The sequence below is a fragment of the Bufo gargarizans genome, chromosome 1 (genome assembly GCF_014858855.1).
Source record: "Bufo gargarizans isolate SCDJY-AF-19 chromosome 1, ASM1485885v1, whole genome shotgun sequence".
Taxonomy (NCBI): Eukaryota; Metazoa; Chordata; class Amphibia; order Anura; family Bufonidae; genus Bufo; species Bufo gargarizans.
In genome coordinates, this window is record NC_058080.1 from 750,235,865 (window position 1) to 750,296,812 (window position 60,948).

A 60,948-nucleotide genomic window follows, 5' to 3' on the forward strand; every position below is an offset into this window, starting at 1 on the left:
CGCATGTTTAAGACTCCGCCCACAGCCATCCGACGAGACCAGTTCTGCATGTGGTGTTAGGAGGTTGTCTGGAAAGAGACTTTTATCGCTGCTGCTCTGATTCACACTTTCCGCAGCGGACGCCACCGTCCCCGGCTCCTCCCCCCATGTTCCCGATGACTCCACCCACAGACATCTGATCTCCGAATCGGAGCACAGGAGCAAGCCAGCCGCGGGAAAAGCCTCTCCAGAGTCCAGACACCCTCCGGCCTCCTCAAACAGAGTTCGCCTGCCAGTAGTTTTAAAAGTTCTAGAAACCGACCCTAGTAAGTGTATAAAGCTTAGTTAGAAGATTATAACCAGCCCAAGTGGTCACAGACAGAAATAAATAAAGGTGTTGTGTCTGTCTTCTATGGCCCTGGTCCTTCCCTTCCTGCCTGCAAGCTGTACATTGATCTCTTAAAGCATACATTAGGGCAAGAAGAAATATACATTACTGTATGATGGCCACAAGACTATTATACTGAGGAGGAAGGGGCTTTGAAAATTGTTGTCCTGACTCCTTACAGTATGTCTCCTTGTGGCCCCCCATACAGTCTCCTTGTGGCTGCCCCCATACAGTATAACGTCTCCTTGTGGCTGCCCCCATACAGTATAACGTCTCCTTGTGGCTGCCCCCATACAGTATAACGTCTCCTTGTGGCTGCCCCCATACAGTATAACGTCTCCTTGTGGCTGCCCCCATACAGTGTAACGTCTCCTTGTGGCTGCCCCCATACAGTATAACGTCTCCTTGTGGCTGCCCCCATACAGTATAACGTCTCCTTGTGGCTGCCCCATACAGTATAACCTCTCCTTGTGTCCTCTGCCCCCATACAGTATAACGTCTCCTTGTGGCTGCCCCCATACAGTATAAAGTCTCCTTGTGGCTGCCCCCATACAGTATAACGTCTCCTTGTGGCTGCCCCCATACAGTATAAAGTCTCCTTGTGGCTGCCCCCATACAGTATAAAGTCTCCTTGTGGCTGCCCCCATACAGTATAACGTCTCCTTGTGGCTGCCCCAATACAGTATAACGTCTCCTTGTGGCTGCCCCCATACAGTATAACGTCTCCTTGTGGCTGCCCCCATACAGTATAATGTCTCCTTGTGGCTGCCCCAATACAGTATAACGTCTCCTTGTGGCTGCCCCCATACAGTATAACGTCTCCTTGTGGCTGCCCCCATACAGTATAACGTCTCCTTGTGGCTGCCCCATACAGTATAATATCTCCTTGTGGCCCCCATACAGTATAACGTCTCCTTGTGGCTGTCCCCATACAGTATAATATCTCCTTGTGGCCCCCATACAGTATAACGTCTCCTTGTGGCTGCCCCCCATACAGTATAATATCTCCTTGTGGCCCCCATACAGTATAACGTCTCCTTGTGGCTGTCCCCATACAGTATAATATCTCCTTGTGGCCCCCATACAGTATAACGTCTCCTTGTGGCTGTCCCCATACAGTGTAACATCACATTGGGCCTTTTGGTTGGTCAGTGGTCACAAAATACATGTGTGTGTATTTTATTGTTAAAATTGGTATTGGTAATTGGTATTGGTGAGTACTTAAATAAAAGTATCGGTACTCGTACTCAGTCTTTAAAAAATGGTATCGGGACATCCCTACTTATCTCTAATTCACATCTTTTCAATATTTCTTTTAAACAAAATATTTTTTCTGTTGTAATAATCTGGATTATGTTGTCAGGTTCATTACAGAAAATCTAAATTAAAATCCCTTTTAATTCCAGGCTGTAAAACAGGAAAACACCTGGATCTGGGGGGAGGGGTCATTAGGCACTGTATTTGCAGATTCCTGTTGTATTAACTATGGCCACAATGAAATACTGATGAACCGCATTACAGGGACCGACACTCTCCTCTAAAATGCAGTGTTTCAGAGACCACATATGTCACGGACGTTCCGGTGACGGGTAATAAGAGATCGGAGAGACTGGCAACTCGTGGGTTAAATTGACAAGATCACTGGATCTTATTGTGTCTGTGTTTTGGTAAATGCCACACCCCTGCTTCAGGTGTTGCTTGTTGGTAAACTACCTTTCCCATAAGTAGCCGCTTCTCACTCTTGGAGATGCGGTTTATAGATTTTCTTCCTGCCTTCTAACTAGCTGGTCGGTTGTACTTCTGGTGCTTCTGGAGTTGCCAGTTTTCTACCTTCAGATAAGTCTTGTCTGTTCTTATTGTTTTGTGTTTGTTATATTCCCTGTTGTTTGTATCTGGGCCTGAGACAGAGACTTCCATTCGCCCATCTGGGGAGGAATGGGTTGTCTCTGGTCCTAACCTTATTCCAGGGCCTTATAGGGATATAAGGGCCTCGGTATACAGCATATGAATATTCCTACCTTCAAGGTCTATTCATATTGATAGGTAGTTAGGGCCCGAATTAGGGTTATTTAGGAGGTGACCTGTTTGTTCCCTAGTTTCCAGGCCCAGTTACTGTTCCCCTTTCCTCATGTGTTTAGTGTGGAGTTTTTCCCCTACACTGATCGGGACATTATAAACCGCCAAATAACCGTAATGTTGTTGTCTATATCAGTTCAGCTATAGATGTTATCTCTGCACTGAACGGACAGCTACAGGGAATGTCTCTGGAGGTGGATGACCTCCACGCGACCGTCTCACAGATGCAGAGACGCCTGTTGGCTAATCCTAGTAGTGGTTATCTGACCTGTCCTGAACCTAAAGTTGCTCTCCCGGATAGATTCTCGGGGGGGGCGGTTCAGGGAAGCGTGTAAATGGTACTTTAAGTTGCGTCCACACTCATCTGGGACGAGAGCCAGAGAGTGGGTGTGATTATTTCGTTGCTCAAAGGAGACACTAAGTCTTGGATCACAGTCTCTCCGATCAGTAGATGCATTTTTCGGAGCTTTAGGTCTCATCTATGATGACCCGGACCGAACCTCTCTGGCCGAGACTAAATTATGCGGCCTGTGTCAGGGAGAGCGTTCAGCGGAGAGCTATTGTTCCGAATTTAGGAGGTGGGCTATGGATAGTGAGTGGAACGATACAGCTCTCTTTAGCCAGTTTTGTCAGGGATTATCTGAGAGGCTGAAGGACGCTTTGGCCTTTCATGAGAATCCTGAGTCTTTGGAAGCCGCTATGTCTTTGGCTGTATGTATTGATAGATGCCTGAGAGAGAAATCTAAGGGCCCACGCTCTCAGGACGTTCTATTACATAATATATCGTATTCCTTTGACTCTTTGGGTGAAGAGACTCCTGAGCTTATACCTGAAGATGAACCCATGCAATTAGGGGGAGCGACTCTTGGATCTGCTTGCAGAAGTAGGAGTTGCAAGCAGGGAGTATGTTTTTTCTGCGGTCAAAAAGAGAAACAAAAAGGGGCGTCTAAATCTCATCTGACTATCTGAGGTGTGAGAGGGGAGTCAGAGAATGTGCATTTGTCCTTTGCTGGTAGTACCCGATTTCTCCTCACAGCCGATGTGGCTCTAGAGTCAAAAACTGTGGAAATTGAAGTATTTATCGACAGCGGGGCTGGGGTGAACCTGATTGATGCTCAGTTTGTCCGCATGCAGGGGTTATCACCAAGTACCTAAAAAAAAGACATTTCTGTATTTACTCAGAGGTGCTTGTCGCTAGTTTTGCATGATAAGTGCGTGTGACTTTCATCAAGAAGTTACCTCGTGTTTTGTCTTGGAAGGTCTCCATGCACCTATGGTTCTGGGTTTACCGTGGCTTGCCAAGCATAATCCTACTATCGATTGGCAAGCTAGGCAGATTCTGGATTGGGGGACTATTGCATTGATAATTGTCTTAAAGGGGTATTCCCATCTTAATGATCACTGTTAAATCTGTTAATGATCATTTTTCTAAATATATTTAGTTAACTAATTTCCACCCATTAGAAGAAAATGAACATATACTTACCTGACTGTTGTCTTCCGTCTCCCCTGGTTATGGCCACCGCTCTTCTCTGAAATCGTGATGGCCACGCTTGCGCAAACGACTTCTTCTTTTCTCCCGGCCTGCCGAGCGCAGTCCTGAAAGCGCACGCCGACGCTGCGCATGCACTATAGTGATTTCTTCCTGGCCAGTATAGTATACTTGCCAGGAAGAAGTCACCAGGGCACATGCGCGAGTTCAGTCCAGCGTGCGGCCCGGCCGGGAGAAGACTTCAATCGAGATGGAGCCCGCCCCCTGCCGAAACCAGGAAGTGGACAGTGCGCCGGGAGAAGGTAAGTATAAAACAGCGTTATGGGAATAACCCTTTAATACATCCTTTTCTGTGGTTACTACTAAGGCTATACCCTCTTTTATATCCGAGTTTGCCAATGTGTTTTCTGAGAGTGGATGTCAGGATTTAACTTCTGTGGGGATTTACTCTGGTAGGCAGGAGTGCAGGTGCAATATAGAGGCAAATGGAGTCCAGGTAACAAAGCAAAAAAGAGCATTTATTTTACACTTGCTCAAACAGAAAAGCAAAACAGTCACTTGGTGTTAGTTCACACACAAAATAACACAGAGCTCCACCTGGCTCCTTTACTTGAATGAGTCCTGTCCTGGCCGATCGCACAGCCACATAAAGTATTCCCACAAGATGACGGGTGCTCTGTACACCTGTGTCGGGGTCCAGGCCTCAGATCCACACACTTCAAAAACCACACAGACTCACTGTGATTTCCCTTCCTTCTTCTCCCAGCTGAGGTTGCTGCCTGGGAATTTAAATCCTAGCTCCAAAACCTGGTTCTGGAACGTGGGGAGTAGGCACCCGCCCAACTCTTTACCTACTCCCAATAAAAGCCGTCCCGGATTGGCTTTGCAGCCATACTAAGTATTAAAGGTGTCAACAGCCTCTGCTGTTAACACACAAAACCCGGCTCTTATTTTACCGAGGCCAGAAACCTCGGTGACACGTATCTGCCATCCAATACGGTACCCTGCACCTTACCACACTTCCCATCGGGAATATGATTGCCCTGTCAATCTTATTCCCGGGGCTAAATTGCCTAAATCTTGGTTGTATAATCTTTCTGAACCTGATAGGCAGGCCATGAGAGAATATATTGCCGAGAGTTTGAAGAAAGGGCACATAAGACCTTCCAAGTCTCCAGTGGCTGCAAAAAAAAAAAGATGGAGGTCTTTGGCCAGGTCTGGATTTTCGTGAATGCAATCAGATTACAATCAGTGATCCTTAACCTCTTCCTTTGATTCCCGATTTGTTTAACCAGATTATTAGTGCCTAGGTGTTCTCCAAGTTGGACTAAAGGGGGGCATATAATCTGGTTAGGATCAAGGAAGGTGATGAATGGAAGACGGCTTTTAATACTCCTGAGGGGCACTTTGAGAACCTGGTCATGCCTTTGTCCAATGCCCCGGCGGTCTTCTAACATTTTGTAAATTACATCTTTCATCACCTGGTGGGGAAGTTTGTGATTGTGTATTTAGATGACATTCTTATTTATTTGCCTGACATGGAAACACATCAGAATCATGTGAGACAGGTGTTACAGATTCTAAGGGATAATAAATTGTTCGCAAAATTAGAGAAATGTGTTTTTGCGGTACACGAGGTGCAGTTCTTGGGCTACCTGCTGTCATCTTCGGGTTTTCGAATGGATCCTGAGAAAGTCCGTGCTGTATTGGACTGGGATCGACTCGAAAATCTGAAGGCTTTTATGCGTTTTTTAGGATTCACTATTACCGAAAATGTATTAAGAATTATTAGACAATAGTAAAATCCTTAACGGACATGACTAAGAAAGGGCCAGATGCCTCTGTATGGTCTGATTCGGCATTGCAAGCCTTTTCTGCAATTAAGGAATGCTTCTCTTCTGCTCCCATATTGGTGCAGCCAGATGTGTCACAACCGTTTATTGTGGAAGTGGAAGCATCCGAGGTGGGAGTAGGAGCAGTTTTGTCACAGGGCCCATCACCTGGTAAATGGCGACCATGTGCATTTTTCTCGAAAAAACTATGCCCCACTGAGAGAAATTATGATGTGGGTAACAGAGAGTTGCTGGCCATTAAATTGGCTTTTGAGGAATGGCGTCATTGGTTGGAAGGGGCGATTCATCTGATCACGGTATTCACTGATTACAAAGATCGGGCTTATCTGGAGTCGGTGAAACTACTGAACCCAAGACAAGCCAGATGGGACTTGTTTTTCACCAGATTCAATTTCACTGTCACCTATCGTCCTGGGATTAAGAATGTTAAGGCGGACGCCATGTCACGTAGTTTCCCTGGAGGTAGTGATTTTGAAAACCTAAGTCCCATACTGTCTAAAGGGGTGGTGATATCTTCCCTCTACCCTGACCTTGAGGTGAAGGTGTTAGAGGCTCAGGGAGACGTACCGGACTTGTGTCCCTCTGGGAAACTATTTGTGCCACCGGAATTGCTTCACAGGGTGTTGGAGGATCATCATTGTACGGTTCTTACAGGACATCCTGGGAGTAGGTCCACTGCCAACCTCATATCTCGTAGATTCTGGTGACCAGGGTGGCGTAAGTGTGTGAAGGTCTATGTGTCAGCCTGTACTACCTGCGCACAGGCCAAGGTGACACATACTCCACCTTCTGGATCTTTACTTCCATTATCCATTCTGTCCAGATCATGGACTCATGTGTCCATGGACTTTATCACTGATCTACTTTATTCTTCAGTGTGATTCTGTGTGGCTGTCCACAAGAAACATTAGGTTTAAGGTACCTTCCTGGAAGTTGGGTCCAAGGTTTATCGGCCCATATAAGATCACAGCCATTATTAATGCTGTAGCTTTTCGTCTTGAGCTTCCTCAGGCCCTGAAAATTCATAATGTGTTCCATAGGTCTTTGTTGAAAAAAATATGTGGAACCTTTACAGCCATCTTCCTTGCCACCCGCTCCGGTCATGGTGGACAGTAATTTCGAATTCGAGATCACGAAAATAGTTGACTCTCGAGTTCTCCGTTGATCCCTTCAATATCTTGTCCATTGGAGAGTTTATGGACTGGAGGAGAGGATGTGGGGGCCGGCATCCGACGTTAATGCCAATCGTTTAGTGAATGCCTTTCATAGATCTCACCCAGATAAGGTCAGTCCTGGGTGCCTGGCGATCACCCGCAAAAGGGGGGGTACTGTCACGGACGTTCCTGAGGTAGGTACCAGGAGATCGGAGAGACTGGCAACTCATGGGTTAAATTGACAAGTTCACTGGATCTTATTGTGTCTGTGTTTTGGCAAATGCCACACCCCTGCTTCAGGTATTGCTTGTTGCTAAACTACCTTTCCCATAAGTAGCAGCTTCTCACTCTTGGAGATGCGGTTTATAGATTTTCTTCCTGCCTTCTAACTAGCTGGTCGGTTGTACTTCTGGTGCTTCTGGAGTTGCCAGTTTTCTATTTTCAGATGTCTTGTCTGTTCTTATTGTTTTGTGTTTGTTATATTCCCTGTTGTTTGTATCTGGGCCTGAGACAGAGACTTCCATTCGTCCATCTGGTGAGGAATGGGTTGTCTCTGGTCCTAACCTCATTCCAGGGCCTTATTGGGATATAAGGGCCTAGGTATCCAGCATATGAATATTCCTACCTTCAAGGTCTATTCATATTGATTAGTGGTTAGTGCCCGAATTAGGGTTGTTTAGGAGGTGACCTGTTTCTTCCCTAGTTTCCAGGCCCAGTTACTGTTCCCCTTCCCTCCTGTGTTTAGTGTTTTTCTCCCACACTGGTTGTCACAACATAGCAGCAAGATTTCCTGATCCCGTCTGAAATGTAGAACTGGTAACTTTGCCCCAGACTTACCACAGTGGCTCGTACTGGGAGCTCTGGTGAGAAGATCCTCCTGAAGTAATGGAAATAGTCACTAGAGATCCGTCCTTCACTGCTCCACACAGAGCACAAAAGCTACGCCCCTCATGTCACATGATCATTATACCACGCCCCTGCACTGATCACATGATGGTTACATCACCCCAGGTCCTTCACCACCTCTTCTCCTCTCCACTGCTAAGCCCGCCCCCTGCACTGATCACATGACGGTGACATCACCGCAGGTCCTTCAGCTCTGGCAGTGCAGCAGATTCTGGGAAGGTCCTGGTCGGTAGTCAGGGCCTTTGTTCTCTCTGGTATCAGCCATTCCTCCAGCCTCCAGGTAAGATGAGCTGTGAGGAGACAGTGTGGTGGAGAGCTCAGACATGTCACCTCTGGAGATTCTCCTCCATTACACACAAGGAATCCTCCGCCCCTCAGCTTAGTATGATGGGGGGAGTAGTAGTAGGGATAGTGGGGGTTGTCACCATTTGGTGCTGGATGAGAGAATCTGCTCCGTATGAATGAGGGAAACACTGCCAGGAGCTTAGATACACACTGCACTGCCAGGAGCTTAGATACACACAGAGCTCAGGGTTTTCCCGTCAGTGCAGCTTTATGAAGGTCTGAGATTTGCGGGATGAGTTGTACTTTTTCTCAGCCTCATTATCGGGGACATGGGACTCACTGATTAACCGTTATTCCTTTTTTTGGAGGGGGTGAAGAAAACCAGCAATACGACCCTTCTCCTGAATGAGCCACCAAGGATGGACAGGAAGGAGATCAGCAGAAGACTATTAGACCTCACCTTGGAGATCATCTCCCTGCTGAGCGGAGAGGTAAACTTTTCTAGATTTCTCTCCTCTTTATTGTATTCTGTAACAAGTCAGACATCGGGAAGGAGAATCCATCATAGGAAGTGATAGGAAGAGTCCAGGGTCCTGGAGAATGGCCTCCAGACCTTCCAAGTGATGGAGAACCTGAAGATCAGCCCCCAGTATGGTGAGTGATGTATCATGTGACCAGTGACCAATAGTCATGTTGTAGGAGCCATGAGAAGGTAAGTAGGCATGTAGTACCCAGGAGGAGAGGGCCGGGAACAAGATGATGAGATGGCGGAGTGCGGCCTGGAGGGAGGATTTCTACCTCTAATCTGAGATCTATATAGACACATAGAAGATGACAGTAGTAGGAGAGACCATGGCCCACTGAAAAGGATCTGTCCGCAGGATCAACCTTAATAAACCAGACTTACTGGCTGGTAAGGTTTATCCTGCTGATTAAAACTTTTCTTCTTTTGAAAATCAGTTACAACATTCCTGAGGATAAAAGATGTTTATTTGTGAGGACTTCAGTGTACAGAGGTTCAGGCCTAGTCTTTCTGTGCACCTCCTCTTTCTAGTGCTGGCCATGCCCATATCTAGGGTTGATCCTGCTAAATAAACTGATGTTTGTCTTGTGAAAACTGATTGTGGCATTCCTGAGAAATAAGATGTGAATGGTGGCCATCACTGTAAAGAGGAGGTTCGTAGAAAGGCTAGGCCCAGCCCTCAGTGCACTGAAGCCCTCACTTATAACGAATAAACATATTTTTTCTCAGGGACATCACAACCAATTTTCCCAAAACAAACATCATTTGATTCAGCAAGATCAACCCTATCTGGCAGTGTAGGTGGATGGAAAGAGTTGATCCTGCTGACAGATTACTCTTTAAGGATTTTGTTTGCCTCTCTCCATCCACAGGAGTACACAATAGTGAAGAAGACATCGGGGGACTGTGCGACTCCCATCATCCATCTCCAGGAGTCAGGAGGGCGGAGAAGGACCCCTCACCCCATCACAGAGCCTCCCCCTCACCCCCTGATACATGAGCAGAAGATCCTAGAACTCACCCACAAGATGATGGAGCTGCTGACTGGAGAGGTGACACTGCTGGAAATGCTGGGAAATTCTCCAGTAACAGTACTGGCGGGGTCTGGGTGATGACGGTGTCATTGTGTTGTCAGGTTCCTATAAGGTGTCAGGATGTCACTGTCTATTTCTCCATGGAGGAGTGGGAGTATATAGAAGGACACAAGGATCTGTACAAGGAGGCCATGATGGAGGAGCACCAGCCTCTTATATCACAAGGTAAGACCCGTCATGTGCAGTGTATACACGTGTGTACAGTGACATGTAATGGAGGAGCACCAGCCTCTTATATCACAAGGTAAGAGCCGTCATGTGCAGTGTATACACGTGTGTGCAGTGACATGTAATGGAGGAGCACCAGCCTCTTATATCACAAGGTAAGAGCCGTCATGTGCAGTGTATACACGTGTGTACAGTGACATGTAATGGAGGAGCACCAGCCTCTTATATCACAAGGTAAGAGCCGTCATGTGCAGTGTATACACGTGTGTGCAGTGACATGTAATGGAGGAGCACCAGCCTCTTATATCACAAGGTAGGAGCCGTCATGTGCAGTGTATACACGTGTGTGCAGTGACATGTAATGGAGGAGCACCAGCCTCTTATATCACAAGGTAAGAGCCGTCATGTGCAGTGTATACACGTGTGTGCAGTGACATGTAATGGAGGAGCACCAGCCTCTTATATCACAAGGTAAGACCCGTCATGTGCAGTGTATACATGTGTGTGCAGTGACATGTAATGGAGGAGCACCAGCCTCCTATATCACAAGGTAAGAGCCGTCATGTGCAGTGTATACACGTGTGTGCAGTGACATGTAATGGAGGAGCACCAGCCTCTTATATCACAAGGTAAGAGCCGTCATGTGCAGTGTATACACGTGTGTGCAGTGACATGTAATGGAGGAGCACCAGCCTCCTATATCACAAGGTAAGAGCCGTCATGTGCAGTGTATACACGTGTGTGCAGTGACATGTAATGGAGGAGCACCAGCCTCTTATATCACAAGGTAAAACCCGTCATGTGCAGTGTATACACGTGTGTGCAGTGACATGTAATGGAGGTGGAGTGCTGTCCGCATGTTTTGGGGCCCCCTAGAAGTGAATGGGTCCAGATCTAAGACGCAGAATTGTAGATCAGATGCGGAAAGCAATATACGGCCATCTGAATGAGCCTTAATGGAGAGGAGACTGGGAGTCGTTGGTTTATCCGATCTATAGATAGATCTACAGGAGGCCATGTATTCAGTCACTGTGTGCTTGTGTCTCCACAGATGGATCCAGGAGGAGAAATCCACCAGACAGATGTCCCCGTCCTCTGTATTCCCAGGACTGTCCAGAGGAGAAGGTCCCAGAGAATCCTCAGGTAGATGGAGCTGAGTCCTATACACATCTACAGTACAGACCAAAAGTTTGGACACACCTTCTCATTCAAAGAGTTTTCTTTATTTTCATGACTATGAAAATTGTAGATTCACACTGAAGGCATCAAAACTGTGAATTAACACATTAACACAAAAAAGTGTGAAACAACTGAAAATATGTCATATTCTAGGTTCTTCAAAGTAGCCACCTTTTGCTTTGATTACTGCTTTGCACACTCTTGGCATTCTCTTGATGAGCTTCAAGAGGTAGTCTCCTGAAATGGTTTTCCAACAGTCTTGAAGGAGTTCCCAGAGATGCTTAGCACTTGTTGGCCTTGTTTTGCCTTCACTCTGCGGTCCAGCTCACCCCGAACCATCTCGATTGGGTTCAGGTCCGGTGACTGTGGAGGCCAGGTCATCTGGCGCAGCACCCCATCACTCTCTTTCATGGTCAAATAGCCCTTACACAGCCTGGAGGTGTGTTTGGGGTCATTGTCCTGTTGAAAAATAAATGATGGTCCAACTAAACGCAAACCGGATGGAATAGCATGCCGCTGCAAGATGCTGTGGTAGCCATGCTGGTTCAGTATGCCTTCAATTTTGAATAAATCCCCAACAGTGTCACCAGCAAAGCACCCCCACACCATCACACCTCCTCCTCCATGCTTCACGGTGGGAACCAGGCATGTAGAGTCCATCCGTTCACCTTTTCTGCGTCGCACAAAGACACAGTGGTTGGAACCAAAGATCTCATATTTGGACTCATCAGACCAAAGCACAGATTTCCACTGGTCTAATGTCCATTCCTTGTGTTCTTTAGCCCAAACAAGTCTCTTCTGCTTGTTGCCTGTCCTTAGCAGTGGTTTCCTAGCAGATATTCTACCATGAAGGCCTGATTCACACAGTCTCCTCTTAACAGTTGTTCTAGAGATGTGTCTGCTGCTAGAACTCTGTGTGGCATTGACCTGGTCTCTAATCTGAGCTGCTGTTAACCTGCGATTTCTGAGGCTGGTGACTCGGATGAACTTATCCTCCGCAGCAGAGGTGACTCTTGGTCTTCCTTTCCTGGGGCGGTCCGCATGTGAGACAGTTTCTTTGTAGCGCTTGATGGTTTTTGTGACTGCACTTGGGGACACTTTTAAAGTTTTCCCAATTTTTCGGACTGACTGACCTTCATTTCTTAAAGTAATGATGGCCACTCGTTTTTCTTTACTTAGCTGCTTTTTTCTTGCCATAATACAAATTCTAACAGTCTATTCAGTAGGACTATCAGCTGTGTATCCACCTGACTTCTCCACAACGCAACTGATGGTCCCAACCCCATTTATAAGGCAAGAAATCCCACTTATTAAACATGACAAGGCACACCTGTGAAGTGAAAACCATTTCAGGTGACTGCCTCTTGAAGCTCATCAAGAGAATGCCAAGAGTGTGCAAAGCAGTAATCAAAGCAAAAGGTGGCTACTTTTCACACTTTTTTGTTATGTATATAATTCCACATGTGTTAATTCATAGTTTTGATGCCTTCAGTGTGAATCTACAATTTTCATAGTCATGAAAATAAAGAAAACTCTTTGAATGAGAAGGTGTGTCCAAACTGTTGTTCTGTACTGTATATAGGGGGTCCTGCAGTCCTAGAGGGTTAATAGATTGTGGGGGTCTCTTATGTGGATCTGTTAGATTTCCCACCTGTCTGCTGTATTGTACTGAATTGTTACAGATGACAAATCAGACTGATATTAAAGTGGAGGATGAAGAAGAGAGGATGATGGGCGATCTCCCTTGTAAGAGTGAGATGGAGGAGGACATTCCAGGAGATGTCACCACAGGTATGGAATCGTGAAATGGAGAAAGTGACGTCAGATTATGTCCTTGGTGCCTTCAGGGCAGGAGGAGAATCTGATCATCGGCTGCTGTTCTTTGATTGGCGATGTCCCCATCACATCATGAAGTGTTCTCCTTATCCAGATGATATCTGCCGACCATATGACTTCCCCTCTTTGTTGCCCCATCCCTTAGACAGAATGTCACACTTATTTCTTTAAACTCCCTTTATGACAGAACGCCAAAGAGAACAGCAAAAAACAAAACAAAATGAGACGATATCTGGGCTTTTTATGTTATAAAAAAAATAATAAAAGCTAAACAATAAATTATATGTAAATGGTTCCAGTGAAATAAAAAAAATGGTCATTAAATGACAACCAGCCTAGTAATTTAGTGGTTAAAGCTGTTTGGTTGTTGTGTTTTTTCCTTCCTTTCGGTGCACTCCTGTCCTTAGCTCCGTGATTATCAGGAAGCTCCGATGTCACATGTGATTATTGTTAACATTGTTATTTCCCCCGATAACTAAACCTAGAAGTGAAGGAGCTGAGAGAAGAGTCCGATCTATAGATAGATCTACAGGAGGCCATGTATTCAGTCACTGTGTGCTTGTGTCTCCACAGATGGATCCAGGAGGAGAAATCCACCAGAGAGATGTCCCCGTCCTCTGTATTCCCAGGACTGTCCAGAGGAGAAGGTCCCAGAGAATCCTCAGGTAGATGGAGCTGAGCCCTATACACATCTATATAGGGGGGTCCTGCGGTCATAGAGGGGTCATAGATTGTGGGGGTCTCTTCTGTGGATCTGTTAGATTTCCCACCTGTCCGCTGTATTGTACTGAATTGTTACAGATGAGAAATCAGGGAGAAGATCTGACTGATATTAAAGTGGAGGATGAAGAAGAGAGGATGTTGGGCGATCCCCCGTGTAGGAGTGAGGTGGAGGAGGACATTCCAGGAGATGTCACCACAGGTATGGAATCATGAATGGAGAAAGTGACCTCAAATTCTGTCCTTGGTGCCTTCAGGGCAGGAGGAGAATCTGATCACCGGCTGCTGCGCTGCTCTTTGATTGGAGATGTCCTCATCACATCATGAAGGGTTCTCCTTATCCAGCTGACGGCGATCTCTGATCAGATTTTTCTTTGAACCCGGCTGTTACTGTAGGACATGGCGGTCAGTCACATCCACACACCCACTGGGGATAATGCAGATGCAGCTTTTATGTCTGTGCTGTCATGATGGACTACATGTACACTCAGGGCCGGTTTTAGACAAAATCAAAAGTGGGGCTCCAAATCTTGTAATAATGTACTAATAACACAGTTACATTCTGTCGATTCCAGCCCTCCCTCACAGATTTACACCCCATAAAGCTCCTGTCACGCACGTGTGTGGGAGGAACATGCCACACCGAGCATAGGAGGGAAGGGGGATACAGGAATAAGGCCTGGAAACTAGGGAGGGAACATGGACACCTCCTAGAGAAAACCCTGACTGACTACCAGTATGAACAGGCCCCGATGGTAGGCAAGTTCATACACCGGATACCTAGAGTCCTATCTCACCCTATAGGACCCTGAAGCTAGTGTCAGGAATGAGTCTTCCTGTTCCTCCAAAGGGTAGGACGGACAGGAGTCTCCCTCAGGCCTAATAACAAACAACAGGGAATAGCAACACACAGAACCAAACAAAATACAAAAGGAGAAAGGGAAGACTTAACTTCAAAGGAGCAATGGAAGCACCAGGAGCTCAACCGAAATCCAACTACCAGCTTGCCAAAAGTCCAGGAACTGAAGCTATAAAGCGCACAGCATGGTGGGAGAGGCAGCAATAAATAGGGAAGGTATAATGACCAGATAAGCAACACCTGAGGCAAGGGGAGTGGCCATTACCAGCAACAACACAAACACCTACTGATCCACAAGGAAAACCTGTCAGATCAAACCACGTGTTGCCAGTAGTGTTGGGCGCGAATATTCGAATAGCGAATATTAATCGCGAATATCGGCACTTTGAGAATTCGTGATATATATTCGTAATTTTGAATATTCTAGATTTTGTTGTCATCAGTAACCTCCCTTCTTGTTTGTGGGCCAATGAGAAGGCTGCAATGTCTTTGTCTGAGCTTAGCAACCAATAGGAACGTTGCCTACCCCTTACTATATAAGAACCTCCCCAGCAGCCCTTATCTGCAGTATTTTGAAGATCTGAGAGAGAGAGAGCAGTGTTATTGCTGTGCTCTGTGCATACCTGTGTCATTACATTAGATAGTTAGTTAGCTTTTATATATAATACAGATAGTTAGTGGGAGATAGTCGGTGTAGGTTATATCCTGATATAGTGTAGCTGTTAGGTTCTGCTGTCCATACATACATGCTACAGACATAGTGCTGTGATGTCACAAGTTCACAACAATACTTAGTGCACCAATCACTAATAAGTAGTCAGACCTGTTAAAATGTGAAGTTGCACGTATTGCGCCAAATATTTGCATCATTAGTGCCGATTTTGCACTCGCGAATATATTGGAGCACTCTATCTGCATGTAAACCTATTGTAATGTTCTGCCATGCCAACCATCTTCTCCAGTCTCAGGAAACTTCTAGCAGCTTGAAAAATTTAGCTATAGTGACCCATGCCTGTATTTCGCGTGCATCACGCAAATATTGCATTGCCAATTTTTCGCAATCAAGAAAATAATCTCGAATTCGCGAATATATGACGAATATTCTACCAAATATTTGAAAAATATTGCGAATCCGGATATTGCCCCTGCCGCTCATCACTAGTTGCCAGTCCCCCCCGATCTCCTGGCACCTGTCACGTGAACGTCCGTGACGGCTCCTCACACAGATCTGCACCCTCATGGCATCAGAATACGCCACATGCCACCTCCCCTCACAGCAATGAGTTCCCCTCACTCACGGCATCTGAGAGTGTTAAACCGGAAGAGCAGGCTTCCTCCTCAGGCGCACTTTCCCCCAGCGGAGATCGGGGAAAGCACCCTGTTCTCAAAATGAGCCGCAGCCTGTACTAGGCTTCCAGGCTCATTGTTATTATATATAAGTTCAGGCCACTAGGTGGCAGCACTGAACTCTGATATAGTGATTTTTATACGGAATAATGTAGCAATTTCCATTATTCTGTATAAATTGCAATCTGATGATTACAAGTTGTGGTCCACTTGGGGACCTAACAAAAAGTAATAAAAAAAAAAAAAAATTCTGAAATTATAAAAATTAAAAAGTAAAAATCACCCCACTTTCCCCAAAATAAAAATGAACAAAAAAAGAAAATAACATTATGGCATCGCCACATGCAAAACGCCTGTACTATTAAAATATAAAAAAAAGTTAGCCCATATGGTGAATTGCGTGACTAGGGTTACTCGGCTTAGTTGCCCGTGTAACTACCGCAGGATTTTAGCATTTTTACCAAAAATATAGATATTGACATGGAAAATTAAAAATGTAAAAAAAAAAAAGACATTTAACATTAAGACATGATTTGAGCAATAGTTCATTTTCTGATGACACATTCCCTTGATTGGTGGGGGTCCCAGCTCTGAGACCCGCACCGATTGCTAGCTGTGTGGTCACAAGCGCTCACAGAAAACTGTAGACGATCTCCGCTTTTCTATTGATGCCGTCTACAGTCTTGCGCTCTGCAGCAAAGGGGGAGGCAGCGCTCAGCTAAGTGCTTCTGACCACTCGTTATAGCAATCGGTTCCTGGTCTCAAAGTTGGGACCCCCACCGATGAACACTTTTGATATGTCCCTATGTGAACATTTTGAAGCCCGCTTGGCATTAAAGGGCCAAATGTATTGGTAGAAGGCAGGCTTGTTTGGCAGAGGTTTTTCTACATTTTCTGGGTGTACAGCAGAATTCTGAACTTTATCAGAGAATTATACAAAGCCTTCTAAGGCCGGAATCGCACGTTTCGTTTTTGGTGCAGTTTATTGAACTAAGGCCAGTAGTGAATTCAATGTGAATGGCTTTTACTTCCCATTCCAGCCTAAGGCCTCATGAACACAACTGTGTCCTTTTTGCGGCTCACAATTTTTGGATCCGCATTTTGCGGAACAGAATGTTCTGCCCTCAATAGAGAAGTCCTACCCTTATCCGTGATACGGACAAGAACAGGCCATTTTTTATTTTGTTTTTTTTGTGGAGCTGCGGAGTAGATGTTGCAGAGTACTGACCGCATCTTTTGTGGACCCATTGAAGTGAATGGGTCTGCATCGGACCCACAAAAAATGCGGCTCAGATGCGGACCCAAACCATGGTTGTGTGCATGAGGCCTAATAGGAATGTTAGAAGTTTGTCTACTCTGTAGATTAAAATAAATACAAATTTCTATTTTAACAGAAAATCCCAGTAAGAGTTCTGACGGAAACCTCATGTTATCACTAAATTATAAAGCAGAAGATGAAGATATCATGCAGTGCTCTTCAGGAGAAAATGTACATCCAGGACTTCACAGTACAGATCTATCAAGTAATCTCCCTAATCATGAGGGACTGTCTCTTGACCAATCACGGACTGTTACAAGTACAGGTCAGAAAGGGGGTAAAAGGTTTCACTGTGATAAATCGTTCACAAAGAGATCAAGACTTTCTACACACAGAATATGTCTCACAGGGAAGAAACCGCACTCCTGTTCAGAATGTGGGAAGTGCTTTACAAATAAACAATATTTTGTTAAACATAAGAAACTTCACACAGGAGAGAAACCTCATACATGTTCAGAATGTGGGAAATATTTTATAGAAAAACAAGGTCTTGTTAGACATGTGAGAATTCACACAGGAGAGAAACCATATTCATGTACAGAATGTGGGAAATCTTTTACAGAAAAACAAGGACTTGTTAGACATGTGAGAACTCACACAGGAGAGAAGCCGTATTCATGTTCAGCATGTGGGAAATGTTGTACAGATAAATCAAATCTTGTTTTACATGAGAGAATTCACACAGGAGAGAAACCATATTCATGTACAGAATGTGGGAAATGTTTTACACGGAAATCAACCCTTGTTAAACATGAGAAACGTCACACAGGAGAAAAACTAAATTAACATAGTAACATAGTATATAAGGCCGAAAAAAGACATATGTCCACCCAGTTCGGCCTGTTATCCTGCAAGTTGATCCAGAGGAAGGCAAAAAAAAGAACTCTGAGGTAGATGCCAATTTTCCCCACTTAAGGGTAAAAAAATTGCTTCCCGACTCCAATCAGGCAATCAGAATAACTCCCTGGATCAACGACCCCTCTCTAGTAGCTATATCCTGTAATATTATTACTCTCCAGAAATACATCCAGGCCCCTTTTGAACTCTTTTAGCAAACTCGCCATCACCACCTCCTCAGGCATTGAGTTCCATAGTCTCACTGCTCTTACCGTAAAGAATCCTCTTCTATGTTTGTGTACAAACCTTCTTTCCTCCAGACGCAGAGGATGTCCCCTGGTCATAGTCCTGGGGATAAATAGATGATGGGAGAGATCTCTGTACTGACCCCTGATATATTTATACATAGTTATTAGTTTCTAAAGTGAATAACCCTCATTTTGATAATCTTTCAGGGTACTGTAGTCCACCCATTCCAGTTATTACTTTTGTTGCCCTCCTCTGAACCCTCTCCAACTCTTCTATGTCTGCCTTGTTCACAGGAGCCCAGAACTGTACACAGTACTCCATGTGTGGTCTGACTAGTGATTTGTAAAGTGGTAGGACTATGTTCTCATCACGAGCATCTATGCCCCTTTTGATGCAACCTATTAACTTATTGGCCTTGGCAGCAGCTGCCTGACACTGGTTTCTACAGCTTAGTTTGCTGTTCACAAAAATTCCTAGGTCCTTTTCTATGTCAGTGTTACCCAGTGTTTTACCATTTAGTATGTACGTGTGACTTGCATTATTCCTTCCCATGTGCATAACCTTACATTTGTCAGTGTTAAACCTTATCTGCCACTTCTCTGCCCAAGCCTCCAATCTATCCAGATCGCTCTGTAGTAGTATACTGTCCTCTTCAGTGTTAATTACTTTACACAGTTTAGTGTCATCTGCAAAAATTTATATTTTACTATGTAAGCCTTCTACAAGATCATTAATAAATATATTGAAGAGAATAGTGCCCAATACTGACCCCTGAGGTACCCCACTAGTGACAGTGACCCAATCTGAGTGTGTACCATTAAAAACAACCCTCTGTTTTCTATCACTCAGCCAGTTACTTACCCACATACAGACCTTTTCTCCCAGTCCGAGCATTCTCATTTCCTATACTAACCTTTTATGTGGTATAGTGTCAAATTCTTTGGAGAAGTCTAGATATACGACATCCATAGATTCACCGCTGTCAAGTCTAGACGTTACCTCCTCATAGAAAATGATTAAATTCGTTTGACATGACCGATCCCTCAAGCTTATTTTCATTGAGGTACTCCAAGATAGCATCTCTTAGAAAACTTTCAAACAGTTTACCCACAACAGATGTTACACCTACCGGCCTATAGTTTCCGGGCTCTGTTTTTGGATCCTTTTTGAATATTGGCACCACTTTTGCTATGCACCAATCCTGTGGAACACTCCCTCTCAGTAGAGAGTCCTTAAATATCAGAAATAAGGGTCTGGCTATGACATTACTTAATTCTCTTAGGATACGGTGGTGTATGCCATCTGGTCCTGGTGATTTGTCTATTTTAATCTGTTTAAGATGCCACTGTACATCTTCCAGGGTCAGACAGGGCACATTTGATGGGGAATTAACTTTTACATTCTGCATTTCATCTGACAATTTATTTTCCTTAGTAAATACAGTGGAGAAAAAAATATTTAATAGCTTTGCTTTCTCCTCGTCGCTCTCTGCAACTCCCCCTCATTACTCTGTAAAGGGCCGACACCTTCAGATTTATACTTTTTACCCTTTATATAATTCAAAAACATTTTGGGGTTGGTTTTGCTCTCTTTGGCAATTAAACTCTCGGTCTCTAGTTTAGCGGCTTTTATTAGTTTTTTACATATTCTATAGTTTTTCAATGTTTCCTCGCCACCCTCCTGTTTTAGTGATTTTAAATGCTTTTTTATTTGTCATTTTTGTCATTTATTACTATCTATTTGTCCACATTGGTTTTTTCTTGTTCCTTAACCTTTTATTACCATAAGGTATGTACCGCTCACAATTAGATTTTAGGATGATTTAAAAAATATCCCATTTTGTGGCTGTATTATTATTTTTGAGGACTTTGTCCCAGTTTTTTTTTTTAATCTTTTTTTTATTATTTTAAGGCATACAACATATATCAAAGATCATATACATATAACATATATGTCTCTTCTTGTATCTTAAAAATCATCAATACATTTTCATTCGATATATAATGCCTTAATTTCCTAATCCAGGTATAAACCAGATTTAGACCCACTAGCCCTATCCCTTCCCCGTTCCACTGATGTCCCGAACTCAGAACACTCTAATTCCAGTTTCGCCAGGTTTTGATCCAATTCCTCGATCTATAAAAAAAAATACCCTCATATAATTTTATTTTGTCCATATATTCTTTCCATTCTACAAATTATTTATTTATTTATTTAGATCCCCAATATTTTGTTATGACAAAAAGCCATACCTTTTAAGCCACAATGATTGTTCATCTTTATATCTCGTGGTTTCCGGAAAAATGCTTAACACAGCACATTCAATTCTGAGGGGGTAATCAAGGGATGTGCTGCTCCGAATCCCCTTAAATATCTTAAACCAATACTCCTGGATACCTGGACATTCCCATAATAAGTGCATATAATCTGCCCTGTCTGCTTGACATTTATAGCATTTATCTTCCCTATCTTTGTAAATCTTAGACAGAAATAATGGAGTGTAATATAAACGATGTATAATTTTCGTTAAAATCAATCTATGTGATTGCGAAACAGAGGATTTTTTAATGTTTCCATATATAATGTCCCAAGGTAAATTGGTGCAACTGTGTAATTCCCTTTCCCATTTAATTTCACTCCCAAATGTATTACTTCTCGTGAGTTCTTTTTTTTCAATTTCTGGTATATCATAGAAATAGAATAATTTCTTTGTGAAGGATAGTATAAAAAAATCAAGAAAAAGGATTTTAGTGACTTTTAAATATTTCTTATTCTCCGTACATTTCATAGCGTGACTCAGTTGTCCATATCGAAACCTATTGCTAAAACAAAGTGTCGTGTCTGGCAATATTTCTTCCAATGGTTTTAAAAACCCATGTGAAACAACTTGTGATATATATGAAATTCCCCTAGATTCCCAATATTTAGTGTCAGGGATTTTAATAAGTTGTGGTAAAGTTATATTTCTCCATATAGGAGTAAAGGTAACAGCATGCAACACCCCTGCAATATGCCTGGTATGTTTCCAGGTTTATTTTAACATCTTACTGAATATACATCCATCTGTTTCTTCCTGCTTAGTGTCTCGTTCTAAAATATGAAAGGATATCTTCACGTGGGCCATCGTAGCTCTTGAATAGGTACTTAATATAACAGCTATTCCTGTTCTTTATACACCACCTTAATCGTGCTGCAATGTAGTAACCTTTAAAATATGATTCTCCTCAGCTAGAACCAAAGACCTTAGATTAATTCTGACCCGTTTCCGACCCCATATTAATTCATTAAGTAAAGAGTCCAGTAGATTGAAGAAAGAATCCTCAATCCATATGGGGCATGAAACCAAAACATACAAAATTATTAGCAATAGTGTCATTTTGATCAAGGCAATACAATTAACTTGGGATATCTGGAGTTTTTGCCATGTTCTTATTTTATTCCTAACTTTTTCTATCATTGGGAGGATGTTTAACTTTATATAACTCTCTATCCGATTTGAATACCAAGATAAGTTAACGATTCTATGGGTGATAAAGTGCATACTCTATTGCTAAGGTTGGGAGGAGCCGAACGATTTAAAGGTAACCGTTTAGATTTTTCCCAATTCATTTCATATCCAGATATTAAACCAAAGTCATCGATGATTTTCATGAGTTTTGGAAGCCCAATATATCCATTTTTTAGAAATAATATGTCGGCTGCATATAAGCTGACTTTGTCTATATCCCCCTCTCCACCAAACCCAACAATTTCTTCATCACTTCTGATCTTACAAGCCAATGGCTCCATAAAGATTGTGAAAAGTAATGGGGAAAGGGGGCAACCCTGATGAGTCCCCTGCGTCAGCTGGAATAGTGGGGAATATTCCCCATTAATGCGAATTTTCGATATTGGATTCTGATACATAATCTGAACCATTTAATGAAACAAGTAAACAGTTTCATTCTTTCCATTACTGCCCAGAGGAATGACCACTCCACCCTGTCAAACGCCTTTGCAGCGTCCAGCGACAGGATGGAGCGGTCCCCCCCCCTTCCAACCTGTATGTTTAGGAACATTCTACGTATATTATCTTGGATATTTCTTTTGGGTATAAATCCTGTTAGATGATGATGGATAAGCTTATAAATCAATGTTTTAAATCTATTAGAGAATAATTTAGCAATGATTTTATATTGTTGTTTAGCAACTAAATGGGCCTATATGATATTATAAGATTGGGATTTTTATATTTTTTCGGTATTAGAGTTAACTATAGCTTCAATAAAGCAGGGAGGGAGGGATCCAGACCTATAAGATAGATTTATTACTTCTAATAAACAAGGGAGTAACACATCCCTGTGTTTCCTATATATTTCAAAAGGGAAGCCATGAGCTCCTGGAGTTAACTCAAATCGTTCCCAATGTAAGTTTCATCTCGTTTAAGTCAATAGGTCTATTCAACCACTCAATGTCTTGTCCATCGAGTTCAGGATTTTAAATATTATTTAAATAGTGTACTACTGTATCACCCTGCTTCTCAATTTCAGACCTATATAGAGTGGAAAAATGGCAAAAGAATTCCTGCAAAATAGTTTTGGGATCATGGGATACAACCGCTTTACTGGTTTGAATTTTATCAATTTTATTGACCTCTTTCTGATTTTGAATCAACATTGCGAGCAATCTTCCTGACTTCCTGGATTCACTGAAGATTTTATGTTGTACTTTGTTATAGAGATACTTTTTGTATTCCTCCCTTGCGTTTTCCAATGATGCTTTGGTATCGGTATTATTTATTAGGGCAATTTCAATTTCCTTTTGTCTAACACTGTCTTCCAGCTGTTTCTGTGTATCAATAAAACCTTTCTTTTTCTGCCTGATTTTACTACTATAAATTCCACATAAAAAGGCCTTTAGTGAGTCCCATACCATATGGATATGAGCTGAATTGACATTATTAGCCCAAAAGTATTGAACTTCGGCAATGCTACTTTTTCTACTACAGATAACCAATGAGAGTTTCATTTAAATTGTCTGTATCCCCCTACCTTAGTCAGCATTCTGATCACAACCAAAACAGGAGAGTGATCAGAAATACTGTGCACCTCGTAGCTCATTTTCTTAATTACAACAATAAGCTCGGTATTGGCAAGTGCGAGATCAATTCTAGACATGGATCTGTAAGTTTTACTGAAACATGAAAACATTTTCTTATTGCCATACAGATAACGCCAAATATCTGTAAGGGATTTCTTGGCATATTCTAGATAACAAAGTATTGATCTTTGTACTTTGTTTATAATCTACATAGATGGATTTCCTGTCTTTCTCCATATCCATGACTGAATTGAAATCGGGCAATCACATCTAATCGAGATAAATTCCATTAATTTACCCATTACATAAGCGGGGTAGGGGGATATAAACAAAGGCCAGGATAGTTCTCTGACCATTAAATCTACCCTGCAGAAATATATATTGCCCTTCCCTATCAATCAATTCATCAATGGGATCATAATCAATTTGATTATGAATATAAACACTTATTCCACGGGAATTGGTGGTAAAGCAGGAGTGGTATTCATAGGATGCCCATCTTTTTTTTACCCATTGTATTGACTCTCTCAATGGAGTTATGGGTTTCAAGTAATGCCTCTATTGCAGGGAGGTGTCTATGCACATCTCTCAACTTCCTCCGATAAACCACGTATATTCCAACTTAAGATCTTTTGTGTCATAACAAATAGTATTTAATAATACACAGCCCTGACGAAAAGTGCATCTTAAAACTATCCATATCTTCGGGATCATCAGTGGAAACACCCCCCACTCCCCTCCTCCCCCACTTGGCTCCTGAGCATAAATAGCAACAGGAGTCTCTACCAAAACGCCTCCCCAGCCCTGCCTTCACCCATCCACACACCCTCTTAATTAATCCTTAATGTGCCCTTAGATTCCGCAGCTGGGCACCCCTATTTATTTCCTGTGTATGACTCAAAAGCTTCTAAGTCAGTCCTCTAGCACCAAACACAACGGACTTATATCAAGAATACACATATAAGCAACTTCTTAACCCGATAGCACCCTATGCCATGGATAATGGATATAACAAATTAATTCTTGATAAAACCCGTTCCTGCGCCTGAAATAAGGCCGACGGGGATGGGTCCACCCACCACCAGTCCCGTGCTAAGTAGGTGGGTGGGCCCGCCCCCGTCAGCCCACCAGACGACCAACAGAGAAGAGCCACAATATTCAAATCATGGTATCTCTACACTTGGGACTACATGCCATCAAGTTGCTTCCAGTTACAGTCCGTGTTGATCTAACCATTCAGAGGCCCTGACTGGATTCATGAAGAAATGTACTGCGTCCTTGTGGACAATACGCAGTTTTGCCGGATATATCATAGAGTACTTTATATTTGCCTGTATGAGTCTTGTTTTAACGTCTTTATATTCTCTTCTTTTATCCTGAGTGGTTTTAGAGAAATCCGGGGGAATAGCAATATTACATCCATTATAGTCCACGTCTTGTATTTCCCTTTTCCTTCTTAAGATAAAATCTCGAACTTTTGAGCTTAGCATCTTAACTAAGAGCGGTCTAGGGGTAGCCCCTGGCGATGGTTTCCTAGCCGGAATTCGGTGAGCCCGTTCTACTATAAAAGTTGATGTTACATTTTCAGGACCTACCATGTCCATTAACCATTTTTGCATAAGCGAGGTAGGATTAGCACCCTCAGTTCCTTCTGGGAACCCAATTATTTTGAGATTTTTCCGCCAGTATCTATCTTCCATATCTGTCATTTTATCTTTCAACATTTTGTGATCTATCTCAATTTCTTCCATATTTTTCTTCGCTTGATTTAATTCTTTCTTTAAATCAGTCGTTAATGTTTCAGTGGTTTTTATGCGTTGACCCATTTTATTAAGATCATCCCGTATCAAAGAAATATCAGTCTGCAGTGCTGCGACTGTAGTAGATAAGGTACCCAAAGACTTGTTTGTGGTTTTAACTGCCTCTAAAAATATCGGCTAGTTTTGTATCAATGTTAGTCATTTGACAGTCCGGATCTAATATGTTCCCGGCGTATTTAATACAGGCTCATTATCCTCTTCTCCTTCTGTACGCGCAGATTGTTCCTGATTACCTCTCGTTTTACTGAGTGGGGGTGGTGATTTAAGGAACTTGTCCATTTTCATTGTTGGACTTCGGGAAACCCCTCTTTTAGGAGATATCGTACCAAACGATTTCCTATTCTGGGTTTTAGGAGGCATTTTTCTCTTCTCTCTCTCCCCTTCTTTGGTAGGGGGCTCCCTTTCTTGGTTATTTTTTTCAATGCTTTTTTTTTTCTTCCCTAGTCCATCCCCTTTTTGCCTGGATCGTATATTATAATTATTGTCTATATGTCTGCATTTGTGTAATAAAACGTTATATTCTGACACGGATCACAATCTTTCAGGGGTTTGAATATGTAGAGGAGGGAGAGGCTTACGTAACAAAAATCTATAGTTGATTTATTTGTTCACACCATCGCTCCAAAACAGTATTTAGTACAGACAACCACCGTAAAGATATATAAGGCAATATATTTTCTCACGTGTCACAAGATGGAGGGAGATCTGTGATTTCTTTAGTAACCGTCCACAGCTTTCAGAAGAAAGAGGGGAAAACTCAGCAGGCTGGTGCCACCGGTATGTATACTGCAGGCGTTGTCCAACTCCGAATCCGCCAGAGGAAAGGGGGAAAAGGACAACGAAGCGGCCCACCTGGCCGAAGGCTCCCCCACTAAACCACAGGCAGACAACTAGAGAGCTGCATCCACAGTGTGCACTGCCGAACTTTTCTCTTCCTCCCACAGAACAAGGATGTCGCCAGCCCAGGGCCACAAAGTGCCAGGCAGGAGCAGCAAGTCGAAAGGGAGAGCACGGACCGCACCGTTCAAAGCGTCCCGGGGCCCCCGAACATCCCGGCTAGAAGAGGTACAGCATAGCGCTCACAGGCGTCCTGAGGCACGCAGAAGGGCAGGCAGGGTCGGGGCCGTGGCATGTCACGTCGTCTACGTCATGCTGCTACGCCACTTTGAAACATTTAAGGGTTAGTTTTGCTCTCTTTGGCAATTAATCTCTTGGTCTCTAGTTTGGCAGCTTTTATTTGTTTTTTACATATTCTATTTTTTCCTTATAGTTTTTCAGTGTTTCCTCGCCACCCTCCTGTTTTAGTGATTTTAAATGCTTTCTTTTTGTCATTTTTGTCATTTATTGCTTTCTTTACAGTTCTGTTTGTCCACATTGTTTTTTTCTTGTTCCTTAACCTTTTATTCCCATACGGTATGTACCTCTCACAACTAGATTTTAGGATGATTTAAAAAATATCCCATTTTGTGGCTGTATTTTTATTTTTGAGGACTTTGTCCCAGTTAATTAGGCCTATGGCCTCTCTTGGCTAAATTTAGCTTTTTTGAAGTTTGGTATTTTTTATTCCTCCCTCAAGAAACACTGTTTTGAATAACAATTGGAAGGTTATTACTTTAAGGTGACTATTTTCCAGGTTTCCCCCAACCTGCACATCTGTTATTCTGTCAGGCCTATCGGTTAATACTAAGTCCAGTATGTCCGTCCCTCTAGTCGGGTCCTGAACCAGTTGGGAAGGGTAATTGTCTTTGGTTATTTCCAAGAACCTGTTACCTTTTATGAGATATACAGGTTTCAGTTTGCCAGTCTATATCTGGGTAGTTGAAGTCCCCCATAATAACGACCTCATTATGATTTGCCGCCTCCTCTATCTCGTTTAGTTGTGATTTTCTGTGGACTCTGGTATATTAGGTGGTTTATAATAAACTCCTATTAGTAATTTTATTATTGTTTTTGCCTCCATGTATTTCTACCCACAGTGACTTCACATGTTCATGTCCCTGACTTATATGTTCTTGGACTGTGGGCTCTAGACAGGACTTTACATAAAGGCAGACCCCTTCCCCTCTCCGGTTTTGGTGATCCTTTCTAAATAGACTGTAACCCTGTACATTAAGTTCCCAGTCATAGCTATCATCCAGCCATTTATCAGTTATTTCCACTGTCATAGCTATCATCCAGCCATGTCTCAGTTATTCCCACTATGTCATAGTCCTCCTCACACATCACTAATTCTTGTTCCCCAGTTTTATTAGTCAGGCTTCTGACATTAGTATACGTACATTTAAGAGGTTTATCTATATTTTTTACCCTACACTTTTCCTTCTGAACTGTTCTAGTCCCTCCTTTCATTCCTCCCCAGTCCCATTACCTTACCCCCGGTCTCTATCTGCGCTATCTTCCCATCCTATAACGTGATTACCCCCAGTCCCTAGTTTAAACACTCCTCCAACCTTCTAGCCATCTTCTCCCCCCAAAACAGCTGCCCCTTTTTCCCATTGAGGTGCAGCCCATCCCTACGATGGACCCTGTAGCCGACAGAAGTTGGCCCAGTTCTCCAGGATCCCAAACCCCTCCTTCCTACACCAGTTCTTAAGCCACTTGTTAACCTCCCTAATCTCCCACTGCCTTTCTCTTGTGGCTCGTGGTGCAGGTAGGATTTTGGAGAACACTAAGCTTTTGACCTAAATCCCTAAAATCATTTTTAAGGATGCTCCACCTACCTCTAACTTTTTAATTGGTTCCGATATGGACCATGACTGCTGGATTTTCTCCAGCCCCTCCCAGTAATCTATCAACCCGATCCTCGATGTGTCGAACTCGAGTGCCAGCAAGACAACACACCATTCGACCATCTCGATCTTTGTAAAATATCGCCCTATCTGTACAACTAAATGTTTACAGATAAATCAAATCTTGTTTTCAATGAGAGAATTCACAGTGGCAAGAAGCCATATTCATGTTCAGAATTTGGGAATAGCTTTACAGATATATCAAGTCTTGTTAGACATGAGCGAATTCACATAGGAGAGAAGCCATGTTCATGTTCCAAATTTGGGTAATGTTTTACATATAAATCAAGTCTTGTTTCTCATGAGAGAAGTCACACAGGAAAGATGGCATTTTCATGTTCAGAATGTGGGAAATGTTTTAAAACTAAATCAAATCTTGTTGCACATAAGCGAGTTCACATGGGAAACAAATCACATTTACGTTCAGAATGTGGAAAATTCTTTACAGATAAATCAAGTCTTGTTATTCATGAAAATAATTCATAGAGGAGAAAAGCCGTTTTTATGTTTAGAATGTGCGAAACATTTATACAAAAGCCAATACTTGTAGCACATCAGAGAAGTCACACACAAAAGAAGAGCAAATTACTTGAAATATATTTTAATTAGGGTACAAATAAATTCAACCTAAATGGAAAGTGCTAAGATTGCGTGTTCACAAAGACATGATTAAACGTTTGACGCACACGTCATGTAAATACTTTTTAGGAAACCTTGAACTCTCTTATATATAGCCACAAACTGACACTTCTAGTGTGTTTTAGTAAATATAGCCAAGGTTGACATAGCACATGACCTCCTTTCCACTGGAAAAGCCTGAGCTGAATTCAATATGATAAATTTCAAAATAGTGGTCGAACACCAAATAACGCAACCTCTCTACCAATAATATTTTCATAGATTGGAAGTCAATTTTCTATAAATGCACCAGTGAAAAGTTTGTGTCCAGACTTTTGCCTCACCCTGTACTTTTTAAAATTAAAAATGGTCCAAAAATAATCCCTTTTAGGGGGAAAGTGTTTGGCGGTGTTTATACACGCATGGTGGTGTCAGAAGAAGCAATGACTTTTGAACAAACATTCCCCAAATTCTCCCTTTTTTGGGAGCAAAAGCAGTATAGTATTGACCCTGATAGACAAGGTAGGAGATGTGCGTGTAGAGGTAGTACTAAAGGCAGCAGTACAGTATGAAACCTGATGAACAAGGCAGGACATGTGTGGATATATAGGGGTAGTAATAAAGGCAGCAGGGGCAGCAGTACAGTATGAAACCTGATAAACAAGGCAGGAGATCTGAGGCTGTGTAAGGGTAGTAGTAGCCACTAGTGATAGACGCACATCGGCTGGGACGTTACGCGAATGCGCATTCACGATCAAATGTTCGCGGCGGGCCCCATTTACTTTAATGGCAGGCGAACCTGAAAAACCTTCAGGTAGTATTTGCAGCCACCAAATACTTACTAGAAGTGCACAAATAGTCCCACAACCCTCTTAAAGGGAAACTCTCAAAAATGTGCCCTGCTTGAGCCTAGAAACATTTTATTTTGGGCCACGGGAGTACGGGCCTCAAAAATTAGGCATTCACCTGACAGAAAAGAACTTGTGATTATGGTGGTCACTGGAAATCGCCAGGATTGGGCTTTTTCCTTGCCAGCTGACACTGGTTGTCTCAGCTTTGTCGAGGGGTTCTTCCAGGCCCTAGGTAACTTGTATTATGAATCTGACAGGGCCATGGTAGCTGAGACCGCTCTTAAGGCTTTGGTACAGGGAGACCAACCTGAGTATTGTACCCAGTTCAGGAGATGGTGTGTTTCTTCTGGCTGGAATGAACCAGCCCTAAAAAGCCAGTTCAGGTCAGAGTTGTCTGAAAATCTCAAAGACCTGTTAGTGAACTACCAGCTTCCTGAGACATTAGAGGAGACCTTGACACTCGCTGTTCGACTTGACATACGTGTTAGGGAGAAACGTCAGGAACGTTTGCTTTTTTCCCAGGAGGTGCTCCAGTCAGAGGTCTGTCCTGTGAGCAGAGACGATTTCTCTTCTGAGGAACCCATGCAGGTCGGGATGACTCATAGAAATCAGCGTCGACGACAAGGGGCTTGTTTCTATTGTGGCGAGTCAGACCATTGGATAAACCAATGCTACAAGAAACCTTCTTCCGGTAAATTTACCAAGACGGGGAGCTTAAGAACCAGGTATTTCCTAATGCGGTCAAGAACAAGTTATTAGTACCCATTACTGTCTACTTGGGTATTAACAAATGTTCTGGTAATGCGTTCATTGGCTCAGGTTCTGCTGCCAACTTTATTGATATAAGATTTGCATTAAAGTTGGGTATTTCGATTTTGACACTACCCACTCCCATCCACATCATGGCTATCGATTCCACTTCCCTGGTGGGTGGTACTGTGAAGTATTCTACCCCGGAGATATCCTTGACTATGGGGGGGTGTCACTCTGAAATGTGTCCTCTGTTGGCTCTAGAAAACTTTCCAGTAGAGGTAGTACTGGGAATACCTTGGATCCAGTTACATAACCCCATTATTGACTGGACCAAGGGGGAATTGGTGAAATAGGGGGGTTGAATGCGACTCGTGCTTGTCTGTAGTGCAAGCAGGGGTCTCAGCAGATTCCAGTACATTGTCTTTACTCTTAAAGGAATATATGGATGTGTTCTCCTCCTCGAACCCCGAGTTGCTACTGCCCCATAGACCTTATGGTTGTGCCATTGAATTGGTAGAGGGGGCCAGATATCCCAAGGGTCGTATCTATAATCTTTCCAGACCTGAACACAAGGCCATGGAAGACTATGTTGAAGAGAGTCTCAGCAAGGGACACATTAGGCCTTCTGTATCTCCTATGGGGGCAGGATTTCTCTTTGTCAAAAAGTAAGATGGAGGCCTCAGACCTTGCATCGACTAGTTGAATAAGATTACGATCAAGAATCAATACTCCCTTCCATTGATTCTTGATTTGTTTAATCAGGTAATGGGGCTTCCTGGTTCTCTAAAATTTATCTAATGGGGGCATATAACTTGATTGGAATTAAGGAGGGAGACGAGTTGAAGACAGCTTTCAATACACCACCTGGACACTTCGAATATCTTGTAATGCCTTTTGGACTCAGCAATGCTCCAGCTGTGAAAACTTTATGAATGATATTTTTAGAGAATTCATGGGTAAATTTGTAATTGTTTACCTTGATGATGCTTTGATTTTTTCCCCCCTGATTTTGAGAGTCATATGTCTCATGTGAAACAAGTGTTGGAGGTTTTGAGGAAGAATCATTTGGCGGCCAAACAGAAGAAATGTGTTTTTGAGGTACAAGAGATTCTGTATCTTGGGTATGTCCTCACTTCTTGTGCTTTTAAAATCGATCCTAGCAAGGTATTGGCATCCTTAAAAGTCTTACTACGTTTTTTAGGATTTGCTAATTACCGTAGATTTATAAATAATTTTTCGGTAATTGCTAGGCCCTTGACCGACCTCACCAAAAAAGGGGCGGACCTGGAGAACTGGTCTGTTGAGGCTACTGAAGCATTTGAGACGCTTAAGAAGGCTTTCAGCTGTGCCCCAGTTTTGATTCAGCTGGATCAAGAGAGACCTTTCATTGTGGAGGTGGATGCCTCTGAGGACGGAGTGGGGGCGGTCCTCTCTCAAGGTTCCGCTAGTCTTACCAATTTAAGGCCTTGTGCCTTCTTTTCCCCAAAAAATTCTCCAACTGAGAGAAATTATGATGTGGGGAATCGTGAATTGCTGGCCATTAAATGGGCATTTGAGGAGTGGAGATATTTTCTTGAGGGGGCTAAATATTGTGTTACCGTTGTTACTGATCACAAAAATCTGATGTTTCTTGAGTCTGCTAAGAGGTTGAATCCCCGTCAAGCCAGATGGGCATTGTTTTTCACACGCTTTAATTTCTCCATCACTTTCAGGCCAGGAAGTAAGAACGTGTAGGCAGATGCCCTATCCCGGAGTTTCTGTGCGTTCCAGCTCACGGACGCACTGCCTGAAACCATATTGCCAGCTAGTGTCTTTTTAGAAGCCAGCTCTTATTAAGGCAGAACAACATCTGGCCCCGGCACTCACACCAGCAGATAAGTTGTTTGTTCCTGAACAGTTCCATCTCCGGCTGTTGGGTGAGTGTCATGACTCTGTTTTGTGTGGACATCCTGGAATCAAGAGTACTAAAGAGCTGGTATCCAGGTCTTATTGGTGGCCCACCCTGTTCAAGGATATCAAGTCCTATGTGTTGGCCTGCGAGGTGTGAGCCAGATCCAAAACCCCTAGGACTCGTCCTGCTGGGGAACTGTGACCCCCTACCCATTCCCAGTAGACCCTGGTCCCATATTTCTATGGACTTTATCACGGATCTGCCACCTGCTGAGGGTAAAACTGTGGTTTGGGTAGTGGTCGACAGATTTCCCCTTGCTAAACTTCCTAATGCTAAGATTCTTGTCTCTGTTTTTGTGGAACAAATTGTACGTTTGCACGGTGTACCCGAGAACATTGTGTCTGATAGGGGTGTCCAGTTTGTGTTGAGATTTTGGAGAGCCTTCTGTCAGAGGTGCCAAATCTCATTGTCCTTCTTGTCTGCCTATCATCCTGAGAGTAACGGGCAGACAGAGCGACTTAATCAGTCTGTGGAACAATTTCTCAGGTCATATATCTCTGGTGATCAACAGTTGTGGGTTAAATACCTTCCTTTAGCAGAATTTGCGATTAACAACCATGTTAATTCCCCCGCTGGTGTCTCCCCATTCTTTTGTAACTACGGTTTCCATCCTCGTTTTGATTCTGGGTCATCTGTCTCCTCGTCTAACCCTGAGGCGGATAAGGTCTCATCTGAACTGTGCACAGTTTGGGCCCGGGTTCAGTCGAACCTAGAGAAGGCTTAAAATAATCAAAAAATTAAAGCGAATAAGAAACATTCTAGAGGGATGGATTTTCAGGTTGGGGATCAGATGTGGCTGTCCTCTAAGAATGTGCCTCTTAAGGTGGCCTCCAAAAAGTTTGCAACTCTTTTTATAGGTCTATACGAGATTACGGAGGTAATCCAGTGTCGTTTACATTAAGGTTACCTGATTCGTTCCACATCCATGATTTCTTCCATAAATCTTTACTGAAAAGACATGTTACTCCTGTGGTTTCTTCACAGCCCGCTCCGCCGCCAGTACTGGTTAATAATTCTGAGGAATTTATGGTTTCAAAAATGTTGGATGTTAGGAGATTCCGCAACTCCTTACAGTATCTGGAAAGGCTATGGACTGGAGGAAAGGTCCTGGGTACCAGCTAAGGATGTTCACGCCACTAGGCTTGTCCAAAAAATTTCATATGGAACATCCTGAGAAGCTGTCGCCTGGGGCCTTGGGTCCGGTGGCCCCGCGTAAAAGGGGGGGGGGTGTACTGTCACCATGTGGTGTTCTGGGAAGCGGAGACAGCCGGGGCGCGCTCGCGTCATCAGCGCGCCCGGCGTCGCACGTTCCCATGACAGCCGCAATAGGGCTGAGCGCCAAACTGATCACTCGGCTGCATCAAAACGCAGGAGTTATGTGACGCTGGCCACGTCACATGACTCCACCAGCGCTCTATTTAAACAGGCAATCTGCTGGCCACATATTGCCTGTTATTGGGGTCCTTCCTGCATGATACTCACTTGGTTTGTTTGTTCCTGCTTGGCTTCCGATTTCCCGTCCGTCTCATCCTCTGGTCTTGGCATGCTCTCCTGGTTTGACTTCGGCTTGTCCTCATGATTCTCTGCTTGCTCCTTCGGTGCCTTTTCTGCTCTCTTGGTTTTGACACTGCTTGTTTGACCTTTCTGTTTATGTGTTGTTTGTCTTCCCTGCACTATCCTAGCTAAGAGTTTGTCGACCAGTTGTCCCTTGTTGCTAGGACTTGCGAGGCAAGTAGGCACGGACAGGGGTGAGGGTGGAGTTCAGTGGTCACTACCCCACCCCCTGTATGTGTGACAGGTACATTAGGCGGTCACTGGATAAAAATTTTACTATAGGCCAGTACAGGCATCAAAAATGAGGCATTAACCTGAGAGAAAAGAACTTGTGATTATGTGGCTGGAGGTACATTAGGCGGTCACTAGACAAAAAATTACTGTAGGCCAGTACAGGCCTCAAAAATTAGGCATTCATCTGACATAAAAGGCCTTTTATGCCGCTGTATATACATAAAACAAGGACTGTTCTTTGTTCTGCGTTGTGGCGGATATGTGTTGAATTCCTCTGAGATCTATGCCTCATGCATTTTTGAAATGTGAGGTAGTCCACACTGTCTTGAGCTAGGCGACTGTGCTTATTGGTCACTTCCCCCCTGCTGCGCTGAACGTCCTTTCGGACAGGACACTCAACGAGGGGCAAGCCAAGAGTTCCAGGGCAAATTGTGCCAGCTTTGGCCACAGGTCAAGCCTGCACACCCAGTAGTCCAGGTGTTCCTCGCTTCTCAGAGCGTCCACATCGGCCGTTAACCCGATGTAGTCGGACACCTGTCGGTCTAGGCGTTCCCTGAGGCTGGATCCGGAGGGCGGCTGTCGATGGGTTTGCTGCAAGAATGCTCTCATATCCGCAGTGACCAACACATCTTCAAACTGCCCTCTTCTTGCAGGCGTGGCAGGATTGGTACCCGCACCTGTTTCAATGTGGGTGGAAATTCCTCTGCCAGCGCCCGCAACAGCAGAATGCAGCATCTCTTGCAGCAAGGCCTCGAAGTGCTGCATTCTGCCAGCCCTCTGTGATGCTGGTAACATGTCCACCATTTTGTATTTGTACCGGGGGTCTAAGTACATTGCCACCCAGTACTGGTCCTTGCCCTTTATGGTTTTTATACGGGGGTCCCTCTTCAAACACTGGAGCATGAAGGCCCCCATTTGCACTAAATTGGAAGTGGTGGAGCGCCCTGGCTCCTGCTCATTGCCTTGGAGAATGTCGTGCTTGGCCTCCTCCCCCCAGCCACAAACAACTCCAGGGATCCCCGAAAAGTTTAAAGCCCCCTCAAAGCTTGCTTTTCTTGCTCCTCCTCCTTCCCCCAGCCATCATCCTCCTCTGACTCCTCTTCAGACTCCTGCTGACTTGAACTGCACCTCCCTGACTATATTTACACTGACTGCAGTGAGCGCTGACAGCACTTCTCTCCTCTTTTTCCCCATATCTGGTTGGTTAGTGAGCGCACCAGGGAGGTAGATAACAGCAGATTTACATTATATAGGGGCAGTTTAATATCTTTTTAGCATATGGGACTACTTTTTCTGATGTTTCAGTCAACAAAATACACAATATGATATGCAAGTTGATAAGTAAATAAAGACAATGGGTGATAGGGAAAGGGGACAATGTAGGTAGAGACATGATCAATGTCAGGAGGGCATATATGTGACATAAATGAGGCCAAGGTGGGTGACACAATGCTAGAACATGCACTTACAAAGCTAAGTAGTACAACAGTAGCTGAAAACAGCAGAGGCGCTGGATATAGCGTCAGAGAAGATATAGGCATTATCCATCTGGGGAAATGATCTAAACATAGACATGGTAATGGTGAAGAAGGAGAGCATGGTGTCTGGAGGGATAGTGGTGGTAACATAGTGGTCTAGGGAGAGGAGCAGCCCCAGAGCCGGCATAAGATCTTACCAAGGAGAGGAGGCAGAAGTCATGGAGGATCCCCCGTGCTGCGGGGAGACTGTGTGTCATGGACGCTATGTGTAGGGATGCCAGGTGTGGGGTCTTTCTAGGCGCAGTGCGGTTGTGCCGGTGGCGAGATCCCGCAGGACTATGCTGATAGAGGCAGGCAAACTGTGGTGATGCGGGAATGGGTGGCGTTTCGCCCGTGTGTAGAAGAAACACCATGTGGAGGGGAGAGCACAGAATACAAATGGTAGAAGCGCAGGAGAGAGGTGAATAAGCAAATGAAGAATGGAAATGTTAGTAGAGGAAGAATAGGATGTATGTGCCAGAGAGAGAATGAGCAATAGAGGATTCAAGGGCAGACGGAGAATTTGTGTGAAGAAGAATATGACTAGAAAAGGAGAGAGAGAGAGAGAGAGAGAGAAGGAGATGATGTATGTGGAGGTGGGGATTGTGAGGTGTAAGAAGAGAAAGTGGTGAGGAGGAGAAGAGGACAGGGGAAAGTGAAGAAAGCATAAAAGAAGGAAAAAAGTGTGTGATGTTAGGGATAAATAGTGTAACGTGTAGGAAAATGTGTGTGTGAGATTAGACAAAGGTGGAGAGGATGAAATAAAAAGCCTGAAAAAGTGGAAAATGTGAAAACAGTGAAAGAATGAAAAAATGAAAAAAAGGTTTTACCGTAGTTACCTGTAACTGAAACCAGCTGCATGTTTCCAAGTGCACCAGCCATATACCGTGCATGTGTTTAATGCACGGCAAGTCTTCAGGGCCAAGTATGAGTATGTCTTGTGGCAACGTGAACATTGAGGTGTGCAGTAAAGTCCCAGGGAAGCATGATAAAAGGGGTGTTTGCATCGGGAGCGTGTCACCAAGGGGCCCAGCCTTGGTGGAGTAAAGGCCCCTAGATAGGTGGCCACTAAGTTAGCTCGTGGACACCAATCTAGTTAGAATAGTTGGTTCCAGCTAGTCCTGGCACTTGTTACAGCCTGAGGGCTGGTGGACTGTATGTCTGGGGTAAGACGCACTTTGTTCCATGTGTGAACGCTATCGTATAGCCGAGTTGGGGATACGATGTTTATTATGTTTAGGTAGAGCCCAGACGGGCTTTTGTTGTTTTATGCCATGCCGTGTATGAAGAGTGTCAAATAAATCGCACTGTTTGGACCTGAAACCCATTGGTTATGAAGTTAATTCTGTGAGAATGACCCCCGAATAAGAGACGATCCCTACACATTTTATCTTTTTCTAGTAATTACATATTTTATTTGTGCCATACATTATTATTATTTCTTTTTTTACAATTACAAAAAAAATATTAAATCAAATACTACCTTTAATACTACCTTTAATGTAGATGGTTGTGAGTTCGAACCCCCACAGAAATATTTCAAAAATAGAGGCTAAATTAGACACAGGGTGTCCCCAAGCATACTGACAATGTTCATAGCACTGACTCCATATATGGACACAGCCATATATGGAGTCAGAGCAGGGACTCCTAAGTCCTGAACTCTGGAGTCCCGACAGTGATCTGAAGCAGGCAGAGAGTCCCGACTGTTCAGCGATCTGAAGCAGGGGGCCCCTTAGAGGATCTGGGCCCTGGGCAATTGCCCAGTTTGCCCTCCCCTTAACGCCGGCCCTGTCTACACCATTGTGCAGGAAAGGGTTAAGCATCATTTTAGGATAGTAAAGAGATATCAAAAATAATCCATACTTTTTTTTTTTTAAATGGTTAAATTAGTTTCTGCAGTGAAATTTCAGCAGCAGCAGAGGAGGGGGTGCACTATGAAGTGCTTGTCAGCTGATCCCTTGGTGGGCATTATGGCATGGATTATTTTAGTGAATCCACCAGCTTCATCAGGTCAAAGAAATCAATCTAATAATGAATGCAGTTTGTGATGAGGAATGTGGTGACGGATCTTATTTAACCCCTTCAAGACCAGGCTAGTTTTTACTTTAAGGACAAGGCCATTTTTAGCAAATCTGACAAGAGTCACTGTATGCGGTAATAACTTTAAAACGCTTTGACTTATCCAGGCCATTCTGAGACTGTTTTCTCGTCACATATTGTACTTCATGACACTGGTAAAATGGAGTCAAAACATTTCATTTTTATTTATAAAAGTTAGCAAATTTCAATTTCTCTACTTTTATAATAGACAGTAATACATCCAAAATAGTTATTACTTTAAATCTCCATATGTCTACTTCATGTTTGGATCATTTTGGGAATGCCATTTTATTTTCTGGGGACGTTACAAAGCTTAGAAGTTGTTTTTTTTTATGGTGTTCACCTGAGGGGTTAAATCATGTGATATTTTTATAGAGCAGGTTATTACGGACGCGGCGATAACTAACTAATATGTATACATTTTTTATTTATAAAAGTTTTACACAATAACCGCCATATTTTTTATTTTTTGGGGCGATTGTCTTAAGTAGGGTCTAATTTTTTGCAGGATGAAATGACGGGTTGATTGGTATGATTTTGGCGTACGTATGACTTTTTGATCGCTTGGTATTACACTGTTTGTGATGTAAGGTGACAAAAAATGGATTTTTTACACCGTTTTTATTCTTCTTTTTTACGGTGTTCACCTGAGGGGTTAGGTCATGTGGTATTTTTATAGAGCAGGTCGTTACAGACGTGGCAATACCTAATATGTCAACTTTTTTAAAATTTATTAAAGTTTTATACACCAATATTTTTTAAACCAAAAAATTTAAAAATCATGTTTTGGTGTCTTCATAGTCTGAGAGCCATAGTTTCTTTAAAAAAAAATTTTTTACTTTCTTTTGGAAAAAGGATGATTTGTTTTTTACTTGAAACTTGTTTTTCACTTTATTTAAATTTTTATATTTGTCTCACTTTGGGACTTCACCTTTTGAGGGTTTTATCCCTGTTTCAATTCAGTACAATACATTTTGTATTGTACTGAATTGAACTGTCAGCCTCTCACACAGTGAGAGGCTGACAGTTGCCTAGGAGACCCAGCGCTCAGGCTGGATCTCCTGGGCTTCCGTAGGCTGGCAGCTCCAATGCCTGTGAAAGGCATCGGGGCTGCCATGGCAACCATCGACCCCCTGCCCTCCCTCTGTATACTCCGCACGTGTGGCGGTCAGCGCTGACCCCCGCACGTGAAAGAGTTAATCAGCCGGGCCCGTGCTGCGGATCGGGCAGATGCAGCTCATGCACCCGCCCGATCCCAACACGTACATGCACGTGAGGATGCGACAGAGAGCCGCATTCGCTCACGTACATGTACATGAGGATGCGGGAAGAGGTTAAAGGAATGTGTCACCGAAATTGTTTTCTGTTACAGCGAGGACATATTTTTTTATATTTAAATAGTTCGGTCCCGCCTGTTTCTGTCCTCCATGTCAGAGAGTTTAGTCTGCCAATCTCTTCCTCCAGGGCCGTATTAGCATCTATCAGTAAGTTATGCGACACGGCAAGTACCGCCATTTTGCCCTCAAGGTGCGCTCACCCAGTTGCGCCACCTCAGTCTGTACCTCTCTGAGGATATGATGAAAGTCCTCCTTCAAAGAGGTGTGCAGCGAGTCCAGCATGCCACGGAGCAGCTCCTCTGTGAGTGCAGGGGAGCTTCCCGATAGCTGTCAGGGATCTGTGCAGGCTGCGCCCCGGGAGGAAGTAGGGGAGCTCGCACAAGATGGCGGAGACGATGGCTTCGGGCTCCTGCTGAACGGCGGCGTCTTGTGGAAAAACTCAGCTTGGTGTTTTTTAACTCGCCCCATGGGTGGACAAGCAGCAGGAGGAGAAGTCCTCATAAAGTGAAGTGCTGGATTTGGCCGGGTTGCGGTGCTGAAAGCGGAGCTCTCCAACTATGCAGCCAGCGCCATGAGCATCCAGGCCACGCCCCCATATTTAAATAGTTTGGACTTTTTCAGGCGTGATATGTAAAATGTTTATTTTTTATTGCTTATATATTTTATATGTAAATTGGAAAAGGGAGTGATTTAAACTTAATATTTTGGTGTTTTTTTCAACTTTGTTTTTTTTTTACTTTTTATTTAAAGGGGTATTCCAGTTAACATAAATATAACTTATTCATCATCAATAATTACCTAATATCATATAAATTTCACATATTTACCGTTCAGTAGTTATAAAAGTAGTTTCCTTCCTCTGCTACCCACTATGTTTCCTCATGGCACTGACCTGTAGCTCTGAGCCTTTGTTAGGTCGAGCATGCTCAGTGTCTTGCTATCAATTCTCTAGCTAAATGTCTTGGGAAACAAAGGGAGTGTTAGTGTGCTGCTGATTACTGAGTAGAGGGGGCGTGGCTGCAATGTAATATCAGGCAGCCAATCAATAAACATCAACACTCACAGCAGGAAAGCTAGGGATTGTGGGTGATGTAGTCTTTGAAGTTTTGTGAGGGAAGATCAGGTACCATGATACTCTGTGTGTTGCAGGTTCACCCAGGACTTATACAAATGGATTGCAAGGCAAGGACCATGTCAAAGTGTGGAAGGGTGTATTAACAATGTCCCTCACACTGCAGTAAAGTCTTTATGAGCCTTAAAGGGGCTTTCCAAGATTTTTAAAACAGTGACCTTACCTATCCTCACAGGAGTTCCGCTGCCTTCTCAAATAGCTGATCAACGGGGGTTCTGGGTGTTGGACCCCTACTAATCAGATACTAATAAGCTAACCAGAGGTCATCAGGTCAAAAGTTAAAAAAATCTTAAAATGTTTATAAATCTTCTCTCTCTCAGGGGGTCTCAATCACAGACATCTCATCAAACAGCGGATTAAAAGTCCAAAATGGTTATAGAAACATAGAATGTGTCGGCAGATAAGAACCATTTGGCCCATCTAGTCTGCCCAATATACTGAATACTATGGATAGCCCCTGGCCCTATCTTATATGAAGGATGGCCTTATACCTATCCCATGCATGCTTAACCTCCTCCACTGTATTTGCAGCTACCACTTCTGCAGGAAGGCTATTCCATGCATCCACTACTCTCTCAGTAAAGTAATACTCCCTGATATTATTTTTAAACCTTTGCCCCTCTAATTTAAAACTGTGTCCTCTTGTGGTAGTTTTTCTTCTTTTAAATATGCTCTCCTCCTTTACCGAGTTGATTCCCTTTATGTATTTAGCAGTTTCTATCACATCCCCTCTGTCTCGTCTTTCTTCCAATCTATACATATTAAGGTCCTTTAACCTTTCCTGGTAAGTTTTATCCTGCAATCCATGTACTAGTTTAGTAGCTCTTCTCTGAACTCTCTCCAAAGTATCAATATCCTTCTGGAGATATGGTCTCCAGTACTGAGCACAATACTCCAAATGAGGTCTCACAAGTGCTCTGTAGAGCGGCATGAGCACCTCCCTCTTTCTACTGGTAATTCCTCTCCCTATACACCCAAGCATTCTGCTAGCATTTCGTGCTGCTCTATTACATTGTCTTCCCACCTTTAAGTCTTCTGAAATAATTACTCCTAAATCCCTTTCCTCAGATATTGAGGTCAGGACTGTGTCAAATATTCTATATTCTGCCCTTGGGTTTTTACGCTCCAGGTGCATTATCTTGCACTTATCCACATTAAATTTCAGTTGCCAGAGTTCTGACCATTCTTCTAGTTTTCCTAAATCCTTTTCCATTTGGCGTTTCCCTCCAGGAACATCAACCCTGTTACATATCTTTGTGTCATCAGCAAAAAGACAAACCTTACCATCGAGGCCTTCTGCAATATCACTTATGAAGATATTAAACAAAATTGGTCCCAGTACAGATCCCTGTGGAATCCCACTGGTAACATGACCTTGTTTTGAATGTTCTCCATTGACTACAACCCTCTGTTGTCTGTCACTCAGCCACTGCCTAATCCACTCAACAATATGGGAGTCCATGCTCAATGACTGCAGTTTATTGATAAGTCTTCTGTGTGGGACAGTGTCAAAAGCCTTACTAAAATCTAGATATGCGATGTCTACTGCACCTCCACCATCTATTATTTTAGTCACCCAATCAAAAAAATCTATAAGATTAGTTTGACATGATCTCCCTGAAGTAAACAAATATCCCCCTGTAGAACCCCTTTCTGGATTGTATTTATCTCGCCCAAGTATCTAGGTGGGACATACACACCTTCCAGCATTCCTACCGTACACATCACAACAATCTATAAACAGTGAATACTTTACAGACTAATTCCAATGCTTGACCATCCTGATTTTGGAGCCTTTTTTTCAGCCTTTTCTCTCTCTGGTGCACTGTAAAGTAGAGTTGGCTTTCTTGATGCAAATATCTCAGAGATGGTGATTCTCTGGGACTCGGGCCTAATTTCTGCAAGCAGTGAGCACAGGTAGCTCCCCTCTCTTCCTCAGCCAATACTAACATAAACTAGATGCGGGCCTAAGTCCATCTCCCAGCATCCTACAAGCGCAGAGTCAGGATTGTTAACCCTGAATTATCCATATAAAACTATGGAGGAACAGTAGAAGATATCAAGAAACAATTTAACAAGTACGCTATTTTGGGGTACTGCAATTCTATCTTGAGGGATGTCTATAGGTGATAAATAGAGATAAGGGAATTTCAGGTTATGAAATTCGTTCACGCTTCGTTTACTGGTAAAAGGTGAATTGTGTTATGGATTTCGTTACCACGGACCATAACGCTATTCTATAATGGAATGCCTTTTAGAGGCATTCCAATATTCATTCCGTCAAAATAGAAGTCTATGGGTTGCAAAACGGATCCGTCCCGTTTTCGTTATTCAGGAGAGGCATTCCATTATGCGTTCCGTCATAGAATTGCGTTTTGGTCCGTGGTAATGGAATTTATAACGCAATTCAACCTTTTACCAGGAAACGAAGCGTGAACGAATTTCAAAATATGAAATTCGCTCATCTCTAGTGATGAATGTCATTCTAATCCTGACTGTAAACGTCAGTAGATAACTGCAGTAAAGTGATCTGTACAGAGAAAAAAGAGGCGCCTATTACTAGGCTTAGTCGCCATTGTGAATACCGCAGGATTTTTGCATTTAAAAAAAAATATAGATATTGACCTGGAAAATTTAAAAATAGCACCAAAAATTCTTAAAAAATACATTCAACATAAAGACATGATTTAAGCAATAGTTAATTTTCTGATGACACATTCCCTTGATTTGGTGGAGGTTCCAGCTCTGAGACCCGCACTGATTGCTAGCTGTGTGGTCAGAAGTGCTCAGCCGAGCACTGCTTCACAGAAAACTGTAGACGATCTCAGCTTTTCTATTGATACCGTCTACAGTCTTGCGCTCTGCAGCAAAGGGGGAAGGCAGAGCTCGGCTAAGTGTTTCTGACCCCTTATTCTGGCAATCTGTTCCTGGTCTCAAAGTTGGGACCCCCGCCGATCAACGCTTTTGATATGTCCCTATGTGAAAACTGTGAAGCCCACTTAGCATTAAAGGGCCAAATGTATTGGTAGAAGGCAGTCTTGTTTGGCAGTGGTTTTTCAAAATGTTCTGCTTGTGTATTAAATACGTATTAAAGTGGTGACCGGGTGTACAGCAGAATTCTGAACTTTATCAGAGAATTATACAAAACCTTCTAAGGCCTCATGCACACGACAGTTTTTTTTCACGGTCCGCAAAAACGGGGTCCGTGGGTCCGTGATCCGTGACCGTTTTTTCGTCCGTGGGTCTTCCTTGATTTTTGGAGGATCCACGGACATGAAAAAAAAGTCGTTTTGGTGTCCGCCTGGCCGTGCGGAGCCAAACGGATCCGTCCTGAATTACAATGCAAGTCAATGGGGACGGATCCGTTTGATGTTGACACAATATGGTGCCATTTCAAACGCATCCGTCCCCATTGACTTTCAATGTAAAGTCTGGAGTTCTTTTATACCATCGGATTGGAGTTTTCTCCAATCCGATGGTATATTTTAACTTGAAGCGTCCCCATCACCATGGGAACGCCTCTATGTTAGAATATACTGTCGGATATGAGATACTTCGTGAACCTCAGATCCGACAGTATATTCTAACACAGAGGCGTTCCCATGGTGATGGGGACGCTTCAGGTTAGAATACACTACAAACTTTGTACAAGACTGCCCCCTGCTGCCTGGCAGCACCCAATCTCTTACAGGGGGATATGATAGCACAATTAACCCCTTCAGGTGCGGCACCTAAAGGGGTTAATTGTACTATCATATTCCCCTGTAAGAGATCAGGGCTGCCAGGCAGCAGGGGGCAGCCCCCCCCCTCCCCAGTTTAAATATCGTTGGTGGCACAGTGTGCGCCCACCATCGCCCCCCCTCCCTCCCTCTATTGTAATAAATCGTTGGTGGCACAGTGTGCGCCCACCATCGCCCCCCCTTCCTCCCTCTATTGTATTAAATCGTTGGTGGCACAGTGTGCCAACCACCATCGCCCCCCCCCTCCCTCTATAGCAGTAACATTGGTGGCAGTGTGCGGTCTCCCATTCCCCCCCCCCCATCATTGGTGGCAGCGGAGTTCCGATCGGAGTCCCAGTTTAATCGCTGGGGCTCCGATCGGTAACCATGGCAACCAGGACGCTACTGCAGCCCTGGTTGCCATGGTTACTTAGCAATAGTACAATTGTAGAAGATTCATACTTACCTGCTTGCTGCTGCGATGTCTGTGTCCGGCCGGGAGCTCCTCCTACTGGTAAGTGAAAGGTCTGTGCGGCGCATTGCTAAAGAACTGTCACTTACCAGTAGGAGATGCTCCCGGCCGTTCACAGACATCGCAGCAGCAAGCAGGTAAGTATGAATCTTCTACTGTTGTACTATTGCTAAGTAACCATGGCAACCAGGGCTGCAGTAGCTTCCTGGTTGCCATGGTTACGGATCGGAGCCCCAGTGATTAAACTGGGACTCCGATCGGAACTCCGCTCCCACCAATGATGGGGGGGGGGGGGGGAATGGGAGACCGCACACTGCCACCAATGTTACTGCTATAGAGGGAGGGGGGGCCGATGGTGGTTGGCACACTGTGCCACCAACGATTTAATACAATAGAGGGAGGGAGGGGGGGGGGCGATGGTGGGGGCACACTGTGCCACCAACGATTTAATACAATAGAGAGAGGGAGGGGGGGGGGCGATGGTGGGGGCACACTGTGCCACCAACGATTTATTACAATAGAGGGAGGGAGGGGGGGCGATGGTGGGCGCACACTGTGCCACCAACGATATTCAAACTGGGGAGGGGGGGGGGGGTCTGCCCCCTGCTGCCTGGCAGCCCTGATCTCTTACAGGGGGATATGATAGTACAATTAACTCCTCAGGTGCCGCACCTGAAGGGGTTAATTGTGCTATCATATCCCCCTGTAAGAGATCGGGTGCTGCCAGGCAGCAGGGGGCAGTCTTGTACAAAGTTTGCAGTGTATTCTAACTAGAAGCGTCCCCATCACCATGGGAACGCTTCTGTGTTAGAATATACTGTCGGAAATGAGTTTTCACGAAGTGAAAACTTAGATCAGAAAAAGCTTTTATGCAGACGGATCTTCGGATCCGTCTGTATGAAAGCAACCTACGGCCAATCTTGTGTGCATCCGTGTTCTTTCACGGACCCATTGACTTGAATGGGTCCGTGAACCGTTGTCCGTCAAAAAAATAGGACAGGTCATATTTTTTTGACGGACAGGATACACGGATCACGGCCTCGGCTGCAAAACGGTGCATTTTCCGATTTTTCCACGGACCCATTGAAAGTCAATGGGTCCGCGAAAAAAAAACGGAAAACGGCACAACGGCCACGGATGCACACAACGGTCGTGTGCATGAGGCCTAAGGCCGGAATCACACGTTCGGTTTTTGGTGCAGTTTATTGAACAAAGCCCAGTAGTGAATTCAATGTGAATGGTTTTTTCTTCCCATTCCAGCTGGATCCACTTCAAGCCTAAGGCCTTATGCACACAACTGTGTCCATTTTTTGCGGCCTACAATTTTTGGATCCGCAAAACACTGTTGCCATTCGTGTGCGAATGTTCTGCCCTGAATAGAGAAGTCCTATCCTTATCCGTGATACGGACAAGAATAGGCCATGTTCTATTTTGTTTTTTGTGGGGCTGCGGAGTGGATGTTACAGAGTACTGACCGCATCTTGTGTGGCCCCATTGAAGTGAATGGGTCCGCATCCGACCCACAAAAATTGCTGCTCAGATGCGGACCCAAACCATGGTTGTGTGCATGAGGCCTAATTGGAATGTTAGAAGTTTGTCTACTCTGTAAATAAATAAAAAAATAAAAATTTATATTTCTGTCTTAACAGAAAATCCCAGTAAGAATTCTGAGGGAAACATCATGTTATCACTAAATTTTAAAGCAGAAGATGAAGATATTATGCAGAGCTCTTCAGGAGAAAATGTACATCCAGGACTTCACAGTACAGATCTATCAAGTAATCTCCCTAATCATCAGGGACCTTCTTCTGACCAATCAAGGACTGCTACAAGTACAGCTCAGAAAGGGGGTAAAAGGTTTCGCTGTGATGAAGCGTTCACAAAGAGTTCAAGACTTTACACAGGAGACAAACCTCATACGTGTTCAGAATGTGGGAAATGTTTTACAAAAAAATCTAATCTTGTGTTACATGAGAGAGTTCACACAGGATTGAAGCCATATTCATGTTCAGAATGTGGGAAATGTTTTGCACGAAAATCACACCTTGTTAGACATGAGAGAATTCACACAGGACAGAAGCCATATTCGTGTGCAAAATGTGGGAAATGTTTTACAGAGAAATCAAGTCTTGTTTGCCATGAGAGAAGTCACACCGGAGAGAAACCATATTCATGTTCAGAATGTGGAAAATGTTTTAAAAGAAGAGGACAACTCGTTATACATCTGAGAATTCACAAAGGATAGAGAGGCCGTATTCATGTTCAGAATGTGGGAAATGTTTTATTTTTAAAAATCAAATCTTGTTAAACATGAGAAACTTCACACAGGAGAGAAACTACAGTCATGTTCAGAATGTGGGAAATGTTTTTTAAGTGAATTAAATCTCATTAAACATGAGAGAATTCACACTGATGAGAAGTCTTATTCATTGTAACAGGGAGCTGGCGACACGTTCTCCCTCTGCAGTGCCGCCGGTGTCCGCGTCTCCATGGTGACATAAGGGCGAGGAGGACCCGCGTGCGCACGTCTCCTCAGTGTGGCCGGCGTCCTCCATCTCCTAGACAACGAGCAGGTGGGGAACTGAGCACTAATGTTAATGAGTCTGCGCTCAGGTGTACTGAGAGTTTTTTCAGACCCCATCAATAGCGGCCTCCTCTTTTCAGAATCTTGAGCCTCGTGTTAAATTACCTGACCGTTTTTCAGGGGACTGTAAGCATTTTTTTACATTTAAGGAGAGTTGTAAGCTTTATTTTTGTCTACTCCCACACTCTTCGGGTTCCGAACAGCAAAGAGTGGGCATTATTATCTCCTTGTTGAAGGGAGACCCACAAGAATGGGCTTACTCTCTTCCCACGGACTCCCCTTTCTTAGCTACTGTTTTTTTCAGGCTTTAAGCTCTATGATGAACCCGATAGGTCGGCTGTGGCAGAGTCTCAATTAAAGTCTGTTAGCCAAGGAGACAGACCTGTGGAGGAATATTTCACCAGATTTTGGAAATTGTGTGTTTCCTCTGGCTGGAACTATCCAGCACTTAAGTGTCCGTTCAGGTTAGGGCTCTCTGAAGATTTGAAGGATATGTTGGTCAGTTATACCCTCCCTGACACTTTATAGTAGACGATGACTTTAGCTGTCAGACTGGACCGACGTATAAGGGAAAGACAAAGAGAGCAGCTGATATTTTCACAGCTGGTGGTTAAACCTGACTTCACCCTTGAGAGTCAAATAGATGAATCATCCAGAAGAGCCCATGCAACTCGGAATGACCATGAGGGATCAAAGATGTCAGAGGGGTGCCTGCTTTTATTGCGGAGAATCAGATCACTGGTTACAACAACGTCCTAAAATTCCTCCCTCCAGGAGATCTTTGTGTCCTGATCACCAGAAGGATAAGGTACCCCCTAAGGTGGTTAAAGAGAAGATATTGTTACCTGTGACTATTTCTTTTGGTTCTTGTAATGGGTCTGGGAAGGCATTTATTGATTCAGGGTCTGCCTCTAATTTTATTGACCACAATTATGTGCTTTCCCTTGGGGTGCCCACTGTGCCTCTTGTTAACCCCATTCATCTTATTGCTATTGACTCCACCCCTTTGGTGGGTGGAACAGTAGAATATTGTACCCCTGAGGAGACCTTGACTGTGGGGGCCCTCCATGTGGAGTATGGTTCTTTTTTGGTATTAAAGAATTTACCCGTGGAGATAGTTCTTGGCATGCCTTGGCTCCAGGTTCATAACTTATTCCGGGATCTAAGTACCCTAGGGGTCGTATTTATAATTTGTCTGGTCCGGAATGGGAGTCTGAGGGACTATTTGAAGGAGAGTTTACAAAAAGGACATATTAGACCCTAGGTGTCTACTATGGGGGCGGGATTTTTCTTTGTTGGGAAAACAGACGGTGGACTGAGACCTTGTATCAATTATAGAGAGTTAAATAATATTACAGTTAAAAACCAGTACTCTTTGCCTTTGATTCCAAACCTGTTTAATCAAGTTCTTGGATCTCAATGGTTCACTAAAGGGGGCCTATAATCTTATTCGAATTAAGGAGGGGGATGAGTGGAACATTGCCTTTAATGCTCCTGAGGGTCATTATGAATATTTGGTTATGCCGTTTGGTGTAAGTAACGCTCCGGCAGTTTTCCAAAATTTAGTCAATTACATTTTTAGACAATTTATTGGAAAATTTGTGATTGTTTACATAGATGATATTTTGATTTATTCACATGACTGGGATTCTCACGTTATTCACACTAGACAAGTACTGCAGGTTCTTCGGGAGAACGGACTAATCGCAAAAAATTTGAAGTGTATATTCGGAGTGCAGGAAATTTCATTTTTGGGATATATCCTCACACCCCAATCCTTTAAGATGGATCTGGGGAAGGTGCAGTCTATTTTGGAATGGGTAAGACCCTCCTCTCTTAATGTGTGCGCTTTTTGGGGTTTTCAAATTATTATTGGAAATTTATTTTAAAAAATTATATTATTGCTAAGCCTCTCACTGACCTAACCAAGAAGGGGGCGGATCTAGTGAATTGGTCGCCAGAGGCCATAGAGGCTTTTGAAACACTCGAGGTGTTTTGTTAATGCCCCAGTATTAGTCCAACCAGACCAAGCGAGACCAAGCGAGACCTTTTGTGGTTGAAGTCGATGCATCTGAGGATGGGGTAGGGGCAGTCTCGGGGGTCATCCACTCTCACTAACCTGAGACCTTGCGTGTTTTTTTTCTTGGAAGTTCTCTTCTATTGAGAGAAATTATGACATTAGTAATCGATAGTTACTTTCTATTAAATGGGCTTTTGAAGAATGGTGTCATTTTTGGGAGGGGACTCAACATTGTGTTATGGTACTTACTGATCATAAGAATTTAATGTTTTTGGAATCTGCTAAACGTATGAATCCCAGACCGGCTAGGTGGGCATTATTCTTTACACGCTTTAACTTTTGCATTACTTACAGGCCAGGAAATAAAAATGTCAAAGCGGATGCCTTATCCCAGAGTTTTTGTGCTTTTTTAGTCTCCTGACACGCCTCCAGAAACTATTTTGCCGGCAGGTATCATTGTGGCTTTGGTCTCCTCCGGTCTGACGACCGAAATTACTGCGTAACAACACTTGGCTCCAGTATAATCCCCTAAATATAAGTTGTTTGTCCCTGGTCATTTGCGTCTCCGACTGTTAGATGAGTGCCACAATTCTGTTTTTAGTGGACATCCGGGCATTATTGCCACCAAGGAACTAGTTTCTAGGTTTTATTGGTGGCCCACCTTGTCTAGAGATGTCCAGTGATATGTATCCTCTTGTGAGGTTTGTGCCTGGTCCAAGACTCCTAGGTCCCGTCCGGCGGGTGAGTTGTGACCACAGCCCACCCCTAGTAGACTATGGTCCCTCCCAAATTTCTATGGACTTTATTACCGACTTGCCGGTTTCGGAGGGTAAGTCGGTTGTATGGGTAGTCATTGACAGGTTTAGCAAAATGGCTCATTTCATCCCTCTGTAAAAATTGCCCAATGCTAAGACTAAAGCTTCCATTTTCGTGGATCATGTAATTCGCCTACACAGAATTCCAGAGAATATGGTTTCGGATAGAGGCGTTCAATTCGTCTAAAAATTTTGGAGGGCTTTTTGTCATAAATGTAATATCTCTCTGTCTTCTTCTTTGGTCTTTCATCTGGAAACCAACGGTTTAAACTGAACGTTTAAACCAGTCTCTGGAACAGTATTTGAGGTGTTACGTCTCTGACAACCAACAGCTTTGGGTGAAGCATTTGTTCTTGGCGGAATTCGACATTAATAATCAGGTGAACTCGTCTACTGGTATGTCTCCCTTCTTTTGTAATCTTGGATTTCATCTGAGTTCATTCTCGCTGTCTTCCTCTCAGGTGCCTGAAGCTGATTTAGGAGTTAAAGAACTGGGCCCAGGAGGTTCAAAAGGTTAATGCTGACAAAAGGCGCTCTCGAGGGGTAGATTTTGAGTTGGGAGACAAGATGTGGTTATCCACCCAAAATTTGTGTCTGAAGGTACTTTTGGGTAAATTGGCACCTCGATTTATTGGCCCTTATGAGATTATTGACATCATTAATCCTGTGTCTTTTAGGTTACGGTTTCCTGACTCTTTTCGCATTCATAGTGTTTTTCGTAAAGCTTTACTCAAAAAGTATGTGTCGCCTGTATCTCCGACACAGTAATCTCCTCTGCCAGTAGAAGTTGCCGGTCAACTAGAATATGAAGTCTCTAGAATCCTTGATGTGAGGAAAGTTTGTAATTCTTTGCAATATTTAGTTCACTGGAAGGGCTTTGGTCCAGAGGAGAGGTCTTGGGTGCCAAAGAATAAAATGCATGCTAAAAGGTTGGTGAAGAAATTCCATTTAGCTCACCCAAAAAAAAACAACTCGAGTGATATTGGGTCCAGTGGCCCCTCGTGGAAGGGGGGGTACTGTAACGGGGAGCCGGCGACGCGGCCAGCGGCTCCATGGTGACAAGAGGGCGGGGAGGACCCGGGCACGCATGTCTCCTCAGTGTGGCCGGCATCCTTCATCTCCTAGACAATGAGCAGGTGGGGAACTGAGCGCTGATGTTATTGAGTCAGCGCTCAGGTGTACTGAGATGCTGGACATGGGTCATGTGACGCTAGCCACGTCACATGACCCATCAAAAAGGCCTATTTAAACAGGTAACCTGCTGGCCACAAATTGCCTGTGATTGGTCTTTCTTCCTCACTAGCATATCCTGTATGTGCGACTTCTATCCATTGACCTCTGCTTGTATTTGACTCTGACCTGGTGTTACCCCTTGTATTGACGCGATCTCTTGGCTCCTGACCTCGGCTTGTACTTACTTGATATTATTGTATCCTGTGTGCTTCTGTTACCTCCTGAGCTTGACCTTGGGCCCCATTGCTTCTATTGCTATTCTGTGTAGGTGGGATAGGAGTGTGGGTGGAGTTAGGGCTGCATTTATCCCTACCTATTTGTGACAGTCATATTCAGAATTTGGGAAAAGTTTTACAGATATATCAAGTTTTGTTTAACATGAGAGACTTCACACAGGAGTGAAGCCATTTTCATGTTCAGAAGGTGGGGAATTTTTTACAGAGTAATCCAGTCTTGTTAGACATGAAAGAATACAGAGAGGAGAGAAGCCGTTTTTATGTTCAGAATGTGGGAAACGTTTTACACAAAATCCAAGTCTTGTTGCACATCAGAGAAGTCACACACGAGAGAAGTAGAGAAGAGCAAATTACTTGAAATATGTTTTAATTAGGGTAAAAATAAATTCAACCCAAATTGAAAGTGCTAAGATTGCGTATTCACAAAGACCTGATTAAACGTTTGACCATACGCATCAGCCAGAATGGTGGACACATCGCACACGTCATGTAAAGACTTTTTAGGAAACCTTGAACTCTCTTATATATAGATATATATCACAAACTGAAAATTCCAGTGAGTTTTGGTAAATCTAGCCATGGTTGACATAGCACATCACCTCCTTCCCACTGGAAAAGCCTGAGCTGAATTCAATATGATAAATTTCTAAATGGTGGTCGAACACCAAATAACGTAGCCTCTACCAATTAATACTTTCATAGATTAGTCCATTTTCTATAAATTGCATCAGTGAAAACTTTGTGTCCAGACTTTTGCCTCACCCTGTACTTTTTAAAATAAAAATGGTTCAAAGATAATCCCTTTTTGGGGGGGAAAGTGTTTGGTTGTGTTTATACACACATGGTGGTGTCAGAAGAGGCAATGGCTTGTTTTGAACAAACATTCCAAAAATTCTCCCTTTTTTGGGGGGGAGCAAAAAGAGTATACTATTGACCCTGATAGACAAGGTAGGAGATGTGCGTGTAGGGGTAGTACTAAAGGCAGCAGTACAGTATGGAACCTGATGAACAAGGCAGGACATGTGTGGATATATAGGGGTAGTAATAAAGCCAGCAGGGGCAGTAGTAGCGGCAGCAACACAGTATGAAACATGACAAACAACGCAGGAAATATGCACCTATGTAGGGGTAGTAGTAGTGGCAGGGGCAGTACTAGCTGTGGCAGCAGCACTGTATGGAAAATGGACAGGCAGACAGTGGCAGCGGTGGCAGTGATAAATAGCCACTAACAGCAATGGCAGATGTAGGCAGTAGCACCAGCCAAAGGTGTGTGATAATCCTCACGGATTTTCACAAATGTAATGTTTTCCACACTTTTGGGGGATAATTTGTCAGCTTTGGTGTGATACTGCCATCTGGGGAGCTGAATACCCTCTATGACAGCACACTGGACGCTGGACAAGACAGTGCACCAATAACAAACTGGGTCCATTCCTGCCACCCAGAAGTCCATGGAGCCAGGGTAGCACAGCCCAGGAACAATGGACCCTGGTTGTTTAGGTCAGTGTTTCCCAACCAGTGTGCCTCCAAAGGACAGCCTTTGGTTGTGCGGGCTTGCTGGGAGTTGTAGTTTTGCAACAGCTGGAGGCACACTGGTTGGGAAACACTGGTTTAGGTGATACCAATCAGTTTGCTGATGGGTGCTAGGTTGGTGCAGCAGTTGAAAAAACTGTTTCATCCTATTCAGCAAATGATATTGGCTTCTTCAGGGCAAGGTGGTCAGCGACATATGGACTGTTATATACTAGCTGACCTTGTGTGCTGGAGAACTGCACCTCCCTGACTATATTTACACTGACGGCAGTGAGCGCTGACAGCACTTCTCTCCTCTGTGTGCCCGCTGGCTGGTTGGTTAGTGAGCGCACCAGGGGGTTAGATGACAGGAGCTTTACATTATATAGGGGCAGTGTAATATCTTTTTAGCATAAGTGACTATTTTTTCTGATGTTTCGGTCAACAAAATACACAATATGATATGCAAGTTGATAAGTAAATAAAGACAATGGGTGATAGGGAAAGGGGGCAATGTAGGTAGAGACATAATCAATGTCAGGAGGGCATATAGGCGACATAAATGAGGCCTAGGTGGGTGACACAATGCTAGAACATGCACTTACAAAGCTAAGTAGTACAACAATAGCTGAAAACAGCAGAGGAGCTGGATATAGCATCAGAGAAGATATAGGCATTATCCATCTGGGGAAATGATCTAAACATAGACATGGTAATGGTGAAGAAGGAGAGCATGGTGTCTGGAGGGATAGTGGTGGTAACATAGTGGTCTAGGGAGAGGAGCAGCCCCAGGGCCGGCATAAGAACTTACCAAAGAGAGGAGGCAGAAGTCATGGAGGATCCCCCGTGCTGCGGGGAGACTGTGTGTCATGCACGCTATGTGTAGGGATGCCAGGTGTGGCGTCTTTCTAGGCGCAGTGCGGTTGTGCTGGTGGCGAGATCCCGCGAGACTATGCTGATAGAGGCAGGCAAACTGTGGTGATGCGGGAATGGGTGGAGTTTCGCCCGTGTGTAGAAGAAACGCCATGTGCAGTACCCAGTGGTGTAGCTAGAAATGACTGGGCCCCACAGCAAATTTTTTAATGGGGCCCCCCTCCCCCAGTAATTTTTTTCGCAACCCCTTCCTTTCATGCTGCCCCCATTCCTGTGGCTAGTAAAGATCGCTCTCTCGGACCAGGCCCAGCAGCTGTTCCATCCGTTTTCCTACACTGTCTATACTGCCACTGTATGTCATTTCACTGTGTAATACTGTTGAGGGGGCCCTGACCAAATCCTTTAATCATTCTCCTCCTGGATGGGCCCCTTCTGGGTCAGGGCCCCAAAGCAGGCGCTTCCCCTTCCCCTGTGGAGGGGGCAGAGCATAGAATACAAATAGTAGAAGCGCAGGAGAGAGGTGAATAAGCAAATGAAGAATGGAAATGTTAGTAGAGGAAGAATAGGATGGATGTGCCAGAGAGAGAATGAGCAATAGAGGATTCAAGGGCAGACGGAGAATTTGTGTGAAGAAGAATATGACTAGAAAAGGAGAGAGAGAGAGAGAGAGAGAGAGAGAGAGAGAGGGATGATGTATGTGGAAGTGGGGATTGTGAGGTGTAAGAAGAGAAAGTGGTGAGGAGGGGAGAGGAGGACAGGGGAAAGTGAAGAAAGCATAAAAGAAGGAAAGAAGTGTGTGATGTTAGGGATAAATTGCGTAATGTGTAGGAAAATGTGTGTGTGAGAGATTAGACAAAGGTGGAGAGGATGAAATAATAAGAAGTCAGAAAAAGTGGAAAATGTGAAAACGGTGAAAAAAGTGAAAGAATTATCAAATGAAAAATAAAATAAAATAAATGAAAAAAAAGTATAAAATAAACACTCATTCAGATTACTCTTACAACTTCCCCTTTATATATAAAAAAAAAAAAAAAAGGACCTATATTAATTAAAGGGAATCTGTCCTTAGGTACCTGTAACTAAAACCAGCTGCATGTTTCCATGTGCACCAGCCATATACAGCGCATGTGCTGAATGCACTGCAAGACTTCAGGGCCAGGTATGAGTAGGTCTACACTGCCTGGTCCTGTCAGGACATCAAGGCAAGTGAGTGTTGCACCCAGGGGCTAATATGCATACAATGGAAAGCATTATTTCTCTGAATTGGGGGTATGGAGAAGGATGGGACATGAGTATTACACTCACCGGTAATCCGGTTTCCTGGAAGTCTCCATGACAGCACATCCGGAGACTGACTTCCTTTGATAGGACATAAAAAAACACATAGAGGTTTAAATTCCCTCCATCACCAGTGTATTTTCAACCGAAACAAGGATAAAGGGATACTAAATGAGAAACATACAAAAATGAGGTGGGAAATATGTGCTATCATGGAGACTTCCAGGGAACCGGATTACCGGTGAGTGTAATACTCATTTCCCTAGTCGTCTCCATGACAGCACAACCTGAGAATTAACAGAGAACAAAAAATAGGGAGAGGCTACAGCACAGAGAACCTTGCGCACAAATGGAGCTTTTTGCCGCCTTTCTTTATTTGGGCTGCAGAACTGGATAAATAAGTTTTTGTCAATTCTCCATCTTTTTGTTGCCTCTGAATGTTATAGGACTGTTTATCTGACATGTATTAAGGCTGGTCACAGCCTGCATTTGTGGGCGGGGCTGCCGGCATTATATTCTCACGCGACCTTACCTCCGGGACGGTCGCTTCAGGCTGGCTTCTTCGTTACGTTTCGTCACTTCCGGTTTGCGGCTTCGTCACTTCCGGGTAAGTCGCGGCTCGCTAGGCTGCCTCGAGCGTGCGGCAGCATCCGTCCATCGCCCGGTCAGGCCCGGCCGGTCTCCTTCTTCCCTCCAGCGCCAGGGGAACCTCTTCTCCACAGGTCTGTTTCTCCTCAGCAGGGTTCGGCGATACCGGCGTCGGCGGCACTCCAGGTGGGGGCGGTCCGTTCCACGGTCCATGTTATACTGATGTTCACCCAGCCGTGCGCTTCATTATTTTGTGAATTTCTTTTAGTTGAAATTAACTTTCATTACGCTTCAGTGATATAAATGGCGAAAACTCTAACTAGCCTAACTGGGGTTGGAACTCTCATCAGTGGACGCAGAGCTTGGGATGGTAAAAAAAAAAAATAATAATAATCCCTGCTCTCTGTTTATTTTGTCAATGTGTATTCTCCAGCAGTTCCACCGAGTTAATATGGTTCCTTATTACATGCAGACATGTCCCCAACGCCATCCCCAGGCGATGCTCCAACTGCCATGTCCACAACTCCTGTGGTGCCGCCCTCCTGTGCGCATTGGCACCTCCGCATCGCATGCTACCCTCCTGTGCCCTCGTTTGTGGCGCGGTGGTGTGGTGTCGCCTCCCGCGTACGCCTGGTTGGCTCCACTTGCCGCCTCCCTTCTGGGCGCTTTTCATGGCTTGGTGGCGTGGGCTGCCCTCCGTGCTCGGGTCCCTGGCATAACGGCCGCGCCGCCCCTTCGGGCACAGGCATGTGGCTCTGCCGGCTTTCCGGCCCGGCGCGTGTGTGGAGGAGGGCGGCAGATCACTTGGACGGGCCTTCCCTTCTTGGTCGAAATGCTGCTTCCGGTGTCATTTGCCATGTCAGGCTCAGGTTTTTGATACGTTTTTCCCCAATAGGAGCAGGATCGCGGTTTAAGCTTGTCCAGACTTCCCGTTCAGCCGGGTAGCTGCTCATCAAGTTCCTGGGTTCCTCAGGTATCTTATACATGTTGTTTTCCTATTTCTACAGTATCATTTTTATCCCACACGCCATAGGTAGTCTACCTGGACCGCCCAGGCTCGCTTGTCTCCTTCCTCCTGGATCACACAGGCTAGTGTCATTACAGTCTTCCTGGTTCGCTCTGGCTCGTCTTCTCGCTGTCATCCTGGATCGCCCAGGCCCGCTCTGTCTCTATCGTCCTGGTTCGCCCAGGCCCGCTCTGTCTCTGTTGTCCTGGATCGCCCAGGCCTGCTCTGTCTCTATCGTCCTGGATCGCCCAGGCCCGCTCTGTCTCTGTCGTCCTGGATCGCCCAGGTCCGCTCTGTCTCTGTCGTCCTGGATCGCCCAGGTCCGCTCTGTCTCTGTCGTCCTGGATCGCCCAGGTCCGCTCTGTCTCTGTCGTCCTGGATCGCCCAGGTCCGCTCTGTCTCTGTCGTCCTGGATCGCCCAGGTCCGCTCTGTCTCTGTTGTCCTGGATCGCCCAGGCCCGCTCTGTCCCTGTCATCCTGGATCGCCCAGGCCCGCTCTGTCTCTGTTGTCCTGGATCGCCCAGGCCAGCTCTGTCTCTGTTGTCCTGAATCGCCCAGGTCTGCTCTGTCCCTGTTGTCCTGGATCGCCCAGGTCCGCTCTGTCCCTGTCATCCTGGATCGCCCAGGTCCGCTCTGTCCCTGTCATCCTGGATCGCCCAGGTCCGCTCTGTCCCTGTCATCCTGGATCGCCCAGGTCCGCTCTGTCCCTGTCGTCCTGGATCGCCCAGGCCCGCTCTGTCCCTGTCGTCCTGGATCGCCCAGGCTCGCTCTGTCCCTGTCATCTTGATCCACCCATTCACATTCTTTATAGGCACTCCTGAGCACGCCAGGTCCACCCAGTGATGCCTCTTCAGTCGACCCCTGCTGCCAGGGTCATTTTCCTTCCTGCTTTGCCCAGGCATCCGTTCCAGTCTGCCGCCACCCGGTCCGCCAGGTCCTTTTCCTCGCCTTCCTTTTCCTGCGTCACGTGGGTCCCCCTTCGGTCACGGCACGCTCCCATCCTAGAATTTTCACCCGACTCATCCAGGCCCTTCAAGCAGGCACCAGAGGCGTTCAGTTCCTCTTCTCGCCTGTTCACCCACCCCGCCCTCGGCACCCCTGGGTCTTCCTTTTCTCGTCGGCTCTCCCAAGAGCGGTGTTTATTCGTGCCTATCTTGCTTATGTCCGCAGGTAATTATTTTTCCCCGTACTCTCTCCAGTACCCTCCTGTAGCAAGGTCCAGCTCTGCGCAATTCGGGTAGGATTACGTTTCCTTCACGCCTCTCTCCTCGTTTCATGCCAGTCCTTGGTTGTATTTAAAAAATTATTATTATTATTTTATTTATTTTTTTCTCTCTCCCCATCTGTTGTTTTGACTTTTTCTTTAATAGGTGCAAGATGTCCCAACCATCTGATATTGAGGACTCCCTCTCGGGCCCCGGCTCATCAGTTTCAGGGCACGCTGGTAGCCCATCTCTCAGGCGTTGGACTGTCCCTAAACTCATCGCCGAGTTGAATAAGAGAGGTATTCCCCATCCAGCTTCGGCCCGGAAGGCGGAGCTCTATCGCCTTCTGAGGACAGAGCAAGGGAGCGGCAGTTCGCAGTCCTCCCTCTCATCTATCCAACTATCGCTGAATCAGCTGCAAGCCACCATAAGCGGCCTCGTCGGTTCTTTGGCGGACGTCCAATCCAGAGTCACAGAGCTGAAATCACGCGGTCCAGAGGATCCCCCGGCCGCAATCACGGCGATTGTGCCCTCGTCCTCCCAGGAGCCAGTATTGGGTACGCTCAGTGCTGGTCCTGTTGTGGCCCCAGCCCACTTTGTTCCCGAAGCTATCAAGAAGGACATTTTAGCTGGGAAGGACGTCAACTTGGCGTCCATCCTGATAGCTTCCCAAGATGTGGCTGAAAATAGAGTCATCAATTGCGGGGAGGTTGCAGTACTACTCAGGGCCAAGGATGCCCGCCTGAATAGAAAGCTTTCTATTCCGGAGTTTGTGCTGGCATTTAGCCTTTACCGCGATGTGGTCTGCTCAGCCCACCCGCTCAGGCGGGAGGAACTGGACACTTATCTGTACCGGCTGACGGACCTGGGATACAAATATGGCGGCTCCAACTTTTACGATTATCATCGTTCATTTTCCGCCAAGGCCGCGGCAGCCTTAGTCCAGTTTCAGTTTGTTACCAACTGGGCTATATTAGACATGGAGCTCTTTTTCCGACACTTCGCCGGGCTGAGAGCTCCCACCTGCACGACATGCCAGTCCATCTCGCACACGGCCGACTGGTGTCCCTTGCTGGCCACTCCAGGTCTGGACCGGGCCCTCCCGGGTCCTTCTGGCCTAAGAAGCCAGCCGTCCGTGGACAAGTTGGGCAGGCCCATCGTGTTTCTTGGGCAAAGCCAAATATGTAACAATTTTAATGCAGGAGGGTGCGGTTTTGGTAGCTGCAGAGCTCTACACGTTTGCTCGCTGTGCTTCAGAGCTCACCCCCGTTCTTCCTGCCCAAAAAAATCCTCAAAGCCATGACTAGCCGACATCAACATCGAATTATTGGCTGTCCTCTTGCAGGAACACCCCGATCAGCATTGGGTCCAGTTTCTCCTTTCAGGATTCAGGAGGGGTTTTCACACTGGGTTGATTGCCCTCCCTCTTGAGTCCTGGGAGGGGGAAAACCTGCAGTCGGCCATGCACGATCCGGGGGCAGTCGATGGTCTGTTGTTGACGGAGGTCCAAAAAGGGTTCCTGCTGGGCCCATTCGACTTAATCCCTTTTGCTACCTGGAGGATTAGCCCAATCGGGTTAGTCTCCAAGAAATCTTCAAATAAAAAAAGGTTAATTTACGACCTGTCTGCGCCCCACATGTCCTCCACACCCAGCTTGAATTCCTTGATTCCGTCAGAAGAGTTCACCATGTCCTATTCCACCATAGGGGAAGCCATCAAATTCATCTTGCAGTTAGGAAGAGGGGCCCTACTTGCCAAAGCAGATATAGCGGACGCCTTTAAGCTGCTTCCCATCGCACCTCATCTTTGGGGTTTCTATGGCATCAAGTGGGATCATAAGTATTACTTTGCCAATAGACTCACCTTTGGCTCCAAGAGCAGTCCTTGGTTATTCGACCAGTTCGCGGGCGCCCTGCACTGGATCTTGGGTCACCACGGGGGTCTGGATAGGGTCATTCACTACCTCGACGACTACTTAATTGTCCAAGACCCCCGGGGTGAAGCCTCCGGGTTGGACGTCCTCCTCCAGCTGTTTTCCAGTCTCCAGGTTCCAGTCGCCACATCCAAGACCGAGGGCCCTAGCACGAGGGTCACCTTCCTGGGCATCGTGTTAGATTCCGTCTCCATGGAAGCAAGTCTGCCGGAGGCGAAATTATCTAGGATCAGGTCTGCAGTCTCCACCGTGGCTTCCTCCCGGGTTCTTACTAAACTGGAGTTGCAGTCTCTCCTGGGTTCCCTTAATTTCGCCTCACGGATCATGCCCCAGGGGAGATCCTTCGTGTCTAGGCTCCTCTCTCTTCTTCCCTCGGCACAGGATCAGGATTCCGTCGTCCACCTTGACAACCAGGCAGTGGCGGAACTCCTCATGTGGCACTCCTTCCTTACTTCCTGGAATGGCATTTCCCTTTTCGTGCCCTCTTTGGATGCCCTTTCCCCGAGGATCCAGTCCGACGCCGCCGCTTCTCGCGGGTTCGCGGCCATTTTTCACCCCCACTGGCTGGTTGGCAATTGGCCGGCGGAGTTCTCCCTCGATGGCGAGTCCCTCAAATCTTCCCCTCTCCTGGAACTTTACCCGCTGGTGGCGGCCGCCCAGGTCTGGGGCCCCCTTTGGGCCAACAAACCCGTGGCTTTCATCACGGACAGCCTAATCCTGGTAGAGGTTCTCTCCAAAGGCAGGGCCAAGTCACCGAGGATCATGTCCCTCCTCCGCAGGTTGGTCTGGCTGTCTCTACGGCACAACTTTCATATATTCCCTTCCCACATCGCGGGGGCTGAGAATGTGGCGGCGGACGCCTTGTCCCGTTTTAACTACACCATCTTCTTCCAGGCAATGCCAGACGCAGATCCGGTGGGCCGCCAGTTCCCCCCTTCAACCTCCTGACCATGGACTAGGACAGCTGGTGGCATCCGCGAAGAAGTTGGTCCAAGGATCATTAGCCAAAAACACCGCCAGGAACTATCTCACGGGCTTCAGGGCGTTCCGGCGCTTCAGGCTCAGCCACCCGCAGAAAGGCCAGGACAATGTGACCTTTGTCATGGCATTCATCGCCCACTGCCATCTCCACCTGCACCTCACTCACAACTCCATCAAGGGGTACCTAGCAGGGGTCCAGCACTACAGACTGCTTGCTGATCCCTCTTGCCAATCCATCCTAGCCAACCAGGCGGTGAAGGCAACCCTCAGGGGCATACAAAAGAACAGTCCAAGCCCAGTGGCGCGGAGACAACCAGTCTCTGGGGAGCTATTTCAAAGTCTGTCGCTAGCCCTAGATGGTTCCCCTTTTGGGCACCCAGCAAGCCTTGTCATCAAGGCTGCAATATATCTCGGGTTTTATGGTTTCCTAAGACCAGGGGAATTTACTTCCAGCGCCTTGACTCGCTCCACCCTCCTTAAACGCCATCTCAT

General features: G+C 44.9%; 1 protein-coding gene and 1 long non-coding RNA gene across 2 annotated transcripts; both read left to right on the plus strand.

The window, feature by feature from the left end:
• Positions 1-8,066: 8,066 nt before the first annotated feature.
• Positions 8,067-9,577, plus strand: LOC122925094. Its single transcript, XR_006387522.1, has 3 exons — positions 8,067-8,128; positions 8,502-8,624; positions 9,529-9,577. It is a non-coding gene; the product is annotated as an uncharacterized LOC122925094 (long non-coding RNA).
• Positions 9,578-11,011: 1,434 nt separating this feature from the next.
• LOC122925093 (zinc finger protein 3-like) lies at positions 11,012-48,011 on the plus strand. Its single transcript, XM_044276608.1, has 4 exons — positions 11,012-11,061; positions 12,780-12,888; positions 17,254-17,442; positions 45,842-48,011. Exons 2-4 carry the CDS (start codon positions 12,780-12,782, stop codon positions 46,435-46,437), a joined length of 894 nt encoding a protein of 297 aa, XP_044132543.1. The 5' UTR covers positions 11,012-11,061; the 3' UTR covers positions 46,438-48,011.
• The last annotated feature ends 12,937 nt before the right edge of the window (positions 48,012-60,948 follow it).

Coding starts and splice junctions, on each gene's coding strand:
- LOC122925093 (XM_044276608.1), top strand. CDS start 12,780: ATGACAAATCAGACTGATATTAAAGTGGAGGATGAAGAAGAGAGGATG. Junction 12,889..17,253: donor TCCAGGAGATGTCACCACAG/GTATGGAATCGT, acceptor CTATTTTAACAG/AAAATCCCAGTAAGAGTTCT. Junction 17,443..45,841: donor ACGGACTGTTACAAGTACAG/GTCAGAAAGGGG, acceptor CTGTCTTAACAG/AAAATCCCAGTAAGAATTCT.